General features: G+C 45.3%; 1 protein-coding gene across 1 annotated transcript; it reads left to right on the top strand.

Annotated features, from left to right (window-relative positions):
• The first annotated feature begins 16965 nt into the window (after window positions 1-16965).
• Window positions 16966-70797, top strand: LOC142590513 (cytochrome P450 3A6-like). Its single transcript, XM_075702699.1, has 14 exons — window positions 16966-17116; window positions 21246-21345; window positions 23527-23579; window positions 28280-28376; window positions 30275-30400; window positions 35381-35618; window positions 44428-44555; window positions 49982-50078; window positions 51005-51068; window positions 51143-51251; window positions 59452-59543; window positions 65244-65384; window positions 68536-68698; window positions 70619-70797. The coding sequence occupies exons 1-14, from the start codon at window positions 17031-17033 to the stop codon at window positions 70706-70708; spliced, it is 1584 nt and encodes a 527-aa protein (XP_075558814.1). The 5' UTR covers window positions 16966-17030; the 3' UTR covers window positions 70709-70797.
• The last annotated feature ends 1292 nt before the right edge of the window (window positions 70798-72089 follow it).

Here is a 72089-nt window from a genome sequence, read left to right as displayed (position 1 = left end):
ATAAACCATCAAGTTTCAGGTTACCAAGTCCGAGGTCAAAAGTCCGTGAAGAGCCATGAGCGAAGCATCGGCTCCTTCAGGTGACCCTTTCCCATATCAACCTGACTAGACATTTATCTTCTTGGTCAGAGAACCCTGGCCAGTCCGCGATAATACCGCTCCAGGCAATAATGCCTCTGCGTGGTGTCGACCACGTCACTGCCTGCGTTCTAAGGTAGTGATAATTGTAATGTGTGGTTGCAGCATCTCTGCCAATGGTCGGACCACGCGCGAGTACATGAGAATAGAAAGGATGTTCTGACTCCTTAAAGCCATAATCTGGTGGGGTACACTTGCCTGAGCCCTCCCAAGTGCACATAGGGTCACAAGCAGTTGCCTTTATTGAATTCAAAGGACGCAGTAAGGACAACTCAATACTTTTTATGGAAACAAAACCTGGTTCCTCAGCAGCCCTGATATTTTCAGGTTCATCCTGCCCATGGTGCGAACCCTCAGAGGTGCTATCTTTAGCCTGTAGGAGGTGCTCGGTTCGAACTTTTTGAACCAGTCCCATGCACGGCAGCTCTGAACACTGCACGAAACAGTCATCGCCTGCGCTGTGCTCACGCGGCACTAGTTGAGGTATGGAAGCAATATGCTCCTTGTCTTGTGACCGTACCTCAGTATCTTTGCCTAGAATGGCATTATTACAAGGTGTCTCTCCTTGAGACACTGTCTCTCCTTGAGACACTTTTCTCTCGCCAAGGCCTGAGGCCATGTCGGAGGGAACCCTCGGGTCGCCGCTGCACTGCTGTGCTGCATCCTCAACCGCGGATCTTGTCCCCTCGGAGCAATCATCCGCGAGTGCCTTAATGCGAACGCGTACCCTGCGAAGTTCCTCCTCCAGGCGTGCCCTCTCAGCCGCCTGTTCTGCCACTCGGCTTTCGCACTCCCTCTGAGCTTTCGCGCATATTAACAGCCACCTGTCTTGCACCCACCTGTGCCAGTCTTCCCCCTGCAAACCCAATCGCTGGGCTACGGTGGCTAAGTCAGAAAGACTGATTTCCGGCTGTTTCTTGCCTACGTATGAGCCTTCTGCCTCTGCGACTTTAAGCCGTAATTGTAAATTTTTTTCCTCAAGCGCAAGTTCCTGCTGTTTAGCCTCGTGCTCCGCCGCCCGCTCTTCTCGCGCACGCGCTTCCTGCTCATTCAGCCATGCCCTCAACTCCGCACCTTCTAGGCCATGCGTTCGGCTAACGCTAACAAGTCTCGTGTGCTAGCCATAGTTCCTAGCCGCTAGAAGAAGGATCCAAACGAACGGCTTTGTCCTGTCGCGCGGACGCCAATTTGTGATGACCCACTTATGGGGGCAAAGGTTCGGGTACTCAATGTTTTAGCGGTTCTCTTAGGCGGAGCCTCCGAGAACCCAATTGGGGACGAAGCCGTTGGTTTGGACACACACACAAAGACTTTTAATCACACACAAAAGAAGCATAAAGCAAATAAAAAGACACAGAAAACATGCTTGAAATACACACTCAAAAAAAACATTGCGGTAAGGAACGCTCTTATAGGGCTTGCACGAGGTTAACGAGGGTGCGAGTTCGGGCTTGCCACGAGGGCGGGGACGCGTCGCAGTCTCGACACGGCAACGCGGCGACAAGCTGGCAGAAGGGGTGGCGCCGGTCTCACCAAAGGTTGCGGCGTAGGTTGACCGACCGGGTACCGGGAGCGCGCCAGCTCTGGTGAGGCGAGGTAACGCTGGCGGCTGGGTGGCAGGAGTGGACGGCGGCGGCGTTCTGGCCGGGCAGAGAGCTCGGGCCCGTAGCCCGACTGCTCCCCTCTCGCCCACGGGCACGGAAGCTCGAACGCCGGCCTCGGGCAGCAGGCGGCACGGCAGACGGGGGTGGCGTTCTGGCCGGGCAGCTGGCGTAGAACTCGGGCCCGAAGCCCGACTGTTCCCGTCCTGCCCACTGGCGCAAAAGCTCACCGGCCTTGAGGAGCCGACGGCACGCTCAGGTAGACGGGCGACGCACAGGAACAGGTTGGCAGGAGGCCCCGGTCGGGTGAAGTCCTGGTGGGCTCGGGTCCGGAACCCGACGGCCCGTCTTCAACGCCCGCTCCGGTGGTTGACCTCCTCCTGCCGTCGTTTCCTGGGACGATCCTGGCGTCTCCCCGGCGTCTCCCTGCGTGTCCTCTTGCGTGTCGCCCCCGTTCTGCCAGTGCACCACGCTTTTTGTCGTGGTCTGGCCGATTTGGCATTTACTGATTGGCTGCCCGACGCCCCGTGGTTTTTTCTCATTGGTTGCTTTTTCTTTTGTTGTTTTTCCTGCGCCGCGCGTTCACGTGCCGGGTGCTCTTCGGCGTCGTCGTTTTTCCTCCTTCCAGCTCGGCGCGCGTGCACTCCGCGTCGTCTGCTCTCGACGGTCCCGAACACCGCACCGTGTCGCGCACCACACATCACAAGGTGAGACCAGACGATATGGTAGAGCTGATGGGGACGATCTCAGATCTACACATGAGACATTTGACGTAAGACGTCGTATGGGTCTTTGTACCAAGGAAGGAGTTTTTCCGAGAGCCCCACTTTGATGGGGAGGGGACCAAAGGAGCACAAGAGAAAGTGGTGAAAAGTGTACATCATGTTGCCGCTGATTATAAACGCACTTTCCATTTTCTTGTGATGCAAGCTACTTCGCTTGGTCAGTATGGGCACTGGCGTCGCGGGAATACTCGCCCCTCGAGGCATTAGCAGAGGGAAGTGAAGCGTCCAAGGGCAATAGCGTCCAAGGACCAAACAGCAGGTGAAACAGCGTTGCATAACCAGCAGTTTTGTGCGGTGTCCCAGTCATGGTGGTCAGGCGAAACGTGCTTACTCAGCATGTCGGTGATGGCCTTGTTCGACAGCTCAGTCAGGCCATTGGTTTGAGGATGGTATGACGCAGCGAGTTTGTGCTCGGTAGAGGAAGGCTGGAAAATGTCAGCAATGCCATGGGAAAGGAAGGTGTGATCACGGTCCGTTAGTAGCTGTCGTGGTGCATCATGCACTCAAATGATGTCACAGAGGAGGAAATCCGCGATTTCACTTGCGCAGCTGGTCGGAGGGGCTCGAGTGATGGCTTAGCGCGTCGCGTAATCCGTATCCTCAGCGATCGACCTGTTAGTGGACCTATAGTCGGGAAAATTACCGAGAAGGTCTAAGCTCTCTAGAAAGAGTGGCTCATTTGGGATTTCGAGGGGTTGATGGTACGCGGCAGGAAGCGTGATAGGGGATAGGGGATAGACATCTTTCTTCCTGATGCGATTCAGTGGCCTATAATCAACGCAGAATCGCCACGTACCGCCTTTAGTTTTCACTAACGCTACTGGTAGCACTCAGGGACTTGACGATGGCTCAACGATATATTTCGCCTGTAGCCTGTCCACTTCTGTCTTGATGACTTGACACTGTAGCGCTGAAAATTGGTAGGGTCATCGATGAATCAGCGAGCATCTCCGGTGTCAGTACGGTTTTTAACAATGGCTGTCTGGCTCAAGGGACGGTCATTTAGGTCGAGAATGTCTCTATAAATATGAAATAAGTTGCATAGAGTTTCAGCTTCGCCAGGCAAGAGATCCGGGGCAATAATTTTTGTAATGTCCTCGTATGAACAGCTGACAGACTTCCAACGCTCACAGGAGTCGTCGACGGCGCAAGTCTCAACGCAGCAATCAGCGCGGTAAGGCAGTGATCATGGACAGGGATATTCCCGTTGGTAGCACTCGCTTTGTGAAAGCAAAATTCATCACGGGATGGCAAGTGCAGTTGTCGATGACAGTACGGTTTGAGGGACGATGGTGTTGTGAGTGAGAACAATGGCAGTAGCTGGGGCAGTGATGTAATCACCACCTCGAACTGGCAGCTAAGGTGGCAGTTCGATGTACGTCAGGACCTGCGTTGGCGCATGAACAAAATTAGTCCGACTTAGACGAATCTGATGATGATGATGATGTGTGGTGTTTTATGGCGCAAGGGCCAGGTTTGACCAAAGAGCGCCATGACATGTGGTAATGTTGACGATGTATTATGGATGACATGCACAATGAACTCATCATGATAGATGTGATATGGCTGTAAAAGGGCCTAAAAAACTTACGCTGTAAGTGGAGTGGAATATATAGATGGTAAAATAATGACGGTGACTAGGATGTGATGTGGGCTATTGCAATGGGCTTTCGTTTAAAGATGATGTAATAAAACCATAACACTGACTCCAGAGCTTAAAGAGAGCCCTTGAATGCTGGGCTGTTAGTCGTGTGCTTAAAAGTTGCCTGGCCAAATGATTTTCAGGATGTCCGTTGCGGCTAAAAACTCTAAGACTGTTTGGAGATTAAAAAGAGGTTCATCGCTAAGAAAAAATGCAGGGTGAAGGGGTAAATTCTCGCGATATGCAGCAGGGAAATACTTTTTCCTCTCTGTTTCTATTTCAGGGCACTGAATAAGAGCATGGAGGACAGTGAGATTATTGCCGCACTTAACACAGGTTGGAGGATCGCCCCCAGTCAAGAGATGAGAGTGGGTGCCGTATGTGTGGCCTATCCTTAACCGGCAAAGGAGTACCTCCCTGTACCTTGCTATTTTCCCATTTATCCAGTTCCCCAGTTTTGGTTTTATTATGTGAAGCTTATTCACTGCCTGTTTATCCCATTCGCCTTGCCAATGGTTCCGCAATTTACTGCGTAGAAAAGGCTTTAGGTCTGTGGCAGGGATGGGGATATTTGAATCTGCATCACTAAAAGTTACTGACCCAGCGCTTTCGTCAGCAGCTTCGTTGCCTTTTATACCTTTGTGACCAGGTACCCAGCATATCACTGTCACTTGATTGCACATATATAGGGAGCACAACAGACTGTACAGCTCACTAAAAACTGAGTTTTTATATTTTCTTGGTCTAAGTAGGGCTCTGACTACACTTAATGAGTCTGTAAATACAATAGCCCTAGCAAGTTTTGTGAGCTTTATGTTTTGAACAGCCGAGAGTATAGCGTAGGCTTCAGCTGTAAATATACTTGTGTGTGGATTTAGTGCTCCAGATACTGAAAATGAAGGTCCCAGAGCTGCATAGGAAACTCCTTTAGAGGACTTGGAAGCGTCTGTATAATATTCTGTACAGGAGTACTTCTCCTGAAGTTCACGAAAATGGAATTGTATATGTGCTTCTGGTGCCCTCTTAGATATTTCTACAAAAGAGACGTCGCATTCAATGCTCTGCCATTCCCATGGTGGGAGCAGGCGAGTGGGTGCCATTAGGACATTCTCTGGGACTAAGACGCCTGTTTCTTCTGCCAGTGTTGTCAAACGAAGGCTCAACGGAGGTGTAATAGCTGGGCGGTTACGAAATAATCTGGCTGTAGACACTTCATGAATAGATGAGTGGGATGGATGCTGAACATCTGATTTGACCTTGAGAGCATAGGAAAAAGTTAAATATGTCCTTTGGAGATGTAATGACCATTCATTACACTCCACATACAGGCTTTCTACGGGACTTGTCCTAAAAGCGCCTGTAGCCAGGCGTATACCCATGTGGTGAATGGGATCTAGCATCTTTAAAGCACTAGGCGCAGCAGAGTTATATACTATTGCTCCATAGTCGAGGCGGGACCGTATAAGGCTTTTGTAGAGGCTCAAAAGGCACCTCCGGTCACTTCCCCAAGATGTGCGGGATAAGAGCTTTAGTAAATTCATTGTCTTCAGACATCTCGCTCTCAGATACCTAAGGTGAGGGACAAATGTTAGTTTCGTGTCTAAGATGATTCCTAAAAATTTATGTTCGTGGCTGACAGGTAGCCGTTGTCCATTAAGATAGATAGCAGGATCAGGTAATATACCTCTCTTTTTAGAAAATAGAAGGCATGTGCTTTTTTGGGGGTTTAACTTGAAACCATTCTCGTCAGCCCACTTAGATATCTTGTTTAGACCAAGCTGTATATGTCGCTCACAGATAGAAATATTGCATGATTTAAATCCTATCTGTACGTCATCCACATACACTGAATAAAACATTGTTCGTGGTATGACGCTATAGAGGGAATTCATTTTTACGATGAAGAGCGTGCAGCTCAGTACACCTCCTTGTGGCACACCTGTTTCCTGCTTAAATTGACGAGATAGCACTTTACCAACCCTCACACGGAACGTACGATTAGAGAGGTAGCTTTGGATCAGATTCAAGAGATTGCCTCTGACACCCATACAAGCCAGATCACGAAGAATTCCATAACGCCAGGTTGTGTCGTATGCCTTTTCCATATCTAAAAATACGGCTAATAGAGACTGCTTGTGCACGAAGGCATCTCGGATATTCGCCTCCATACGGACAAGGTGATCTGTCGTACATCTACCCTCCCTAAAACCACACTGCAAGGGGTCTAGTATTTTGTTGCTCTCAAGATAATGAATTAGGCGTCTGTTTACCATTTTCTCAAAGAGTTTGCATAGGCAGCTTGTCAGGGCTATAGGCCTGTAGCTGCAGACCAAAGTTGGATCCTTGCCCTCTTTGAGAATAGGAATGACGACTGCTTGCTTCCAGGCAGATGGAATGTAACTGGCAGAGAATATGGAATTAAAGAGTGCTAGTAGTGTTTTGTGTGTTTCGGCGTGTAGGTGTTCTATCATCTCATAAACTATTCGATCGCCTCCAGGAGCTGATTTATTGCAACAGTCCAATGCTGCCTGCAATTCGACCATGTTAAATGGCCGGTTGTAAGGTTCATTTTTATTTCCTTTCCGGTTCAGAGGCTGGCGTTCCGCTTGTCGCTGATATCTTAGAAATGTATCTGAGTAATGGGATGAGCTCGAGATGTACTGGAAATGTGCCCCTAGCGAATCAGCTTGGTCCTCAATAGTGTCTCCTTGTGTGTTTACTAAAGGTAGAGGGTGAGTTTCACGGCCTTTTATTTTGTTGACCCTATTCCAGGCTTTCCGTTCGTCTGTATATGAACTGATGCTACTGATGTATTTTTGCCAACTTTCCCGTTTGGCCCGGCGGCGCGTTCTTCTACCTAGTGACTTTATTTTCTTGAAATTGATAAGATTCTCGGCAGTTGGAGATTCGCGAAGGTGACTCCAAGCCTTATTTTGATTTTTACGAGCTTCTTTGCACTCTGCATTCCACCAGGGAACACGTCGCCTAGTGGATGATCCATTTGATTCGGGGATACACAGTGACGCCGCATCAACTATAAATGCTGTCAGATATGCCACGGCGTCATCAATAGAAAGTGCAGAGATGTCTTCCCAGGTCATGCGGGTAAGTTCTTTATAATGTTTCCAGTCGGCTGACTCGACTATCCAGTGGGGGATGCATGGGGAGCATTGATCATGTTTTGTTGATTTTATGATAATTGGAAAATGGTCGCTCCCATATGGGTTTTTAAGCACGTTCCACTCTAGATACGGAACCAGTGTACCAGATGCAAGGCTCAAATCGATCGATGAAAATGTTTTGTTTGCCACGCTATAGAATGTAGGCTCTTTATTATTTAGCAAACATGCACCTGTAGTGAAGAGGAGGCTTTCTACTAGGCGTCCCCTGGCATCACAACGACAACCTCCCCAAAGGGTGTGGTGTGCATTGAAATCTCCGACGACAATATAAGGTTCGACCAGTTCATTAATAAAGCTTTGGAATTCTGTTTTTGAAAGATGGCAATTCGGAGGGATGTATACTGAGGAAATCGTTACTAATTTATTAAACAGTATCGCACGAACTGCAACTGCCTCTAGGGGTGTCTTAAGTTGTAATTGTCGGCAAGCAACACCCTTATCTACAATTATTGCCACACCGCCAGACGAGGCAAAAGCGTCGTAGCGGTCTTTTCGGTATATGGCATACTGCCGGAGAAAGTTCGTGTGTGAAGGATTAAGATGTGTTTCTTGGACACACAGCATCTTTGGATTATACTTATTTAAGAGTTCCTTAATGTCGTCCAGGTTGTGGAGTAAACCCCTGACGTTCCATTGTATTATCTGCGTATCCATAATGTATGTGTTTTGTGCTGTGTGTCTAAGAAATATAGATTATATAAGCTCACGAGACCTTTTCAGGCCCCTTGATACGAGCTCGCTCTTTCTTCCCGGCGCGCTCGAGGGAGCTGCGCCGTTCCTTGGGCGTCTGAGACGCCGGATTTGTGCTTGTATCCATCACCTCGTCTGAGGTGGTGGATACTGCCCGCGGAGCAGGCACTTTCGAGAGAGTGGTGGGCCGATCTGTACGAGCAGTGGCCCTGGGTACAACAGGCCCGGAGACCTGCTGGCCCTCATTTGCGGGAGATGGAACAGCGTTGGCTGTTCCAGTCAGGGGGGCGGATGGCGTGACCACCGTCACTCTCCGAGTGACTTGGGCGGCCGCCGAACGATGTGGCATTGCCCCCCGGCGTGCCACATCGGTGTAAGAAGGACTGGTCTGATTGTTGGAATGGAAACGCTTGCGTGCCTCTGGGAAAGTCAGATTTAGTTTTACCTTGAGTTCTATTATTTGTTTTTCTTTTTTCCACGAAGGGCAGGATCGCGAGTAAGCTGGGTGGTCTCCTTCACAGTTGGCACAGTGGGTTGCTGAACTGCAAACGTCAGAAGAGTGTTCGATGGAGCTACACTTGGCACAAGTAGCACGCCCTCTGCAGGTTTGGGACCCGTGGCCAAAACGTTGACACTTAAAACATCGACGTGGGTTTGGAATGTATGGCCTGACACGTAGCTTGCAGTAACCGGTCTCGATTGATTCAGGAAGAATGCTGGTTCCAAAGGTTATGATAATATGCCTAGTTGGTATTTCTTTGTCATCTCGCCTTATTTTAATCCTTTGCACCTTGACAACGTTCTGTTCTTGCCATCCTTCTAGTAATTCACTTTCACTAAGTTCCAGAAGGTCATCTTCCGAGATGACCCCGCGCACTGTATTCATTGTCCTGTGTGGGCCTACTGAGACGGGAATGTCCCCAAACGCTACAAGTTTTGAGAGTCTGTCGTACTGTGGCTTGTCGCGAACTTCGAGAAGAAGGTCACCGCTTCCCATCTTTGTTACTTTATACCCTGGGCCTATTGCTTCAGTGAGGGATTTTGCTACCAGAAAAGGTGATATCATTCGGACTGTCTTAGTTTCGTGTTGGCTGTGAACGACGTGGTATTTCGGGAAGGACTCTTTTGGTTGCATAAAAAAGCTGAAAGGTTCATCGGTGCGCCCCCTCTTCAGGGAGCGATCAGGTAATAGGGGAAAAGCTTCAGCCATAAAAATTGGAAAATTCGGCGGCGATGGTGGCCACCCACCACCGAGCCCAACAAGGGGACGCTACAAGGTCGGGAAAATACCTGCAGACGCCAGCCATGCATCGCCGCTATAACCTAATATACGATACCCAAGGTTGGATAACTACACCAGGTTAACCCTCGCCACCTGGAAGTCTGGAAGTAATAAGAAGCGAAGAGAAGACAGGAAAGATTTAAAGTAAGAGAGAAAGACGAAGATTGAAGAGAAGGAAAGGAAAAGGTGACTGCCGATTTCCTCCAGGTGGGTCAGCCTGGAGGTGCCGTCTATGTGAAGCCGAGGCCGAAGAGGTGTGTTGCCTCCACCGGGGGGCCTTAAAGGTCCAAACACCCAGCATCGGCTCAACCTCCAGGATCCCCTTTTCCCCAGACACGGCTAAGCCGCGCACGGCTACGCGCGGGAGGGTCCAACCCTCGTGTGCTCGGGTACGTGGTGTCGCAACACACCAAACGCCTGCTTGCGCAGACGCCCCTGCGGGGTTAGACGAATCTGAGATGGAGCAGAAGGATCGGAGAGGAGAGAGAAGTCAAGGCGGACAGTACTTGCGGAACAATCGATGAGCGCAGAATAGTCAGACAAAAAGTCTAGGGCAAGCATAAGGTCATGGGGGCAGTGGGAAAGCACGTTGAAAATGGCGACAGTATGGCGACCGGCAATTCTTACGCTAGCTGTGAACATTCCCACTACGCCAACCATTCTGCTGTCAGCAAAGTGTACGATCCGAGTGATGGAAGGTGTGAGAACATTCTTTAGATGACGGCGAAGGTGAGCACTCATAATGGAAATGTGTGCGCCGGTATTGATGAGTGCTTTGACAGGTGTGCCATCTACTTGAACATCTAGGAAGTTGCGCCTTGTTAATATCACCACTGGAGGATTCTGCGGCAAATCGGACAGTGCAGCACCGCCTCGATATGCAGCATCGTCTATTTTTCCGGCTGAGTGGGTCCTAAGTAGAATAGCGAAGTAGAGCGGCGAGGTTGGAACGGATGACGTTGTTGACGACGTTGTTTTGAGGGTGAGCGAGTGTAACGGCTGTCAGAACTAGAGGTGTCCCAAGCGTCGAGGAAGTGGCGGAGTGAAGCACTTCGGGGTAAAGTGGAGAGATACCAAAACCTGGTTTCGGGGCGAAGGCATCTAGCGACTGCGGCAGTGACGGGAAACGTGAGCAATTCGGCCAAAGGAGAAACAGATGGGATTTTCCCATGTGGGCCATTAAGGATTCCGATAACGGGAATCAAAGGTTGGGCTGCAGTAGGGCATGGTCACAAGAGGAGTCATACTGGTGTCAGGGCGATTAACAGAGCAGGTTTTGGGGAAGCCCAGGTTAGCGACTTCCTGGCGAACCACGGACTGAATCAAGGACATTATTGCGGCGGTGTTGTCACAGGTTAAAGTTCGCGCCGCACAATGCGAGTCACCTTGTCGCATGGGGCTGGCCGGCTGTCTTGGTCGATGCAAGAGGATGCTGTAGCGGTATTCGGCAGGCGGGAAAATTTATGCGTCACATGGCGGTTCTTCGCTAGCTCGAAGCGGCGGCATTCCTTCATGATTGCGTCGACAATAGAAACGTTAAAACCAGGAGATTGAATGAGTCACCGGCTGTGCCTTTGAGGATATGTCCTGCTTTGTCGGACTCTGCCATGGAGGTGTCGATTTTGTTGCAAAGGGTGAGGACGTCTTGAATACAGGAGACGTGTGACTCGGTAGCACTTTGGGCCCGGGTAGCGAACTACTTTTTGGTGGATAGCTGTCTACCAGACGGATTGCCGAAAATATCGGACAGCTCCTGCTTCTTTCTTCTAGTAGCTCTCTTCTAGTAAGCTCCTCCCATTAGACTTTTGTAAATAAACACGCATAGTGTCGACGAGATAGAAAATTATATTGGCTTGCATTATGATAGGGTCCCACCAGTACCCCTTGCTGATACGTTTGTACATGCTGAGCCATTCTTCTACGTCCATACCATCCAGACCGGAGAATGTACTGGGGGCATGTGGATGCGCAAGGGCAGCGTACTGGGTATGGATAGCCAGCGGTGCCGGTGCAGGCGTAGACGACGTGTCGTCCCCAGGAGGCATTGTCACAAGCAGGATGTGACGCCCGCTGCGGAGCTCCGTTGCGAAGAAGGCGGGTACCTCGCACCTCCACGAAATGTTACTCGTACAAAACTATCTACAATACATTTACAATGAGCAAACGTTCACAGAGATGGAAGGGAGCCTAGTAGACGCCTTTGGTGGACACCATGAGGACGCGTTAGCGGCGCTCGTGCGCATTGAAAGCGATCTGCGACGTGGCCAAAGTGCGTTCATAGAGAAAGAAATTGTGCGCGTCAGCGCGGGTATCATGTTCAAAGCGATCTGCGTTGTTTGCAGAGTGCCCGTAGTGCCTGTAGGTTCGTATGCGCTGTGTTTTCGACGTTTTGTTCATGTTGAAGTGAGAGATGCACGAAGGTCAATTCGCTTGCTGCTGCCGCGATTCCTCACTCCAGCCTTTTGACTCCGAGTTTCCGTGCTCATCGAGCGAGATGTGTACATGTTTACATGTGCGCGCGTGACACCGTGTTTATCAATTTAGTAAAGACACGTTGGTGGGCTATTTGGTTTGAATCTATGATCGAATGGGTAAGCGCGACTGAACAAAGGCGTAGAAAGAAGCAGATATACGAAGACAGTGTGTCTGTTTCTTCCTACGTTCTCGTTCAGTCACGCTTACATATTCTATCATGGTTAGTTTAGATAGTAAGCGAATGTTTAAAAGTTTATACCGCGGCTAAAACTACTATCCTTACTTCGCAGAGCTACCCACTACTTTGGTATCGCAACTGGTATCGCCTCTCTACCCGTGTAGCGCAGCGGTACCGTGTAACTGCGACAACTGCTTTCGGCACCTGTTGCACCGGAAGGCAGCCCAGTGTCCATTCTGAGCCTTCCTACGTAATGTGACCACTTCGTCTTGGCAAATTGGTTGGTCCGGGTTAAACCCCAGGTCCTTGCAAGTGCCCCAGTATTACGATGACGCCGTCATATCTGGCCTGGCGCGGAGGCCAGGTCTACGCACAGCGTACACCTGATCGGAGCGAGCCGAAGCGATCGCACGAACTCTTCCCTCCACAGCCTAGTCACACCAGTCTGTGCTCGCAAAGCTTAATTTGCCTGCCATGCTGTCGCCGAGGGCAAGGGTCTTCGCCTATCTCGTCACACAACCAGCGCACTGCCGTTTTAGAAAGGCCAAAATGACGCTTAAACTCTACGTTGCTAATGTAGGTAAATGGCTCCAGTCAGTCATATTGACGCTTGCTACCGCTGGATGCAATGGCACACGCTGCTGCTGCTGCCACCATGACCCCAAGTTCAACTCGAGGGAAGGGTTATTCTTGATGTAGGGCTTTGGAACGAGTTCACCTGTCAATCAAAACCACAGGTCATGCCCCGCGCGAGGAATGTTGTGCGCGCATCCACCACGGTTGGGCCATGCTCAACCTATTTGTTTGCAACAGCGACGCGGCACTGAGCTCAGAGGCATCAACAATATTCACCGCCGAAATAAAGCACGAATAACGCGCTGTCATCTGTGCCATCGGTGAGGTACGTAGAGCCATTATCAAACACAAGGCGTCGGCTGTCGCTGGCTCATGGATATATCTTATCGCGCTGTGATGGCCCCACAGCACGGTTTTATTGCCTGCGTTGAAGCAGCGTAGCGCACAGCAAATATTTATCGACACGTCACTGTAGTTGTTTGCAAGGCGTCGATGCGCCGCGGTGGACCAGGGTGCTGAGGATTGCGTAGTTTTCTCTAGCGACGACGTATCCCCGCCGTTGTGAGATGGCTGCCCGATCATCGGTGATGTATCGGAACCCCAGTGTTGCAAACATGGTCAACGTCTACAATCGCTCACTCTTTTAGACCCAGCGCAATGGCACTTCCTCATCACAAGCGCTGTGCACTAAACAGTTGCAACACCTTCCTCCGCTCGAAATCTCATTTCATAACTGCACACTAGAGCCCTCACCGGCCAAAGTGCGATTGCTGCGGTGTCGTTACGATATCCATCTGCGATTGCCGTTTGCTCCAGCAGAGGCAATCGGCAAGCGTCTTGGAGTGCACACAATGCTCAAATACTGCGTACATGCGCACAGAGGCACCTTCACTAGGCAAGCGATGACAAGCGGTGAATTGTGTCGCTGGGCACCATGGTCTTCTTCTCAATGCATCGCGGAGGTTTCGCACGCACACATAGACTATTACATTTTTACTGTGCTGCATCACTATTCTGGAGGAAGGAAAACGTAGGAGAGGCCCCAGCTAGCTCGCATCAATTGAAGAGTGTGTGGCGGAAGTCACGTAGTGTTTTTTCGCAATGGAGCACTGGGACAGCTATGCAAAACATCAACGTTGCCATAATGACCACGCTCCTGAAGCTCTCGCTGGTGCTCTAGGCTTCTGAAAAGCGAGATAAGCTTTTTTTTTCCTTTTTTTTACCGGGTCTTTCTCGCAGCGCATTATGTTCGCGAGACAAGCTAACATTGCTGTGTGGTGTGTAAGCCTGTCAGTTGTTTTTAAGGTCTATGAGTGTGTGTTTCAGGCAGCAACAGAAACACTCAAATAATCATGACGCAGGTCTTCGTTGTGTTCTTCAACGTGCCACGGAAAAGCACAGGAGCGCGTCTGCTTCACTAAAGCTGTTAGAGAACTATCGCGGCTTTGTTCAGACGCGCGTCGGTAGCACACACTTCTGGCGGCTCCTAGCAATGCAATTTCAAAGCTTGCGCCTATGCTGCGGCGAACTTATTGGAGGCGCAAAGGAAGATGACACACCAACATAGCTGCGCTTCCGGCTTCAAAAACGTGACGTTATGGCCTCTCCTATTTTGTTTGTTTCCTCCAGAGTCACTAGACACCCTAGAATACCGTACCGACATTTTTCAGTGACAGTCGTGGCTCCCGACTGTAAGGCTAGAGTGTCGTTTTTAGTTGGTAAAGTGGCAGCACTAATAGTCTCATTGAATTGCCTCCGGCGAGCAGGCATGCCGCACCACTGCGTTGCCATTCCCCTAATGGACAGTGAATGGTCGGATTATTGTCATGACTGACTTTATCGAGAATAGCATTGCAGCGCCTCTGGCGACTGCTCACCGTATGAACTCTCTCATGCTTGCGACCCTCTAGAATTTATTCGCTTGTGTTCTTTCACGAGACGATAGTTAGAGCCGCGCAAACTTTCGCCTGTCTCCACTTGTGGAGACAGTGAGGAGAAAGTAATTTAATTTAATTAATTAGCTAGATATCTGTTTCTCATCTGCATTTTAGAGCATTCAGAACGAGAAACACAAGCCTTCAGAAAGAAGGTGTTTAGCATTTTGTTTGTTGTACTTTAACGTACTCGTTTGAGGAAAAGTGTAGGTGCCACAATGAGCCGCATCTGCCCTGTTCGCGTACTTCAAAGGATAAAACGATAATGCGCGAAAGTGGAAGCGCACCCTTGACGCACCCGAGAAATGCGTAGCAAGCGGCTCAAGGCAAGTGTACAGATAGACAGCGGGACACTCACGGTATTGTTCAGTTGCGATAATACGTTGGTAACAATACGCGTCGCTGGCGCATTTCGCTGGACTAACTTCTGTGCTTGAAATGCGGAACAATGTGCTGCGCAAGCTACGCTCATGTTGACACACGCGGCTTTTTCTCTATAGTTTGTTTTTTTCTTTGCCTGCTTTTCTCGTGCGTTCCGTGCTATCTCCGTTGACTGGTTTGGGTGCACGTTAAAGAACAGGTGGTCGCAATTTACGGAGACCACTACGGCATGCCTCATAATTGAATAGTGGTTTTGGCACATAATGCCCCGTAATCTAATAAAATTATTTGAATCTCTTTTTATTCCAATCTCCTGACGTCAAATTCACGCAACCAGTGAAGCGCACTCCTCCTTTATACGAGGTCACTTTTTTCTGTTTCAAAGCGAGTAGCATTGCCTACATTGGGCAGATTTCCTTATCGAATTGGCTGACAAGAGGCGAAAAGGCTGCTCAAGTGGAGAGGGGTTCAATGGGGTCGAGCCAGAACACTGACACTAGATAACAGGCTGAAGAAGGTGGTGCCGGCGTCTGCGATAGCTGGCAAAGTGATGTCGCATACGTGCCGAAAGGGCTCGATAACATTATAGTGCCACGGAGAAATGTTTATTGCATGCAAATAAATGCCTGCTCGCGGCCACTCCCCGTAGCTAATGCCAGAGGAATCGGTGGGCAGCAATCTTCTATTCTTTCGGAACGGGGCAGTCTCCGGCTATTCACACACAGAAAAAATCAGTTATGTTTGGCATATTAATGCGCGTTTTACGCGTGGACATCAGTTTGACGTTATGAGTTTTCGCGGTTTTGGGACGTCGTTTGACAGACCGGCAAAGTGGGTGCAGCCCGGAAACATTTGACCAATGGGAGAGTATTATGGCGAAAGAGGCATCGAATGAGAAATGGTTATTCTGTCGTTAGGTGTGATCATGCATAGCCAGTGTGCACACATCATATCAGACGTGTGGTTTTAGAGGTTTTCGTGACGTCGCGTGAGAGACAGGTGAAGTAGGGGCAGCCCGAAAGTGTTTTGACCAATCAATGAAGGGCTGATTGCGGAATTGCAATTGAAAAGTTTGTTATAGCTATACGTTATAGTGCCCCTGCATAGCATTCTTGGCCTCACTGCAGTATCAGTAATGTCTCACGTACTTGAGGAATGGCTGACTGACCCAACATCATCCGATGTGGACGTATTAACGTACCTTGCAACGGCCCTTAGACTCAAGATATTGCACGACGCGGACGAACGTCAAGAAAGGACGAAAGTCAAGAATGGACAGGACCGACATAAGCCCGCTAAGCTCTTTCCCGCTGTCTATTACGATCACAGCGACAGCCACTCGAGAGCGAGGCGTTTGACTCGATGGCCGGCAACTACAAACGCGAACCTGCAGTGGCACTACAAGCGAACCCGTACGCCTTGGGTGTCGTTGCCTACGCCGAGCTGGTGAGAGCGGGCCGCTCCTTTCCAGCCATCACGCAGAGGGATTGCAATGCCTTAAACCGCGAGTCACCGATGACACGCAGCATAGACAGTGCGTTACTGAGCTCGGATGCGTAACGCCGTGAAACACTTTGCGCACCATCTCGCCAACGTGCAAGCAAAGCAGGCGCGGTACGAGATCCGGGGGTGGCACACCTGAGGCCGATGCTGCACTCGCCCGTGGCTGGCACCATCTACGAACGCCTTCATCGAGAACGAACACTTGAGCGCCTAACGCAGCCTACGATAGAAAGTTGGATACATGTTCTTTGCACATGTAAGCTTATTAGTTGAGAGTTCAGCATTTGTCCCTAGTTTGTGCTAGCTTTAACGTGTGTCAATTTGACGCGCAAGTTAACATGCATTTCAACGGAAACCAAAAAGCCTAACTTATTACTGTTACTACGATACAGCGAACTCTCATTTAATGGACGCCGTAGAGTTATCGTACGTTTTTGTCTCGGCATTGTGGCCACGGTGCGCTGCGTAGTAAGGTTGCCTGCGATAATCGAAACCACGAAGCCCATTTCTGATTTGGAACGTGATCTCTGTGGCAAGGTCATATGTCGGAGTGAGGCGCACCTTATCAGAGTTATCTTTGTTAGAAGCCGGTGACGTTTCTCCAGCGCAATCAGAATTTCTCCCACGAGCGTATTCCCGGCAAGACGTGCATTGGCCACGGCTATGGCGGCGTTGTTGAGCGTTTCGTGCGCTTTTCTTCTCGCACTTGCTTTAGGCGCTTCCTACGGCCTCGTTCTCTGGTTGCTCCGGTAAGAGTGTTTTTGTTTCCTTGTACCGTAACACGAATAACATGGTGGTGATGATAACGGTCAGCCTTCATTATATGGCTCGGTGAAATGCAGAAATAACTAGAAGAATGAATGACAAGAAAAGAGGTAAAACTAACAACAAGCGAATGCTGTGTGATTAGGAATTATTTGCCGATGAAGATATGATTCAATTAGAAAAATAAAAGAACTCACCGAACGTTATAGAAAGAAAAGGATGCGCAGGAAGTATTTTGGACAGTATCTTCCCTGCACTGTAGTGTATCCAGCGTTCCTGTTCCAGTTCTGTCGTAGTACGCTTCAGTGCTCTGCGAACTTTTGAGCCATGTGCACTCGAGTTAATTTTTTCACTTTCTTTTGCTCTATGACATGATGCTAGATAATCAAGGCAGAAGATACTGCTGCTGGGGCGCAGTGCGCGTGCAGACGGGGATACAGTTTTTTTTTCAGAAATTGCTGTCGATAGTATAGACTATTGGGAAGATGCGATAACTAAGCGAGTTACTTCTGTGTTTGTTTCAGAATAAAAGCAAATATTTCAAAATACCTTCAAGTAATATCCAGTCAAATAGTTATGGAGATTACCTTCTTAAATTATATATACCTTCTAAATACCTTCTTAAATTGACAGCAAGATTTATGCTAATTCGAAACATCGAGCCGATCTTACAATGACGTTATAGCCGGTTCCAAGAACAAAAAAAAAATGCTAGACTACTGAGTTCTCTAGCGCAATACATTGTGAACAGTTTGACCCAGTGAACTAAAACTGAACCGTTGAACTGCCCGACTGCTGCATTCGGGACCAGAAATATAATTTTTCTGCTAGCTTTTACACCATCTGCGCTTGATTCGTGCTGTCTCGCTTCTGATTCGTTCCCCGTAAACTGCATAAAAAATGTAACTTCCGCTTGCAAGTGTTTACTGCACGCACACGTTACCCGGGAAAAGCGTGTAATATCTGAGCCTCCTAATATGAGCACCAACACACAAACAATTTGAACGCCTTTAAGATAAGTGTTTGTGATGTCGTTATACAATTTCCACACCCTACTACAAGAATAAAGGTCGCTGGATAGTGATAATCTTTTATTTGATAAAGCAACAAAACATATCTTTTTCGTAAGTTATACGAATAGTGACGGACATTTTTGCGAACGGGCTAGTGGCAATGCGTGGCACAGGAAGTTGCTGAAAATGGAACTGTTGTTAAACCAGCTCGAAATTCCACAAACGTGCTCCAGCCCTTCGTATTGAGTGCGAAGAGCTTTAATCTCTGCGACCCCCTCTTTCACTTTCTAGGTGCTCTATTTGAACAGCACTTGCGCCACTAAAACTTTGTTATTATTTTTATTGTACTGTCATAAAAGTTCTATTGGCTCTGCAAGCGAATTTTCCGCCCTCATCGTCGTGTGACGTCTCATGTAAACACCAAGTGGGATAAAATTTGTAAGTGACCGGCGTGCCACACGCCGCGGTGCGAAGCTGAGCGAAGGCGTGGTGACGATGCACTCTGTCTATTCGCGCACCCAATGTTGAAGGTAATGTGATCAAGCATACGCTAGGGGAGGAGACCGTGCGTATTCTTATATGGTCCCGCCGTGGCTGCTCATGACTGTCCGCGCGGCGTATCGTCGACGTGATCTGCAGCGGGCGCAATCTTTAGGGAGAGCCGAGATGGCTGGCTGCTGAATGTCCGCTGTTTTTCCATTGCACCTAGTTTTGTGGCTCGCTCACTGAAAATTTGGGAGACACGGTGTAACGAGCAACAGCACCGTGCATACACTCCGGGCTGCCGGCGCTCTTCGTAATGGCAGCGTTGTGACAGCAAGTGCTCGGGGTTAACTGATGATATATGTCCATGTTTTTCTTCCCGCACGTGGAACATCCAGATTTATTTAATGATTAAACGAATCAGTATTACAATTTCGAGAGTCGATAAAACCAAATCTTTTCTTCGTGTAATTGCCTAGTATTTTTCTGTCAATGTCAACGCTTTCCCTTCGGAAAAAGCTGGGATTTTTTTTCCCTCTTAACAATTCAGCTAGGCACCCCTCGCCGCGTCGTAACTCTGAGAGCTTATATCGTGGGTGCAGTTTACCTCAGTCTTTGGTAAGGTACTTTATTTACAGTAGATATCTATGACCCTTATTGAAAGTGCTCTTCACTTAAGGAAATCGACATATTGCAAGGGCAACATCAAGCTCCTAATTTTTAATAAATATGGACGCAGAACACTGCCATGACTCCCCTGCATTAGACTACACAGAAAGAGATGCAATAATTTAAAAGTAAGAATTCTAGTCCTATTTTCACGCATATTTACGTTTTGTCAAGGGTGCAGACCCGCGAGAAAGGCGCGGTCTTTGTCCGACGCTTGTGCGCGTGTGTGATTTGGAAGAGGAAAATGTAGGCATGGCACCTACGTAATGCGGAGAAGGATATACGCTTCGCGCCGTTCGTCCGTAGCCTATGACAATGCACACTACGCGAGAAGCGACGCTTAACTTCCCTCCAAACGTGGTCTGTCGGTATCGGCTCGGCCAAAACAGAGAAATCCTAATGACGAAGCATATAATACAAGAAATACGCTACAACAACGCGTCATTATTCATTGGTCTATGAGCGCTAAAACGGCATCGACATAAGCCACCGTCCCTGAGCTTCGGGCCAGGTTGCTTTTCGCCCCTTGACAAGAAACCTCTGGGTCAGACTTGTTTGTGAAGCGCAAGTAAACCGCAACTACGCAGTACGTGAAATTCGTGATGACGACGTGTCATAATTCATTGGTCGGCGGCCGCTAAAGCGGCATCCACCTAAGCCGCAACGCCGCCGATTACGCCGGGTTATTTTCTTCGCATGTCAGCGGTTGTATACGCGCCAGCAAAAATCTGTTTTTCAAGGAAAGTGTCTGTCTCTCTCTCTTCCCATGGAAACAATCCTTCATATCAGGCGTGCTGGGGAAGCCTAGGTAAACAACTACTGGAGAAGTCAAAAAGGGAAACGACATATTATATTGCAGATGATATAACAAAAAAAATTAAAATTAAAACGCGGTCGAATACGTGATTCGAACTATGGATCTGCCAATCACAAGGGCGGTACCGTGTCCTCTACGCCACAACATACTTCTCTTTTTACTCCATGAAAATACCTCCAATGTCATTCAAACATTATTTACATTACATCTAGACGCGCACGCACGCACGCACGCACACACACACACACACACACACACACACACACACACACACACACACACACACACACACACACACACACACACACACACGAACACGCACACGCACACACACACACACACACACACACACACACACAGGCGCCCGCGCGCGCCCGCATGTGACACCAGGGTCAAAAAAGGATAGCGTACGTCTCCCTTGTCTTTGCGCTTGCAAAACGGCACGATGCACAGTCTACGCATCCACTAAATTCTTTTTCTTAGAGAGAAGGGTTTTCCCCCGGCCTCACTCCAAGTTAAGCAGGCCGCAGGCGGTCACACTAAGACTTCTGCAAACGAACTCGTACCCAATTCCGGAGTCCCTTAATAGTATATATCCCGAGATTTATCCAAATTGTTCTTGCGTGGCCTGTGGTGAGGTAGCTACGTTGCCTCATATGCTCTGGGAGTGCGGGTCGCTGGGCCCGAAGTTCACCAAGGAAGAGTGGGACGCGCTCCTGCGAAGTCCCGTCTCTGAGGACCAAATCCTGGCCGTCCAGCGCGCCCGCGATCGGGCCGGCAGACTAGATCTGTCAGTCCCGTCCTGGGATTAGCCGGGTGCGCGTTTTATCGCGCTTTGCTGGACCAAATAAAAGTTTATTCACTCACTCACTCACAGTCCACGCATTGCGCTCTGAGGAGTCTATTTATAACGGAGTAAGACGTTCTTTTTTTGTTTGAGCCATTTCAGCAGTGACGTGTAGGCCTCTCTGATTTTGTGTCTTTATTCACGGACGTGTTCCTAAATCGCTCCTTAGAGTAACGGAACACAGCTTTTTGCATCTTAAATGCGCCACTGCAGCTCTTGTCCTTCCCCAAAGTTAAATGCGGTGATAAGACACATGGTCTTACCGCCGCTCTTGATTGTTGCAGTGAGCGTCGCAAATGCTTCGACGCTTTTCGCGGCACCGGAGTGCCCACAGTGCCGCTTCGAAACATCATCAATGGCAGCTCGGAAGGGTTCTGGAAACAGGTATGTAAAAGTGAAATGAAGTAGATGTCGAATTGCATGAAGTGTTCTTTAATGGAGGCACTTTCTATGATGTTATGTATGGAAAATAACGGTGTATAAAAAACAGCGATACTGCGGTGTGCAAAGTGTCAAACGACATCAAGCAACTGTGAGCGGCAAGTCCCATATCGCAATGACACATCACCCTATAAAAACGTTTGCCCGCCAATCGCGGTGGGCTTAAAAAGCTTAAACTTTATATATTTACTGTATTAGCTTCAATGCTCTAAGAATGAAATTACTAGAGTATGGTCCAAAGTAAATGAGTATGTGATCCTTCACAAAACTGACTTAACTCGTATATTAACCAATATCGCAAGGTCACTAAGATTTACTACTGCAACTTGCAGTGTTTTAATGGTAAAAACCTAGTAATTAAATTAATAGCATCGTTACCTGCCTAATCAAAAGAATTTGGATACCCAGGCACGTTTCTTTCCGCCGATGATTCCGTACTGATTATTTCATTTATGGGGGGGGGGGGTAATATTGAGCAAACAGTTTAATTCTGGCCCAAACAATTTAGTTCTGGCCGAAACCTCCACAACAGATATAAGTCATCTGCCGTGCACAACAAAAGGGTGGCAAACGAAAGTGAAGTTAGATGTGAGGAAGAAACAAAATCAGCACAGTGGATCGTTCTTGCGCTGTATCAGTGACAGCAGTTCGCCACAATACAACATGCACAGTGACTGCATAATTAGCTTGTTGGCAGGACAAAGGCCACCGGGTTCTATTATGCGAACACGAGTTTCGAACAGCAGAGGCGAATTCATCCCAGTCATGCTACAGAATTAAGGAGCCCTCCAAGTCGGCAAAATGAATTAAACCACATGTATTTGCTGAAATAAGCTCAGTTGAAAGTAGTCAAGCTTTTCGACTGGTTTGTAGCCACTCAAGCTTTAATGAAGCCAACTATAGAACTTGTTATGCTGACAAGCAGGAAATACTGAAAGAACAAACGTCGTTATTGTAATCGTTGTAGATATCGCGTTAGCAACAAAATGGATGTCAAAATTACTTTTATTTAGCATCTGAAGAAGCACCGCGTGGTATGAAAGAGATAGTATTGGACAGCTCAGGATTAATTCTGCCCCCATGGGCGTCTTTATTTAGCAGGCGAAGCATGGTAAGCGAAAATTCTTGCTTTGCACGATCATCGGAAAGAGTCCGCCGCGGCCGGAAATGAAACCCAGACGTGCTCAGCACAGAAATTGCTATAGACGCATAGCAACTTCAGTGCGTTGCAAGAAAAGGACGTATTGCGACTAAATGATAGGGATGTGAATGCACTTATTTGAAGCGCGAATGAGAAAACAAGGAATTTAACTTCATTGCATCGTTACCATTCAGAATTGCATTTGTCCTCGTGAATATTCATATGACATATAATGGTTTCCAGTAGGTACGGAAGCGAGCACAAGTAGGTAGAAAGGGACATGACAACGCTGGTTGTCCTGTGCAGCGTTGAACAGTGGAACAGCGTTGTCCTGTCCGTTTCTTCTTAAATTTGCTCGCGTCCGTACCTGCTGGAAACCATTATACGTTCACCATGCACCAACTGGCCCAGCAAACTACTCTACAAAAAATTCCTATGACACTTTGTCAGTGTATATTCGTTAGCAAATGGAATTTTTCCAGTCGGATTTTGTAATTATTCTACGTAATTCACACAAAAGTTCATTTTTTTTATTTCATCCGCGGTTGCACAACATTATTCTGGCGCGTATGTCGATGTTTCAATTTTTGTTTGACATTCACGCCGTATTCTCCTATATCTTTGATGCGCATGCCATATCACAGAATGTTTTGTATTAACGCATATCATGCAATTCTAATTTGCTATAAACTGTGAGCTCAAAACACCTAGATGTAGAATGACCGCCTATCGTCGTGTAAAAGCGTCGTCACGGCGCATGGCTCATTAAAAGTGTGAGTCATCTCCAAATCGAGAGATCCCATGTCTTTTCATTTATAAGCTACTATCACAGTTCTGACACAAATACATGCATATAAAGGGAAATAAACTCAGCGATGCGAAGAAGGATTGAAACCGTATATTGCTCGAGTGTCCTTTTTATTCATAACACCAATCGGTACTTCGAATAATGAATGCCAATGATGGAAGCATGTTCATTCCAGAATGTCATCAAAAACCTGGACCAATGGTGTCAAAAATACGGCGATGTCTTCGGGTAAGTTGGTAGCGTTCGCTGACTCACCCCACTGAAAACCTCCGGGAGAAGTAGTGGGTCAGTGGTTTTCACCGTAGATTTTACTGCGAGAATCTCTAGAGTGAACTCGGACGCTACAATCGTTCAGCTGCCATCAAAACGATGGATAGCAAATAGATTTGTCTAGTCTTTGTCCCTTTGGCTCTGGAGGTTCTTCTGATACCATTTCTTACGCTGAATCATTTTAAAATTTCAGGCACTGATAATTTGATAAGCATAAAAAAGCAATTACTAAAAAAGTAGACGTGCGTAATTATTGAGCATTGTGGCAACACGTTTTGAGAAATGGTCAATTTGGACAGTAATCGCGCCATCTGAAGTCATTAGAGCCAAGTTTAAGCAAATCCATGTGCTACCAATTATTCTCAATGTTCCTGAATTACCACACTTAGGGTTCCCGTTAACACTAGCGTCACAGTTCCATCCATCAATGCTTGTGGGAAGCCCTATTGTTTTTCCCGCCTACTCGGTGCGCTATATCTGACGGTGCCAGCTGGGTGACGACGCAAGCGCGTTTACTATGATAGGTTGCCACTCTTGTTAGTATTTCAAATATTTGGCGCACACGCAAGGAGTTCGTAATCTCCGTTCCTTTTCTCTACAACTTCGGTGCCCATCTGGTGACGTTACTGGACACTCAAGTGGAATTCTCAACAACGACTGTTATCTTGCTACTGTTACTAATCTTTAAGATACTGCCGATCATTTTCTATATAACGTTAACGAAAGAGCATTTACAGCACTACAAAAAAAATTTGTCAAAATAGTTGATCAGTTCCCCGCTGGTCAGCAGCAGCATAACTAGTAAGAATTCAGCGCACGTTTAAGATCTTACCCTTAACACTTGGCAAAAGGTAGATTAGGGTTCTTTCACTTGGGGAACTACAGGAACCGCGGATTTCTGAACGCATAAAGCCACAGAGACACTGGTTTACGACAAACCTTGTGAAAAGAGTTCATAGTAAACCGCATCGTGGAGACACCACTTGCTTCGTGAGAGTGGTAAATTAAGAGGTGCCAGAGATTGATAAGGGAAGCCATGTCCGCTGCAGAAGCGGCTTGTTTTTTTTTCTTTCTCAAACTAAAAATTGTACTTCAAAACAGATGGTGTCTTTTCAGCGGTTCAAATGCAGCTGCCTAATATATGCCTGCTTTTTTCCCAAAGTATACGTAAACGCCTGTCTCGGTACATGGTATCTTACTCCTGGCAAAAGAATTGAATAATGTAGTAAATAACTTGTTGTCTGGTCTTTAATTAGAAATAGTAATGCTATATAGCTGGTTTCCAAATCTGTGCCCCAGCAGTGGTTGTGTCTGAATAAAAGAAACGCATCTCGAAGGCTTTCCTTGCACTAACTATATGCACCCAAAACATTTACGCAGCCAGAAACACGTCATATGTGCTATATTTTGTACGCAAAGTATAATATACGTAATAAGTTTGTTGTTCTTTCTCCTGACATCAGCTGGAGTAAAGATCTGCAGATCTGCGCGAGCAATCTACTCTCAATAACTACAATGAGGACTCTAGAGTACATATGATCTTCGTTTCTCAAAGAGACGCTGCACGTTCATAGATAAGTTAGCCGATGCGGTTTCTTCTTCTAGTGTACATCATTCTGCCTCTCCGTTTATACCTCACGATTTGCATAAATTTATTCACCTCGCTGTTGGTTGCTAGATGAGCCGTAGAGCGTGGCGTCAGCAAATAGTAGATCGTCCAGGCACGATATTCTTTTCTGCGGTAGCATGGGTAGAGTTAAATATTTTAAGGACGCTTAAGCTTTGCCTCTAACTGTGGAACGCGATAGCATTCAAAGATCTCTGACTGCTTCTCACGCTTCCCGGCAACTGCGGCGTATGTAACAGTAATATTTACCTCGAAACGCTCGCGGCGAACGCTATACACGAAGGCAGGCTTTCTGGTCGAAACGCGGCCTCTTGCATACGCCGCTATGCGGCGGAGGCGAGCGCCACCGAGAACTGTTGCAAGGAAGCGGATGCACCGCTCTTTGGACTCTGAGATATTTATGCTCGGGCATGCGCAAATGGCAAATGACGTCTCCGGTCTGTGAATTGTATAAGCGCTGGAAGAGGGTCAGGTTTCAGTTTTTGCGCAACAGAATTATGTTTTATCGCATTGGCCTCGAGCTCCACCACTGGAAAAGCTGGCTCTACCATCGGCGTGACGTGCTATGCGGGAACACGTGGACATAGCGACCATGTCGGCTGCTTCGGGAGCGCCAAAGCGAGCTGAAAACGAGAGTTTAAATTCCCTCGTACGCTGCGGTCCTCATTTAGTGGCGAGATTTCCCCGCTTCGAGTGTCTCCTTTACAATGCTTGAAAGCACTACAATTGGTAGTGGCTGCCTTTGAAGGCGCGCAACATGGTAGTCTACGTCCGGCACTGCTCGGTGCCGCAGTGCCGGACGTACGCAACGCAGAGTGGTGTCAGTTTTATTCACACGTAGTCGCAGGACAAGAAGCTGCGTGACGTTCGGCTGGCGAAATTGAGAACCGGCAGACAGCCATCGGCTATGACTGGGGTAGCAAGCACACAAGCGAGGAAGATTTCTGCTACGGCGCCGGGTCTGCGATGTTCGGAAAACGCGCACTGAGACGCTCGCCCGAGTCCGCTGCCCGGCTAATGTCATGACGGTTTGGTCTATGAGGTTGTCGATGCTACAGATACTGGCAAGTTCACTGGAGTGCAAAGGGAGCGGTAAGAAGCACATTAATGAAAAGCACGGCATATGGTCATGTTTGTGTTATGAATTAATGCACTGGATTAAAAAAAAAGCAACGGGAAATGGCACGCTGAGAACATACAGTGCGACGTACTTAACTCGAGAAATAACATTGAAACGTCCAAGAATTTAGAAGAAAAAAAGATTGAATCTTCGCTACGGCACATCACAGTCCCAGAAGGCGTCGAAGTCTCTACAATGAAATTATTTTTGAACAGCTCTCATAGCGTCCACGCAACAACTGTTGCTTGTATACTGTCATATGTTCATATTCTGCGGCCTAAAGCTCATGGCAAGGTGCGAAAACGCGCACGCGGCGGAAGCAAAACAGTGCGCGGACAAGCATGCAGACGCGCAGTCGGTCACTGCGAATCTGTGCGATCGCTGCATTGAGGCTTTATTCTGTTACGCTCCATTCAGTTATACAAACACTATAAGAACATATTTCACATAGTTTGATCTCAGCGTTTACCTACCTTTCACGCAATAAGCCGGTTCGGGAGACTCCATCGCGGCGACCGCGCGCAGTGGCATTTACTATACGTATTCGGTAAAGAGATAGTGTCTGTAAACGATTCTGTGCTTTCAGTTTCCCCAAGATTATTATTTAGACAGTGAAAAACTTCTCCCTTTCCAAAGTACTGACAGAAATGTACGGTAGAGCTCGCGCGTGGTGTTTTCAGTGAGCGCTGACAGCAAAACCTATGAGGAGCGCGCTGCATGATCCCTCATACTACGCCAGCGAGGTGCTCCCGATGGATGGCGACTCCGTAACTCCTCGCCGCCTATATTCGAATTACAACCCGAGCGCAATCATGTCAGTACGTCGTGTGCAAGTCGTAGTTTAGGATTCTTCCACGTATTTTAGCTTGAGAAATTTAATGAGTTCAGTGAATTCCTTGCGTCACTTGAATAGTCAGGGTATATATGGTTCGAAAATCATCCAGCGTGAACGACATGCCACGCCGGACGCCGACGCCGGGTTTTTTGCGACACGGGCTGTCGCATTAAAATGTTTTGCGAAGCAAGTCTCGCACCGTTTCGTGCGGTGTCGGTTGGAGCAACCTTTGCAACATACACGCACTGAGTATTCTCCCATCGGCAACTAAAGAAAACATCCATTGCCAGGCGGCGGTGCTCCCTGGCAATGAAGTACGAAGACATGGCCCATTTATTTTTCTCTTTCCCATTTCCCCTCTTGCTGCCGGCTTTGTATGCATTATCTCCTTTTTGGGCTTGTGTATGGGTATGTTGCACACTGCACAGCCTCAGCCAATTACAGCAGCTGGTTGTGCACCCGCGCTCTCTAGTGTCCGTATTCCTCAATATTAGGCGGGTGGTTGAAAAAGTAAAACCTGTGACTCGCAATCTGTGAAACCAGCGTTCGAATCCACGTGGTGTCTTGCGCATTGTTTTTCCTTTCTTTATTTTGTTGTACATTTAGCGCAGCAACTTTCGGGTGCCTGCGATGGACACCCGCGCCAGCGGTGCTAACAGGAAAATAATTATGGGTGTGACCTCATAACGTCTATTGCTGTACAAAGAACGTGCCGGGTCAGTGCGGATGCGGTGTCTACGTCACATGTAGAGTTCTTTTCTCCAACGTGGCATTTTCAGCGCCTTGCAATTAGTCTTAGCACACTTTGCGGAGGAGAATGCAGTCCGGCAGAAATACTGCTCGGGAACATGACGCGCACTTTAACTCACTCGAGAAGTGAGGTAAAACGCGGTTGTCCAGAAACCACGTGTGCTTCATTCTTGTGCGGCATCAGCGACCATAGTGAAGCACGATCTAGGTTGCGTTTCGACGTTCACTTTCGCTTCACAGTAACGTTACGTCAAGGCAACTTGTCGTTATAGCTGCATGAATGAATCGGACTTTCCTGACTGACCTTTATTTCATACGTCGTTTAGCTTCTTTCTAGGTGATACCCCGATTATGGTAGTGAAAGATCTGGCCATGATAAATGATATATTCATCAAGGACTCAAGCAACTTTCCTGGCCGCGGGGTAAGTAGACGTCCAAAACAATGGGATCTATCGTTGATATATTTATTGACTCACCGCTTTACAATAATGGGCCGTTCGTAGTGTGCAATATTGATGTGTCGACTAAGATTGTCTTCTTCCCTATAAGGAGGCACGGAATCGAGCCTAGCAGAAGCATTTGATATATTTTTTGTACATGCGTAATAGCGAGGATATCTCACTGATAAGAAATTCACTATCGTCGAGAGTAAGGCAAGCGCACAACTAGAAAGTTGCCTAGACGTAAAGCGTAAACCCGGCTCGGACTTTCATCGCTCTAATCTAATGTACTCGGAAGAAAAAAGACGTTTGTTACATAATGCTGGAATTGGCGAAGTGAAACCGGGGATATTACCAAGAAAGCCTAGGGCATAAGGCAACAATTAATTCTGTAAGCCTCAAAAAAATTATCAGAATGAAAAATATGAAAAGATACCCTCAATAGAACGCTCCACCTACAAGAGAATAACGTGTGTTGCACCAGATTGGCAAATAACTCATGTGCTACTTCAAGCGTTCGCTACAAGCACTGTTTCTTTTAGTGCGAGTATAGCTTAAACAGTCGAAAGCAAGAGAATGAAGTGCACTACTAGCGCTTGTCTCTCAACATTGCTCATGTGGTGTAAATAGGGAAATGTGCTATTTCAACGTGCATGAAGGCGCTGCGACACAATCATAGGTCTGACAAGCTAGATAATGCTCGCCATGTGTTTTCTGGCGCGGCTAAAATTTTGACGTTTTACCTGTGATGGAAGAATTACGCTCCATGAAGTCGGTGCTATTATAATAAAGCTTTTTTAAAGAGGAAAGCTACTTTCGACATCGGCAATCTATCGTGAAGGAGGGTTAGAAGAGTGACTTGTGGCAGGCGTTCCTAACGAATGTTTCGAAACAGAATGGATGCAATTCATAAAATCCTTGTGTAATTAAAAAAAGTAAGCGTGGATTTCGTGCTCTAGGGAACATTTGACCTTGAACTACTCGGCGTCTGCAGGATGCCAAATTAAGATTATAATATGTTCGTAGACACATCAGTTAATGTGCAAACCTCCGTGAAACTTCATCTTCGGTTAACTTCTTGGTGTGCATTTTACCAAGGCCATCCCTAAGCGTCCTGCCGCACGCGTCTTCTGCGAGAAACGGCAATGCTTTGCCATCACAGGGGGGAAGGTTTCCAGACTCATTCAAAGGCTTGTTGCTCGAATAGGAACAACACGTGCATTTTCTGTGTGTCAAGAGCTATATACGTATGTTGTTCGGTATTGAAATTTCGCACACTGTAGCGTATGAAGTGGGGATATAATATAAAGGTAACGAAAGACGCAAGCAGAATAAATTGTTTTAACTGAAATATATAAAAAAGTGTCACAAGGAAATGAAAGTACAGAAAGACAACATGCCGCATATAAGCGAAGTGCAACAAGCAAATCAAAGTACAGAAAGGCAACTTGCTGCCGGTTGGAGTCAAACTCACAACCTCCGCGGCGCTTGATCGACTGAGGCATACGTTCTCCGCTTTCCTTGGCATCTCTGGCTGTTAGTTTGATGTGGTTGTATGCGACAAGAATTCAGTCACCTTCGTTCGAACGAAGGGGCTTGAATACTTGTCGAGAAGCGCGAGGAGAATGAGCGAGGAGAGGGCGGGGATCTCCACGCTCTCCTTAGCTCATCTCGTAGCCTCGATGCCTTGAGGCAGCGTGCGACGGTCCACTGACCCATTCTTTCGCCATCCCTTCACGTGCTGCGAACTGCCAATAAAACTCATTTTGCAATATGAAATTTCCTGAATTTTGTGATCCTACTTTCTTGCGGGCGGTAGCAATAGCAAGACACCAAGAAAAAAGTTCCAAGCTGCTCACTACAACCTGCCTTTCCCGCAGCGCATGATGCAAATCTACGAGATGAACCCTCACTTAGCCAAGTACATCGTCGTGTCCAAAGGTTCAGTTTGGAAGAGCGCACGAACCTCCATGTCGAAATTCTTCACCACATCGAAGCTGAAAGCGGTAAGTGAATGCACGTGGGATCTCAACCCGCTCTATCAGGATCCAAACGAAGTATACTTGAAATGTTAAATCTTTATCACAATGTTACATATCACGGTCACATTCGCCAAAATTAAAAACAAACTGAACTGTTTTGCTGCTCAGGCAAGCAGCAATTTAAGGGATACATTGCAGGAAACATAACTACGTGGCGGCGTTGTTTTCTGTGAAACTGTGTTTTGCCATTTTCGTGCCGTGTGAAGCGCAACTACGAGTCTGTTACAACATAACTTTTTATTTTGCAAAATGAAATATTGAAGAGCGAGGGTGGTATTTTTAATAGGAATATCAGAGATGCGATGAATTAAGTTCATCTGGGTCATGGTCTTTTACGGTCCTTTGTTTAAGCTGCCCAGTTAAAAAAACAAAACAGGAAATTTTAATCTGTCGTATTTTGGGACGTTCTGTTGTCTCACGTCCTTTAGTTTCTGATCAATATTTAATTAAAAATTGACAGAGACCTCTTTAGGGCTACATAAATTTGTTAGCGCAATAACGTTTCCCACACGGGGTTCGAATTCTCGACGTGATGACTCTGAACCCAGTACCTTACCACTGCACCACACCGAACGTTGCTTTTATTACATGGAAAACAAAATTTAAGATATATTACAGAGCGGAGACTAGTACACACTCAAAACTCGGGCAAAAACACACATGCGTCGAATAAGTGCATCCAGTCTGGTGGAGGTTCTGCGCAGCGTACGCAGTTCTCTCGTAAGCAGCACTTTCACGAAAGAAGGTTTTTAGAGATCGCAGGCTTTCGGCATGGTGATCATATAGTCTACATGTACATATTCTGTACAAAGCAAGTGTACAAACCAACTTTAATACCGATGTCGGTGCTATCAGCATTGTCGCATTCAGAGAATGCATCATTGAATACCGCGCAAAAGGAAAGTACAGTGTACACCACCGATGTGATACGGACATACAATTTTAAAGCGTCGCAACCGAAAGCGCTTCAGTCGCGGCGTCAGAAATTATGTCGTTGTGATAGAAAGTGGCACATTTCCAACGGCATGACAGAAAGCGTCTGTCGTTGCAACAGAGAGTTCCTGTTGCGCCGTCAAAATCGCTGTCGCGATAGAAAGTTGTGTTTCGACTTCAGCACTCTTCTAGCCGTGACAGATCGTTTCTGTTGCGACTTCAGAAGTCTTAGTCTTCGCAACAGAATTTTTTTTGTTGCGATGGCAGAATTTCTGTCGTAACGTCAGAAATGTCTCTTGCAACTACAAAAACATAAGGAACTTCAGTAGTACGACAGAAATTTCTGTAGTCGCAACAAAAATTTCTGTAGTTGCGACAGAAATTTCTGTCTTTTTCTATAGCTTGGACGTTCAATTAGCCACAAAGATTCATGTCAGGAAACAGTATGCAGATTTTCGCTCAACATTGAGGAAATTAAAATATTTAAGATATCTAATTTCTCTGAAATTAAAATCGAAACACGTACTTGATTTCTTCTGCAAGCAAGTGAAGTGCTTCTACTAACACATGAAAAACAGGAAGATTAATCGAATGCAGGGTGCATTATTGTATATCTGGCAAATGTATGTCGTCTAACTGGGACATCGTAATGCTCTTTGAAGAAGCGCGAAGTTACTAGTACTAGTTATTTTACGATAGATTACGCAGTCACCTGCAAATAAACATAACTGAGAGGGAATGTTAGTGGGCAAGTCATTTAGTAAAATAAAAATAGCAGTGGTCCGAGCATGGAGCCTTGCGGCACTCCAGGTAAGACATGTGTCGCAGGTAACGCTGTCTCATTTGCAAAAACAAACTGAACGCGGTAAGTCGGCAAGGCTTCAATCCATGTATAAATAGCAGGGTCGATATTAAGTACGTGTAGTTTATGTAAAAGAAGGCAGCGGTTTTCCTTGTCACAAGCATTAGCGAAATCAAGGCATGCGCAGTTAGTAAGAAAACCAGAATCAATAGTGCTATGTAAAGCAATACTGAAGAATAGAAGTTGAGTGTCACACCAAAATTTCTTACGAAATCCGTGTTCAAATGGAGTAAAAAAATTGTTGTTCTCAGGAAAGCACTAAGATGTGAGTATACGACCTGTTCCATTATTTTGCATAGTACAGATGTAAGTGATATTGGTCTGCAATCGCGTGGGTTAGACGTATGGCCGCATTTATCAATCGTTATAACTTTCCCTATTTTCCAATCTGTTGGTAGTGATCTAGTAGTAACTGATTGGGTGAAAACGCATTCTAATATGATAGAAGAGTATTCCTTAGTATTCTTAAGATATTTGGAGTTAATTTCGTCAACGCCAAACCGAAAAGAGCGGTACCGAAGCTCTCTTACCGAAGAGAGCGGTAATTTGCCGATTATAGCGCGAATGCCAGAAGAGCCAAGTGTCATAGTTTGAATCGCAGCGTAGTTATATTGGCGAAGCAGTGGATAATCACGAACCATTGACGATTGAATGGTGACGGTATGATTACAATACAATGTGGAAGAAATATTGACGTCGTTGGCAGACGCATGCCAACAATGACAAGTGATTACAGTGATCCTTACAATAATAATATTTGGGGTTTTACGTGCCAAAACCACTTTCTGATTATGAGGCACGCCGTAGTGGAGGACTCCGGAAATTTTGACCACCTGGGGTTCTTTAACGTGCACCTAAATCTAAGCACACGGGTGTTTTCGCATTTCGCCCCCATCGAAATGCGGCCGCCGTGGCCGGGATGCGATCCCGCGACCTCGTGCTCAGCAACCCAACACCATAGCCACTGAGCAACCACGGCGGGTGTAGCCTTACAATGACCACCAACATAGGTTATATAATATTACTTCATTAATGCGGTGTGTCGCCATACTATTCAATTGCTAATGGCATTATTCATCATGATATCTCCCGTAATATGCTCATTTGCTGCTGCCGTAGGTTTTTGGCAGTGGCTTAATAGTGTACACGCTTACTCCACTGCCGAAAGTGCAAAGTGCAGGCCTCTCACTTTTGCGCCTCCGCTATAGAGACTACATCCACCCGTGCGGCAACCAGTGCACTAACTAGTCCACCTGCGTTTGGCGCAATGCCGGATGTGGTAAAACTCTCTAACATATCGTAGAGCTTTTGAAAGACGAAACTTAACATAGAGATCACGTAGGGGAAATTCAATATAGCAATAGATGCAGTAAAATATGTTGAAATGTAAGGTAGGCTAGCTCACCATTTGTCCGCGCTCCGTGTCTCAGGGAATGCCAATAAACATCATTATAATAATAATCATCATCACATTGCCACACCCTCGCCCGCTTTTCTTCTCATCCAAAGCTTACAGCGCAAAGAGTGCGATATGATCTCATTGCACGGGGGTTTTTATACGGCCCATCACGGCGACGGCACGAATTTGCCTTTAGTGTCCATAGCATCGACATCGCGATAAAGCTCACTGATATTAGAAGTCACTGCAGTGACGCCATCATGAACGACACGTTGAATAGCCGACATGACTGCGTGTTTTAATTTCGGTTTATACGCTAGTTGGTCACGCCAGGCAGGACAAAAGTGTGCGCGCATAGCTTACATGAATGCCGGGATACCTGAATGTCGGCAAGTAAAATAAGGTTTTGACACTTCTACACTCTGCAAATAAGCAGGATCCGGCGCCTTTCTTTCGTCGAATTCGGATGAGATCGCACGTCAACCCTGACAGTTTGTTGTTACCAACACTCGCTATGCTCATAAATCTGCTGATGGCGTCATCCGTGAATGCGGCTTGAAGCAGGATGCTGTATTAGTAGCGCAACTAGCACTGCGACATCATCCAAGCCTTATTGCAGCGACGTTACCATACGTAGGTATACTAACATAATTTTGAAATATTAATTTCACTACATACCTGCAGTCTATCGGCATAATAAAAATAAAACTTAACATAAACTGTAATGACCTTCAGAACAGTCGTACCTTATAATAACCTAGGGAACTTATTTAACCGAATTAGATGAACATTGGTTTCGCATATTGGCAGCACTGGCTTCACATAGCCCGTAATACGCTCTTTATTCACAAGTATAAGATAGTTGCCTTGTTTATTTCCTCGAAGACACCAGTGAAAGCAATTGCATACTTCGTATTCGCATAAATATTGTGAAAAGAAGGAGGACCTTGTAGTTGCTCACTAACATTCTTTTCAAGCTAGGAAAATACGTTTCGCCACACATTTCACTTAAGCAGTTGCGTTCCCACCGCATTTCAACTCCGAATCATGTGCAGTGGTATTAGGGCTCCGGGAGACACTCTGGATAAAGGCAACATCAAGCAATCAAACAACTGAATAAATAATTTTGAAAAAAGGCTGTCATCAACTTACACAGAGAAACATTTATCGTACATCACCCATCATTTATTTCCTACTTCAACGAAAAAGGAAGAGAACGTGGATCGCGTAGTCCACCATGGAGACCGGGAAAGCGGACTGTACGCTTCGTGTAACGCATAAGCAGTGCGAAAAAGTGAGTGTTCGGTCTATATCCTTAAAGCACAAGTTCAATCTGCACACTTGAAACTTTCAGTACACATCACGCATGGCACGGTTCCTATTCTCTGTAAATATGAAATGGTTGTCATTTTGTTCCTTCCTGGGCAGCGGAAAACAACTTGTTAGCGTTTCATATAACGCGTATAAGGAAGCTGAATCGTCTGCCCGTTACCCTTAACATTCATCAAATTCGCTCAATATGTAAACTTAGTGAGTGATTTAGTTTCTTCAGAAAACCGCGAAGATTGCCTTGTAACGTTTCAGAGGGGTTCTTGTCGCCACTACCAGCTTCGCTGTAAAAACAAAAAGCAGCAACACAAAAGTAAAACTTATGCGATGTGATCATGATGTTACTAGGCGAGCTTTCATCGTTGCGGCCAATATTTGTGCCGAGAGCAGCGATTCAAAACTCCTATCGCTAACTCTACAGGTGATGCCTTCGCTACTCCACGCCCAGGAGGAGTTTATACGTGTTCTAGGCGAGCATGCCGATCGTGGAATCGAGGTGGACATCAACAGCATCTGCGAACGCTTCACGTTCGACACGATCAGCAAAGCGGCGTACGGCATGGACACGAATGTGCAGAGGAATCCCAAGTACCCACTGTTTACGAAGGCCCTGGCTTTCATGCCGAACATCACATCAGGCTTGTTCTACAACCTTGGCCGTAAGTGGAAGTCTTTCATCGCTTGAGTACTAGGAGTGTCAAAGTGAAAAATTGTATGTGTGATGTGCGTTAAGCCGGTAACGTGGTGGATGTATATGTATGAACTAACGGTTAACTGCTCCGGCCTCCCCTCAGTTGCACTTCTAAGCTCGAAGAGGCACAACGTGCGTGAAGCAACACTGAGCAGCATTTTGCGATGTGGTAAGCGTTGTTTAAATCATGAATCCAATACCTTAAAGAGGTGCGACGTAATGCCTAACGCATTTGTCTGGCATTTACCGCTAAATCGCCCCTGAAGCTTTTTTTTTTTGAAGTATGTAGTTTCCAGACCTGTCTGTGTGCATCAGCATGACGGCGTATACGTAGCACTAGCGCGTTCATTCATGAATACCGTGCCGGTGTGTGTGAGGGAACGACGAAAACCTTTGATGCGCGATAAGCTGAACAAATAAATGACTCACTGAAGGAATCTACAAATCAATACAGGAGCGAACTAAAGCCGACACTTCTTATTTGCCATTGTGGACACGGCACGAAGCATGACAGCATAGGGTAAAAAATGTAGGCGAGAAGCGCTCTCTGACAACTCTTATTAACTACAGGCTATATAATTAACCATCGCCACCCTCGTGTAACCGTTCCAGTACGACAAGTTATAAGTGAGGCTCACCAAAATAGTAGAAACTGCAGGAAATAGACTCACCAATCTGCAAAGCCCAATCAACAGCAGCTTTATTTATTTATTTGTTCCGCAAGTGCAACCAATGTCTGCTTTATGTATATGTACCATCGTATGCCGATATGGGCCAAGCTTCAGTAATTTGTCGCTTCCGTTTATTTGTACGGATGGGTAAAGGGACAGCCTTGGCGAACTGCGGTCCGTAAATAGCATTGTAGCAACTCGCAGTTACCGTTCCATGCTAGACGTTCACGTTTTGTCAGCTGACGTGACTGCACTTTTGTCGCATGTGGCTTGCACCTTAAGAATCGTGTAGTATATCAAAAACATTACTTCTGCACTTAAGAACGTCATTTGCGTGCATCGTACTGTACGCAGTACAGAGAGCTCTCCACATGCCAGTTGCGAGCACTCTCGTGAGGCACCCTTCTAAGCGCCTCATTGCTAAAGCCGCTAGGCATTACTTATCGCATCGCCATTAGAAGAGCGCCAGAAACGCGTCGCACACGGCAAGACAGCGCGCGTATCTCGTGCACGCGCACACGGCAGCGCCCGAGTCTCCCGTTCAATGAGAAGTCACGGCGTGGCTCCTGGTCTTCGGGGCCGGTGAAAGTGTGTTCGGTGTGAGGACGCGTTGCACTTTTCAATAGGCTCCTGCTAACTCTGCTTGCAAATTGCGTGAAAGTGCTTTATTCTTGAGTTTCCGGTAACAAGTTCACCCACATTAAAGTAGTTTGTTTAGTGTCCTTCATTGAAGGGAACTACAATGTCACCTTCCTTTTGGAACTTGCAATCTTTTTTTTTCTTTTGTAACTGAAGCACAAATACCGCTTAGCTCGTGTGATCGGTATTGGGGACGATCTCCACCAGTGGAAAAGCTGGCGCCGCCGTCGGCGTGACGCGGTATGAGGGATCACGTGGACACAGTGGCTGTGTCGGCTGCTTCGCAAGCGCCGAAGCGAGCTCAAAACTGAGATTTGAAGTCCCACCTGCGCTACCGTTCTGATTAAGGGGAGAGGTTCTCCCGGTTCGGGTGTGTGCTTGACAACGCTTGAAAGTCATACAATAGGCAGTAGTGCCTTTGAAGGCGTCCAACATGGTAGGCTACTGATCGGTGCCGCAGTGCTCAACGTACACAATGGAGCCCGGTGTGAGCCTTCACGCATATAGGTGCAGGACGAGGAGGTGCGTGAAGCTTGCATTGCGAAACTTCGAACGGGCAAGCGGCCATCCACTACAACTCAGGTGTGCAACAAGCACTTCCGCAAGGAAGATTTCTGCTACGGCGTCGGGGCTGCGATGTTCGGCGAATAGCCGCAAGCGCGCACTGAGACGCTCGGCCACGCGCGCTGCGCGGTTCATGTCATGAAGATTTGCTCTACGAACTTGTTGATACTAGATACTGGCAAGTTCACTGGGTTGGAAAGGGAACGCTAAGAAGCACATAAAAAGAAGGCATGGCATATGCTCATGCTTGTGTAGCACCAAATGAAATGTACTGGATTACAATAAAGAAGCAGCGGGTCATTGCTCGCTTAAAAGACTGATAAACATACAGTGTGACGCAGCCTAAAAATAATGATATTGAAACGCCCAAGGCTTTAGAAGAAAAAAAAAGATTTAATCGTCGCGAAGGGACATCACAAGTCGATGTTGTAGGCGTCAAAGTCCCTAGTTATAAAGAAATTATTTTTCAACAGTTTTGATCCGCGAAACAATGGTTGCTGGTGTACTGTCAAATGCTAATATGTTGCGGCCTAAGACACACGGCACGGTGCGAAAACGCGCTCGCAGCGAAAGCGAAACATAGTGCGCGGACACGCACGCAGACGCGCAGTCGACCACCGCGATGCCGTGTGATCGCTGCACTGAGGCTTCATTTTGCTATGCTCTATTTACTTATACGGATAGCCCATCATAAGAACATCTTTGACGTAGTTTGCTCTCAGCATTGCGAATCTTTCAAGCAAGACACTGGTTCGGGGAACTCCATGGCGGCGACCGCGCCCAGTGGATGTTCGCTGTACGCATTCGGTAAAGAGATCCATAAATAATTCGTTTAGCGCAGAACAACGGACACAAGAAAAGGCGACAGGACAAGGCGCTTGTGTTCTTGTGTCCGTTGCTTTGCGCTAAACGAAGTATTTATGGATCCGCACCAACTAGCCCGCCAACACATTGTGCGGTAAAGAGATAGCGTCTGTAAACCATCATGTGGCTGTTGTTTGACGAAGATTATTGTTCTGACAGTAAAAAACTTTCTTTGTTTCCAGAGTACATACAAAGATGCCCACGAACGCTCCCGCGTGGCGTTTTTATCGAGCGCCAACAGTGAAACCTATGACGAGCCCGCCCCGTTATATCATCATATCAAAGGCGGCGAGTTTTAATTTTTCCAAGGGGGGGGGGGGATCTGGGGTCTGACCAGTTTGTCCCCAACCCCATATGTGTGTATATATATATATATATATATATATATATATATATATTAACTTAAAGAAACTTCGTGTAACCTCGAAGATTTGAGCGCTGAAGTGACGGCGTTGTATGAGTATATACAAGACCTCATAGTAGGAGACAGTTCGATTTCGCACCCTGAGTCCTCTCGGTGCTGTAATCTTCCTTCGTGTAACTGTCGCGTATACTTGGCTATCGCTAATACTGCTTCGCCTTTCCGGCGAAACGGCAGCCTCTCTCTCTCTGTCGATATATATTTTTCTGTGAGCCCGAGTATAAGCGCTGCTGAGGATGACTGCTGTTGATCCTGATTTCGAGTTAATCCAGCTTGGCCTCATTTCGGTTACTGAGGAAATTACACAGAGTTCCCCAGCTGTCAATAACCAAGACATAAAAAAGAGCAGTTACGTTACTCGAAGAAAACCTAGTGCATATTGTTTCCAGTACAGTGGAGTAGCCGCCAGCAGTTCTTTCCTTACTGAGATTTAATTCGGTAATTGCAAATAAATATCTAGCTCGAGAAGTGCGGTCCGAATTTTCAAAATGTCAATCAGGCTTTTGTAGGCACCCCGAAATCACATCTAACCGTGGTCTTTTCAGCAACCTACTAATTGCGTGCAATTCTTTTCGACTCGCTAAGAAGCCGCACGAAGTATCAAAAATACTACGTGAGTGTGCTCCCAGCCACATCATAAAGCAGTGCCCTCAAATAAGCTGATTGAAAGCAACTGCACTGTCTGTCGCCAACCCATCACCTTGATAATGCGACGGAAGGAGCACCAACAGCAGGTTTCGCGGCTTCGCAGCTATTTCTTCCCCTCATTTCTACGTCACACTTATTACCCGTCTCTTAAGGCCGACTTATCACATTGATAAGATGTGGCCCAAGCGCCACTCTGATCAAGCACGGAATGCCAAAAGTAATTGGCATATAATTTTCAAAATGCCGGCTTTGCTCGCACTGCATCTAAAGAGTGGTGCGAAGCTGTATTTGGTGCCAGAAACTTGCTTCAGACCTAAGCCAAATTAAAGAGACCATTTTATTTTTTATGAAGGTATAGGTGTTGCAAGAACAACTTCGTATTCAAAAATAAAAGCGAAATAAACAGACCGGGAAGCTGCCGACGTGTACAGTAGCCAAAACCGATGCGTCCAAGAAAGTAAATATACCACTTATAGGTTAGCCGAACTGGCAATCAGGATGTCTGTACAAAAATAACAAAACCCATGAGATTTCAGCGTACCCGTACTGTCTATGAATTCGTAAGGTGCGTAGAACACCAGCCTATAGGACGTGTTCGAATAGGTCTCATTTTGCTGCTACGCAGTACTGTGTCCGTTTTATCAAATCTTCAGCGGCCTTCTTGATGATCGCCACCTGGACTCTACGGCAGGCATCCGTTGTCCTTGCCTTGAACTAATCTGACGTAAGTCTCGATCATGTAATCGCGATCTTTTATATAACCGCAAAGAAAGAAATCGAATGGAGAGAAAGCCGGTGGCCTAGCCGGCCAATTTACAGGCCCGTGCCTTCCAACCTATTGAGCATGAAATGTCGCATCCAGCCAGTTTCGTGCTCGGCTGCTGCTGTGTGTGGGCTCTGCATCTTGCTGATACCACAGAAGTAGAACACGTCACAGCGATACTTCGCTGAGAAACTCATCCAGCACACCTTCAAGCAGTTCGTTCACGAAACGCTGTTCAATCAGTATGTGATCGAAGAAGATGGCACGGGTTATGGCACCGGCGTAAGTTCCGAACCACACATTGAGCCACCACTGGTACTGGTGCCGATTGCGCTTTACCCAGTGTAGATTGGAGTCCCTCTATTAGTGCGCATTATGCAAATTTTCCTAGGCATTTCGGCAAAAATTCGCTTCATCTGAGCACGTGATGTTGCTCAATAAGTCCAGTGACTCATCGGCATTTGCGAGGACCAAATTCGAGAAATTTAGACGATTCTACAGGTCCCTATGCTCTGAGCACTGCTGCTGATTACGGTGGTACGGGTGAAAGGCCGCCATTTAGAATCCTCCAAACTGACGAATTGGAAACTGCTACCTGCGCGACCACGTCTCGCACGCTAGCATGATGGTTCGAGGCCATAAATGCTAGAACATCCGTGCCTAGGCTAGTGCACAAAGTCTGAGTCCTCTGCCGCTGTTTCATGAAGCTGCTGGTTTGTCTCAGGTTTTCGTAATTTCTGACGATATTCGGTGCATTCGGTGTACCGCCACACTTCCATAACTGATATCTATATTTGCGGCCTTCCTCTGATTGCCATTTGCAGATCTCAACGCAAGGATCATGTTCACCTTCTGCTCATTAGAGAAACACATGGCAACTGGGACGAAACAAAAGGCACTTTTAAACATTTGTATTGACGTTGTCGATTCACTTTTGAGGCGATAGGTTCTATGGCAAAAAAGATGAACCATCCGTGCACTTTTCTACGCTAAGATAACAGCTATCACAGTTTGTTTAGAACTAACACCAAACGCGACGTGTTACTAGCGCCGAGGCAAGGCAGATAAGGCACTAGCTCGATCGCGACGATTTGCAGTGAAGCTGTATATGGCTAGATGATTCGTCCGTTCGTCTGTCGCCTGTACACCGAAAACTTCTCTAGCGCAACCCCATGCGAATGCACGAAAAAAAAAGCGAAAGAGAGGCGCACGATTGGCTGCTCCAGTCCTGACGTCGTTGCTCTCTGTCGTAGCCGAGCGGGTACACAGCAGTTTCCCTTCGGCTCCGAAATGGGTAGGCCACGCCTCATACGTACTCCTGAGGAGCAGGCAGCTCTGGATCAACAACGCCGCGAGCGGAACCGGGAACGAGATTGTCTACGCCGTGACGATGCTGCAGCCCGGGCACAAGAACAGGCTCGTGCAGCCCAGCGCAAGCAGCAAATGCGCAACGAGGATCCGGCATCCTACGAAGCCGTCGTTTATTTAAACGTCGGGATTAACCCAGTCATAAACACCGGGGCGACATGTTTCAGCTTGGCTGGTTCACTTATGTACGCAGGGCTTGGGCAGAGATTCTTTTTTCTTTACGTCCTTTATTTCGCTCTTTTAAGTCAGAAGGAGCCTGTTCGAGAGCATTGCTTTATAATGGGGATCGAAGCGCAGTCACGTGGAATTCTGCATATTTCGCGGGGTTTATTAGCCGGAAGAAATTGGTACCCAATTAGTACGTTACTAAAAATACCACAGTTACATGTTCCTTGGCTGTGCCTTGAAATGCTTCATTGACACTTTGAGTATTAGAATAGTACGTCTCGAGTTAAATATTTAATTACAATTGCCTAATTACATCTCAGTAACCATAAGATTGTCGGCAGCTGCTCCACTGTACTGTAAACAATATGCAATGGGTTTTCTTCGAGTAACGCATTGCTCTTTTTTTGTAAATCTGGGTGCATGATAGTTCGTTGGGGCACCCTGTACATATTTATTACCTTTGCATGCAAATGACGATGTTTTCATCCATATTAAAGGTTGTAAATTATTAGAAACGTTCTTTCTTTCACGAGTCGTTAGCTTTACTTATTGGAAAGCGAAGGAATACTGAGTCACACAACATTCACGTTCATTTCGCATGCCATGGTTAAAAGGCTCTGCCGAAAGGGTCACTGAAGTCTATAGGTTTTTTTCATGGTCAAAAAAGCAGGCAAAGAAGGTTGGAGTGTGGTTAACATATATCATTTTATTCATTCTCTAGGCATAGGCTATAATACCTTTAGAAATAATATTTCATTGCCTACTTCTTACTCTTTCAGAAATATAATGAAATTTGTTTACTGTGTGTAGGCGCTTCCGACAGGTGACAACTCCGTAAGTCCTCGCCCCCAATACGAAGCATCGATAGGACATCGTTTCACGTCCTCTTCAACCGCTCCTAGGCAATGAAACAATAGTTAGATACACACGCACGCACACACGCACGCACATGCACATGCACACATATACAATACACCCACACAAGTGGGTCAATGAAACCCGAGTGTCCCAGAGTGTCTTTCTTTTGAGCCATCGCCGCTGCTGTTGAAAAAGAATAACGGTAGTTTACTTCATGTGGGAAATAAACCTTCAGGATATCTGGCATTAGTACCAATGCAGATTATACTTCCATCGTAACGCGCTCTTTGTTTCTCAAATTTTCTGTGCAAGGTAGTTTGATATAATATGACCAGATAAGAATTCGATGTGACGCCTTCTTTCCAATTGCAGATAGCTCAGAATTTCAAGTTGATGATTTTTCCGAGGACGTATTGTAGAAGAGTATTAACCAGGCAATACAATTCCTTGCTAAAATAAATATGAATGCTGCGCATATATCCGCAGTGATACTAGACAGCAGTAAAATGCCACTTATTTGGCTAACCTGGGTGGCGATCGTTGCTTTATTACACGCCTGTGGACAAAATATGTCTTGCCTCTTGCAATAAACAAATACGTGTCAATGAACGAAAGCTGTAGCCATGTACATTGAAGAATGTGCTAAACGCACTGCTTATTTTCGAGAAGGTTATTTGAAAGTGTAGAAGTTAAGGATACTTGATAGGATATTTTGTGTATTGTCATATTATATGTACGTTTATTATTATACGTACGTTTGCTAGTACTGCCTCATTTGTCGGAATGTCTGCCGGTAAGTAGCACTTTTCCATGAAGCCCGCAACCTCCGTATACAAATGTAGTGGTGCTGTGAATACATGCTACAATATCTGAGTGAGTTTTGTAGGGGCATCAGCTTCTAATACCAAAATTAGTTGTTAATAATAATATATTTTTGCATTACAAAGGACATTTAGCTCTAATGGATACGTGTGCTGGTACTACTGTATCCGAAACTCTGAGGAAACAAAAATGCGGTTACGATTATTAGGGTACCTCATTCGCCTTCCGATGTGTATTCTCGATGGGTGGCAGGTGCTAAGTAAAAAAAGTGGCACTCCCACCAGTCTCACCGCCAGGTATGTATGTATGTATGTATGTATGTATGTATGCATGTATGTATGTATGTATGTATGTATGTATGTATGTATGTATGTATGTATGTATGTATGTATGTATGTATGTATGTACGCATGCATGCATGTATGTATGTATGTATGTATGTATGTATGTATGTATGTATGTATGTATGTATGTATGTATGTATGTATGTATGTATGTATGTATGTATCTATCTATCTATCTGTCTATCAATGTGTCTGTCTGTCTGTCTGTCTGTCTGTCTATGTCGGGCTGGTCCAGGAAGGGAACCTGGTTGAAAACCATATGACCAACTCAGGTCACTGCTGTACGACACAGGTTGTGTGCAGCTGGTCAGTGAACCTACTTAACGACAACTTGGTGCACTAGCTATGTGCCGCAGGATGCGGGCTGCTGTTCCGAGAGAAAAATAATTCTTGACAGTTATTCCGGTGCTGATCGGAATTGAACAAGCGTCGCGTATATTTCATATTGTCATATATCATCATACTCTAGCGAGGCGTGAACTTCGTGGCAGGGCCATTAGATGGCGCAGCAGATGTAGTTTTGTGTGGTGCTGCTACATGGCGTGAAAAATTGGGGCGAGCGATGTGCGGCATAATTCTTTTTTGATTTGCGAATACCAGAAATCTAGAATTGATAGTCAGAAAAATTTATATATATCTTGTTCCAGAAAACCTATACCACTGGGCATGGATTCCTCAGATACTCGCCAAGATGGGCGCCATGTATGCTAACCCTGTTTCTGATATGGCTAAAAAGGTCGAAGAAATTATTGAATACCGGCGAAAAAATCCTCAGGTAAGTAATGCGCCGGTATTTGGCGCCTCACGTAATGACACCTGTAAGAAACTGGGGAACACTTGTAGAAGTGATTCAACATGAATTTACATTAAAAGAAATGTCTGTGCTTGTCTTATATGAAATATTCCTAGCTCCACTGTGTCCAGTGCGACCATTTCAAGTAACCATAGAAAAATATTCATTTTCTCGTCGGTTTTCCTCAAAAATATGGACTGCCCATTTTTTTAGTGATCTGTAACTTATTGTTTATGGCCCACTAAAGTCTGTACAGCTTGCTTTAACACTAGTGGAATACCGAAGCAATCTAAGCGTGTGACTTCGCGTTCATCCTCACCTTACCATATTTATTTGAGAACTGATAACAGCCCACTCGCACGCCTTGTATCATTGAACATATGAAAAACCAACAAAGCCACCAAGGAAAACAGCGAAAGTTACTTGTAGTAACTAATTGAATCAAAGAAATGATAATTTAATGGAATTGAAAGTGGATGAGAAAATAAATTGCCGCAGGTGGGGAACGATCCCACGTCATGGCACAACACGTGCGGTGCTCTAACCATTAGAGTTAACCAATGACTAAGTTATGACAAATTCAATTGCTACCTGTAGACTTCGCAAGGTGGATCCACTTGGAACGAATTCTCAGGATTACGTCAGTTTCCAGATAATAATTCCCGAACTTTGCGGAGAAATGCATTGGCGTTCCAGTTACTTTTGTGCTTCAATGCATTAAGCGACATTTTCCTATAACTATAAGGGAAACGCCAATGCATCTGTTCGCAAAGTTCGCGAATTGATATCTAGAAACTGGTTGCAGACTGAGAATTCCTTCCAAGTCGATCCGCTTGTTAACTCCACGGCTAGAATTTGTAAATATCAATATGGACCATAAAGTAATCAGGTAAAACTTAATTTGTGAATTCCTCTTATTAGTCGGTTATGCATTACAGTTTTTGTGCAAGTAATGTCAGCCTCTTCGAGTAGACCAGCTCATGAACTAGAGTTCTACTATCTGCCACAGGCAGCCTTTAAAAATGTTTGAAAGTTCACTGTAAGAGCCTTTATATCTCCCTCAGCAGTCCAACGAAATAGTCTTCTATGACTTCGTGCTTGGGAATATCCCATAACAATTCTCGGTCTGCGTTTTCGTAGGCTGCCTTGCTAACTAGAAAATCGACCCATAAAAGTATATTCTGAGATATTGAAATCTGTATGCACTTAGTACAAAGATATCCTGCAAGCGTGTGCCTCGTCTGAACCCATTCTCTATTTCCCCCACTATATAATTTTTCTCTACCTACTTCGGCAGTTCTAATTTTATGGTTGATTTGCCATTCTATACGTAACCAACGTTACCGTAACTGGCCTACACAAGCTTGTCTTATCCTGATCACTTCTGCCTTTGTAGATGAGGCTCGTCTTGATTTCACATCATCCGACAGGGATTTGCTTTGTTCTAATCTCTTGCTCTATAGAATTAGTCAGCAGTGCCTTGACTTGTCGGCGCGGGTGTTTCATTACATGTATTGGAATTTCTTCGGGAGCTGCGATAGTGTAAGTAGGCACATTTTCTGAATTTTTTTCTCCAGTAAAAGTTTTCTATTCTAAATTATTATCTCTAAGGCTTCTCCCTTGTTCCTGAATATGTTCAATACGGAACTAGGCTCTCTTTGGCGCTGAAATGATCCCTAATAACATTTTTGATGTGCCGTACCACATCGTGTCCTTTGAAGATGTTACAATCTTCATCTCTTATGGTTCCTTGCGCATTTTATTTAAAGATTCGAGTTCTCTTACATTGTTCCATAATCTTTTTTGATGTGCCTTTGTCACTTGTCGGAATGTTATGCCGCCAAAGTCCACTTGCGCATTTACATTCTCTTGCACGAGCTCACTCGTTACCCTTTCCTTTTCTCTGTACCTGTTTCATCCAGGGGCACATTTTCGTCGTGTAAAGCCATCTCTCTCGCTTCTCGATAATCCTTTGACGCCTGCTTACGATATTTTGAAGCTTGCTTTCTTTCCTTGTTCCGCCACCTGCGTGGTTTTCACCATTCCAATCCTCGATTTTTTTTTAGCGGTATCTCTTTTATCTCCTGTGGCAAGCGCCTTCCAGTTCCTTATATTTCCAGGCATTTGTAGGAAGCACCTTCATTTGGTTCTCTATATTTTTGCTATCCCTGTTACTTATTTTAATTCATTTCGAAGAATTCTGCTGTTATTGCTTCACGTTTCGCGTTAGAAGCTTTCCCAAGTTTTGAGGTAGGACTCTTATGATCGCTAAACAGGCTATTATTTCCATGTTAATCTATCATCATTTGCTCTAGTCGTCGGAAGACAATTTCTGGGATTCAGGCGTAGTCGATATAAGACTGCGTGTTACCTCATTGTCACGTTACCTGCCCATGCCTCCTTATTTCTGTTCATCGCACAGATCCAGCTCTAGAGAACTATTGTAATCAGTATATCTGTCTAAATCCTGGATTGCTCCAAACAACTCCGGGTTTGATTTCCTGAAGTCAATAATATCGGTTTTAATGCAATCGGCAAGAAATTTCTTTTTATCTCTGCTTTCACTACTTCTCCATAGGCAAGCTACTCCAAGCCACATCTTCTTCCTTGTCATATGCTGGTAACCCATAAACACTGCCTACATGTCTCTTTTATGTTTGCCACTTCATACCTCGTCTAATTAGCATGTGTTGACCCAATGAATCTGTTGCATCACTCCCATACAAAATTGCCAACAGCAATCACCTGCTCCAGATATCCTGCAAGCGCTTCAGTCACACCGCACACATAAAATGCTTCGTCATTCAGCTGCGCTTGAAAGGATAGACATTTCCCCTGCTGGCGACCACCCTGCATATTCAAGTAGCAAACTTTACCGTCTATATACTTATCCTATGTGCACATCTGCTTAACTTCTTGTGGCGTAATTCAGCTCCTTGCTTGTGTGTCCCTACATTCAATACCTGAAAAACTTTCCTGATTGCTTGGGACCCGCTTAAAAAAGCTACTACCCGTGACGCGAATCGGCGTCAAACAGGTGTTGACACATTATTGCTAAATTATATCCCGCCACGCACAAAGGCACCTTTTCGGCCTTCTCAGTAAACTTCTCGGTTGATATCAATGACTGTAAAATTCATTGCTTAGCAAGTGCCCAATCCTCACTGTTTACTGCAAACACAGCCCTCTAAATGCCACAGCGCTGCGTTTCAACCTCTGGCAATGTGCGCACTGCGATTTGCGCTATCGATGAAACTTTCCGAAGATCGGTAACTCCTTTGGCTATTTGCTTCGAGATACTTGACCCCCACCCGGCCAGTACGTAAAACACTCCACCCATTATGACCACTAAGGGCCGCCCCTTCGCTGTGTCCCCCTTGTGATGCTTGGCTTTCTCTATCACTTCCTTAATGGGTTTCCCGAAAGCGCGCTAGACGTTACTCTTTCGCCTGCAACTACCTCTCTGTTGTGTCCAGGTCTACTTTAGGCATGTTTGAATCCGCAACAAAGACAGCTCGACGCTATTCTTTCTCCTCGCCACCGAAAGCTGCACATGGGGCCGCAATGCCCTCCACCCCTGTCCGATCCTTACCATTCACTTTGCTGTCGTCTTGCGCAGCGAGCCCGTTAGCGCTAAGCTTCGTCGTGACCATCACTGACGTGTTCATCATTGATTTCTGGCGTGGAGGTTCTGGCTTCCTTACCTGCTCTCACTTCGGAGCCAGCCACGCTGGTAGTGCTCGCACTAAAGTGTTCAACACTGCTATCCCGCAGGGCGGGCCCTCATCTACATTTCTGCGTTGGCTAGCTTATCTTCTACCACCTTCCTCTGCCTCTGCTTTTCCCTTCAGTTCCTTTTCTAGTTTCCCAACCTGCTTAACTAGGTCATGATTTTCCTCCTCTAAACGGTTTAGTGGACACCTTTGCACACGTATCTACAGATAAAATATTACCTATTTGCCTCGCCTACTAACTCAAACCACGTTTCTTCCAATACTAAAAGTAGGAGCAGAACGCTCGCTCTCAAAACAACGCGCCTCTGGGCTCCTCCTACAATCGACCATTATCTTGTACTAACATGGCGCCATACAGAAGTAACACTGTTTGTATAAAAAGCTTTCTTAGTAAAAATTATGAATACATCTATTTGTTAGTTACCTATATCTAACCAAAAACACGAGGAAACTGAACAGCATGAAAAATAATATATAGATTGCTCGTTTAATGCAACACTTCTAACAGCCAAATGAGGGAAACATTTATTAGAAATATTATGGATTTGGTGCGCAGCATCTGCTGCGCTGAGAAAGCACTTCCAATGGGCACATCTGTTTCCATCCGCATGATTCTCTCGAATGAAGCTTTTACAAAGAAATGAAGACACGATGACAGTTCAACTGATCCTAGTGTCGAGCACTTAGGCCACCTCTCTAGTGCAGCTGTGAAACTGAAATATGTCGAAGAACTTTGGCACATACTACCCTTGCAACAATCAGTAGCATGTATTAATACCGCCGAGCGCACGCATAGAAACCTCGACATTGCATACCCGAGATGGTATAGGCCACATACTTTGAAATTACATAAATATATCAAACGAACAGGGAGTGCCGACACAATATATTTAAGGAAAGGGTTGCGAACTACTTCAAACGATACTTTCGTTTAGGGTTGCCAAATTTACTGCAGAAGTAGTGGGAACGGGTGAGAGAGTGAAGACTGACCATCTCGTTCCCTGACGCCACCAGTCTGTACGTGCAACAAGGTTCCACAATTTCTGTTAGTCTTAGCATGTCGCGATTTAGAACCACGAAGCTACAGTTATCTGGCTAACACAGCCAACAAAGGCATAGAGGTACTGTGAATACCTCGCATATATAAAATACAGACAAAAACATGAGAAAAACGAAACCACATACACATTGTTACGTGAAAGCAGAGTAGATAAACTATTTACACGGTGTTTCTACAAGGAATAGCAAGCACTGTCCAATACGGACGCCCGCACCAAGTAAGGCACGTAGTCGTCCTCAGATCTGCTTCAGGCCGCTTAAGTCTCAATAAATCTAACTGTCCACGTCATCATCTTCGAACAGCACGTACCAATATTTTTGGCAATCAAACAAAAGACGAAATAGACGGCTCTGCAATCCTGCTGCCAATCACTTTAATAAGAACATATGGTTTATTCATTGTTATTGTGGAGAAAAAGAACGCAAAGTTAAGGACATTTCGTCTTCTAGACTGTGTGCAGTAGGGACTCGAGACATTTACTCAAATGTCGGGGCTGTCCGGTTCAGTTTGAGATGACCCTACTTGGGTTAGGTCATGCATGGTAGGGCGTCCAAAGCGAACACGGATTGTCTTTTATTGGTTAAACAGCCTTCATATCAGCCTTTTGTTTTCAGAGAAACTTACCAGACATGGCTCAGATCTTATTAGATGGAGTGCTCAGCAGAGGAGACTCTAGCCTAAAGCAACATGAATCCATAGTTGAAGCCACAGGTACGATACGTTTTTACCTCTTTCAGCGTTCACAAAAAATTTATTTCAGAACTTGAAGTGTTGAATTAAAGGTCATCTTTAAAATTGAACGTCTTCATGCATCATTTTGATGGCCGTTTTTTCTTCAAAGACGGATTTGTCCCGAACAACTTCGTGCGCATTTCTTAAGCTGCGTCAGTGTATCCTATCTTCGACAAAATATGCTGATATATATATATAGATATATATATATATAGAAGCTTCAGGAGGAATCTGGTACTCAGGAAGTGATAGCCAGAATGTAGATGCCTGCAAGCTCCCGACCATGTTCATGCGAGTTACGTTTATCTAACAAGAAATGTCGCGGGAGCCGCTGTTGGGGAAGGGGACCGGTTTTCTTCCCGACGAAGACAAGTGTCGTTTTCGAAGCGATGGCAAAAGTAAGATTCCTTCCTAGAAACCTCTTGAAATCTCGTCAAGCCGCCTTCAGCTACTCTCCCCCCGTGAGCATTCCTTTGGTACAAAATACTACCTTCCCAATTTCAGTACTGATTCTCGAGTCTTCCGACCAGATGTCGCATTTACCTTTTATCTGGGGATTGTTTTATATGTCCAGGTGTTTATTGACAGGGTATGCAAGGAGCGAGAGGTTGAACTCGGTGCGTCAGTGAAAACTCTGCTAGCAGTCAGAACCGGCCCCATGCATAAACGCTGGTGATGCGCCAGATTGACGGGCACTTCTTCGTTCTATATAATATACTGAAGATGCGCCTGGCTAACCGGTCTTTCTTCTTCTTCATTACATATGTTTTCTTTTATAAATATGGGCTTGTTAGGCTTCCAAGCAAATGTGTTACCCTAAATTTAGCTTTGGGCGTCAAGCTTGGGTCCATATTTAGCTGTAAATAATGTACCATTTTCACCAATGAATTACCTTCTCCTCATAGCACCACTGCCTCGTGAAACACTAAATGAATTGACGTCCAACTGTGTGGCAATCTTCATTGGAGGGTAAGTATCGTTATTAGTCCAAAGTGAATGCTTGAAAGTTATGTGGTACTGTCTTACGCGTTCTGCTAGCGCAGGTACGACACTACCCGGCTAGTACTGACTTTCTGGTTTTATCTGATGGGAAGACATCCTGACATACAAGAGAAAATGCGGCAAGAAGTTCTTGAAGCCTTCGAAAAAGAGGTGAGTCTCTTTCTTTTTCTTCGTCACATCATATTTCAGCATGTGCTAATGAGGCATAATACCGATTTATAGCGCTCTATAGGCCGCGTGTTCCGATGTAGCTTTGATTTCGCCCCTATCGAAACGCGGCCGCCATGCGTGCTCAACAACGAGACGCCATAGTCACAAAGCCATCATGACATGTAGTTGTATATTTATTAGAATATACAGATTGTCCATGGCACATTTGGTCGTCAAAGCCACATTGTAAATTGAACATTTATAAGAGATGTGTTTAGCTTATTATCTCTGAGAAGGTTTAGCGGCGTCCTTACCAAGAGAAGTGCTGCTGCGACGCAGAGCAACCGGGCTCGTTTTGCGAGGGCTTCTTCACATCTAATTAGGCGCGCCTGTCCTATTGTTCGAAAAGGCCAGCATTGGGAAAGTTTCAATCATAATATGTCGATCTGCAAAAAGTTCAACAGGCCTAGTCCATGTGGCGTGCACGCGAAAACTTGCGTACTTCGTCATTAAACTTGATAGCATGCAAGAAATCCCGCTAAGCGACATGTAATGATTTGAAATGGCGTGTTCTGAAATTAGAAAACATAAAATTCAGCGTGTACGCTGTAGTATTCATCTGCATACAACATTCTGAATAATTTACTCTTGGGGCGCTATAACCTAAAGCTTTCGAAAGTGTTTCTATTTCACTTCTAGCATTCGTCATCAATGATAAGTCAAATATTTTCCGACAAAGCACACTTCGTCAATCTGTCACGCGACGCCACTAAAGCTGCCGAAACTAGCCATCTGATAAGATGCGTAATAATCTATTGTGCATAATTAGGGTATAGAAAAGATTACATTTGGCCTCCGATCTCGAACAAATATTTTTGGGCTATGTTCACTTCGCATGCCTGTCACGTGGCATCACAATACCACAAAAACCCACGGTGTCGATGTGATGCGTAGGCCCTAAAAATGCGTTATTATGCCGAAGAAAACTGCATATTTTTTTTTCTAAAAAGCCAAAGACTGCCCTGTTCCGAAAAAAATAGAAGATTGAATAAAATTGAATTGAGATTAAGAGAAAAAAAAATGGAGCTGGGCCGGCCATGTTATATGTAGGATGGATAACCGGCGGACCATTAGAGTTACAGAAGTGCCACGAGAAGGCAAGCGCAGTCGAGGACGGCAGAAAACTAGGTGGGGTGCGGAAATTAGAAAGTTTGCCGGCGCAAGTTGGAATCAGTTGGCGCAGGGCAGGGATAATTGGAGTTCGCAGGAAGAGGCCTTCTTCCTCCACTGGACATCAAAATAGGCTGCTGCTGATGATGATCATTACACCAGGTGACACGCGATGTAGCAGTTAGAAAGGTAGCGGTTCTAGGGATATAGGGAATGCTTGTGGAGCAAAAATAATATTATGGAGGTATATAAATATTGATATAAAGAAAAAAACATGTACGGCATACCCGATTAATTCAAGTAGGCTAGGTGACTGTTTGTGGCTGTCTCGTTTCAAGTGAAATGCCATTAATTCATCATCATAGTCACCACTAGCATCGCATAGTGCGATTTGACACCCGATGTTGCATGATGCGCGCCGGGTAGCTTCGGTACGTAGAAACTTTGCATTGCAGTTCCGTGATATTCGACGAGGTGGCCCGTCATGTAGCTGCTGCATGTAGCATTTGCATGTAGCATTTGCATGCTGCATGTAGCTGGACTTGGCTAACTCAAGTAGGCTAGGTGACTATTTCACGCCATCCCATTTCGAAGGAGGTTAGAATTTACCATGACTATCATCATCATCATCATCATCAAGAACAACAACAACGTACCATGCCACGGGTCAACGGATGTGACGTGCGCCAGGTAGCCTGAATACCTGTGTTTACTCTTCGGTACACGTTATGGCGCCACCTCGCAGGGTATGAACTGCTGCTAAAGAAGCGAATTGTACAGCTGCGCGCAGCTCCTACTAGGAAATATCGGTCTCTGCAGACTGCTGTGCAGAGAGCAGGGCAAGCCGCAGCTCGCCGTTGACGCCAGAAGGACAGTTTAGGTCGTCCTTGTGAAAACTATGCTAAGAGACTTCGCCACGAAGAAGTTGCAGTGTGTGGCGCCGAAAATAAACCTCTTATGAAGCCGCTTTTCAAGATTACCCTGTGACTGGGCTGCGTGGCCACGCAGGCCTGTGAGTTTTCTTTTTTTTTTTTACTGGGAGTATAATGTGGCCCAGTTTTTATAGCCCGTTCCTGCGGTGAGCGTCGGCGTTGGCCGACGGTCTTGGCGTAACCGAGCGAGCGAGCGCCGGGAGCAATGAAAGCGAATGGAGAGCACAGCGATAGATGGAAGACGATAGCGCAGGACGAGGGCCCAGCGGAACCATAAGGCGGAAAGCGGAGAAGCGGAGGGGACACAGCCTGCTCATGAGCAAGGTTACTGGCGGCCTAGTTATTCGGAGTTGCATGGGCGATCTCAACTGCGATTCCAATGGAGGGGGGGGGGGAGCAGGGCAGTGTGCTGAGAGGTAGGGAGGGCTACGCTCGTCCGCGGCGTCAGCTGCTGAGGTCAGTCGCCGTATCAGCATGCGTGACAGTGATCATTGCCTTGGCATGGGGCGATGGCGAGCACTATGAATAAGCCTCGATGTGACGCTTCCTCGCGTGCGGTCGCCATTATCGCTGGTGGCGCGAATTCCCCGCGAGGAAGGGCCACTCTAGTTGTTGATGGAACGAAAGCGTGAGAAGAAGAGCGTAATGTGCGCACGACGGGCCGCAGCGGTGACGATGGCTACGCTACACTCTTAGGCAAAGTTACACCCTTTGGCTTGCCCCTTCTGCCACACAATAATAATCGTTATCTGCCTTGATGCGTTTCCTTTCTTTAACACTGCGAGCCCGGTCCTTTCCAGTAACGAACGGCACGCGCGTTATCAGCATAGAACAGTTTACACCCTTTGGAGTGCCCCTTCTGATAACGCGTGTGCCGTTCGTTACTGGAAAGTTCCGGGCTCGCAGCGTTAAAAAAAGGAAACGCATCAAGGCAGATAACGATTATTGTTGTGTGGCAGAAGGGGCAAGCCAAAGGGTGTAACTTTGCCTAAGAGTGTATGGTGCCAGAGTAACGCGTGTCCTATCTATGGAAATAAAGCGCTGCACAAGCGCAGGTGCGTCTGCCGCGGTCGCTGAGAATCGCACCCACGCGGTGCGTCGCGCGATTTCCCGATTGCCGAGGCCGACGCGCCACACTTTGTACCAATTGGAACGTGCCATACGAGACAGATTGATTGTCTGCACCAGTCAATATGTCGCAAAATCAAAACACGCATGGAGTTGCCCTCAAATTTCGCATTAGTAAGTATCGTATCGTCAGCGAATTTTTTTTGGTTTCTCGAAATCTTCTTTGGCTACTTTTCTGTGCACATAAAAAGCGAGAAAAGTGTGGTCTTTCGCGCGAGTTTGGTGCTTTGTTTTAGGACTAAAGGAGTGTTATAAAATAGCGTGCATTTTACAGTGCAGACTGTAAGGAAACCAATGAGTTAGTTTTTTAGGTCTGTGTGCATGCCAATCCTTCAGGAACCATTTTAGCGGCAAATTCAACACCTCGTTGCGTGCCGCCGCGATTTATGGCCTCCGGCGGCGAGCTGAGTCAGGCAAAACAGCCCAATCGCACACGCCGGCACCGCACTTCTTACCCAGATAAGTACATTTACTGCGCTAACTCGGCCCCACAAAAACCTGCCTCACTTCTTAATGCTTGTCGGCATTCCTGAGGCAATCAAATAGGGAAAAAAGCATGTGAAGGTAAGCAATGCGGTGCGCTTTGAAAGCAAACAAAAGTGGCGTATAAATGAAGCCAGCGTTTGATTGGACATTTCAGAAAGCGCTTCCCGGTGCTTTTGCAAGCGGTTACGCAAATTTGTCGTAAGAAGAATAGAATAAGCTCTGAACGAAGTGCTTCCACGTTTTGGGGCCCCTGATTTGTATTGCAGGGGATCTCGGCAGCTATTTGCCGCACATGAATCTGCCAAAACACGATCACGAACTGCGCCGTGCACCTAAAATTAGGCCAATAAGTGACAAAGAGAAAAAGAAATTTAAAATAATTTCATTTTAAGGAAATGCTTCTACAGGGTGTTTTTTAGCATATACGATCTTTTTAGAAAATCTCTATGAGCATAGGGAACCTGATGTGTGTGAAAATGAGTTCCTAGGCAAGACGGACATACACTTGCAGCAAATAACGTTAACTTACAACACCAATTAAAGAAGTCCTTAGTGAACTTCTTTTGTTGGAATCCTGTGAGAAGTTGTTGGCATGCAAATGTGGAGGCAGTCACACTTGATTGACCTGCCATCTTTCAGAAATTTATAATATTGTCACGTAGTAGTGACGGCGAATAATGCAGCGGCAAATCTGTAATTAATGATATAACTTTTATTGGGCAAACTTTTGCCCTCAAACGCGAATTACACTCAAAGCACAGGAATAGCGGCGAACACAACAGCGATTGTCAAAATCTGATCAGGGGAACAAGCGCTTCGGCTTTTATAATGAGCCATTGAAGGTTCCATGGTAATCGCCGGTGTCAGCGTGTCTTCCAGAAAGTTCTACACTATTCGCGTCGCGCGTACATGCAATCAAATTACACAAGGTTCGGTCACAACAGATAGCGGATAGAACCATCGATAAAATTGCAGAAACTTCGGATACATGCAGGCGCCTACTGCGCTGAAAGAAAAATCTGTTGGACAATTAAACACGGTCACCCGATAAGCAAGTACAAGTTGGAATGCCTCCCTCCTGAAGAGCATCATCCCAATGCTAAAAACATAAAAGGAGAGCGAGAAACAAAAGCAGACTTATTAAAGAAAAAGTTACCAAACAAAAACGAACCAAGTCCAAAGAAACAAAGTCCAAATAAGCTTTGAAGTTCAGGTATGCAAAGTCGCAAAGTTCGTTAGCGCTAGTAAAACGGCTTAAGTCGCACAACATGGACTATTTCAGGTTCCGAACGGCGCCGCTGTGATAGCGGAACGCCGTCGGGCACGACCTCGTAGTCGATGCGTCGGATGACTTTGTAGGGCCCGAAATTGTGGCGTAAAAGCTTCAAGTCCTCGTCGGCGTATCGGGGTCCAAACCCAAACGCGGTCGCCAAACTCGTATTCCACGCATCGTCGTCGAAGATTGTAGTGCCGGCTGTCGGTCCTCTGCTGATTCTTGACGCGCAGATGGGCGAGCTGTCAGGCTTCTTCGGCATGCTGGAGACAGCTGGCGACGTCGAGATTCCCTTCGTCGGTGACGTGCGGCTAGCATGGCGTCCAGAGTCGTCGTCGGGTTCCTTCCGTAAACCAGATTGAACGGCATCGCTTGGGTTGCTTTTTGCGCTGCCGTGTTATAAGCCAAGGTTAGGTATGGCAGGACCACATTCCATGTCTTGTGCTCGACGTCGACGTACATTGTTAGCATGTCGGCGAGGGCTTTGTTCAGGCGCTGCCTAAACACATTTGTCTGCGGGTGGTAGGCAGTTGACCTCCTGCAGCTTGTCTGGCTGTAGCAGAATGACTTGGGCTAGCTCTGCTGTAAAGGCCGTTCCTGTGTCGGTGATGAGGACTTATGTGGCGCCATGTCGCAGCAGGATGGTCTCGACGAGGAATTTCGCCACTTCGACTGCGCTACCTTTCGGCAGATATATCGTTTCAGCGAAGCAGGCACGGTAGTCCGTCGCCACGACGATCCCCTTATTTCCGTATGTTGACGTCGGAAAAGTTCCCAACAAATCCATTCCAATCTGCTGAAATGGTCGGCAAGGAGGCTCGATCGGCTGTGGTAATCCGCGCTGGCCTTGTCGGTGGTGTCTCACGTCGCTGACTGTCTCAGCATGTGTTGACGTAACAGGCGACGTCGGCAGTCAGGCGCGGCTACTAATAATTTTCCTGTATCCTCGATAGCGTCCGAGAGAATCCGAGTTGCCCAGTGGTCGGATCGTCATGTAGGACGTGCAGTGCTTCTAGAAGCAGTGCTGAGGGAACAAGAAGGTAGTTCGCGTGGACTGGTGAGAAGTTCTTCTTTACGAGTACTTGTTTTGAAATGGAAAGGAAGACAATCTTCGCTTATATGCTCTAAGGATAACGTCCCGGTGTTCCCTTTAAATACTCTACAAAGTTTTTTTAGCTCCGAGTCAGCTCACTGCGGTTCAGCGAAGTCTTCCGCACTTATTATTCCAAGGAAGGCGTCGTCATCCTCGTCGTCTTGCTGCGGCGCGTCAATGCGGGCGCGTGATGTTCTAGATATTCGTAAGCAAATTTCAAGACTCAACGCAGGCAATATCGAAACTGAGTGCGGCGTGCTGCTACGTCACATGGAAGCGCCCCGTGACGAAGCCGGTGACAAAGTTTAAATGAAAGCATGTCGTGGCAAATACTCGTTTACTACGGCAGGGCAGTTGCTTTTCCACGGAAAACTGGCCCTGTGAATACCTGCCGCGACTGGCCGCGACGTTGCTTCAAGCTTTGTCGCACTTTTCGTCATGGTTTTTTTTATGGGAGCGGGCCAGTATTGCTCTGTTCTAATACTGCATGCAATGCGCACTTAAATTCCACGATGAATATCTCAAATTAGGTGTGATCTCCACAACTTACGAGGTTGTAATAACGTCTGACTGTCTCCATATGCGCACTATAAAGACGGCCCAGTGGATCGATTAATAAACAAAATCTAATTACCGAACCTTCCGTAATTAGCCTACTCAAGCCCACGTTATTAGCGGAAAGGTATTTCCCCCTAGGAAGTCCTCTGCACAAAAGCCATGTTCGCTGCACTTATAGCCTTTTATTAAAAACTTCTACCCCCTAAAAAACACCTTTATAGATTCATATCACAAGAAACCAACTAACAAATACAGTAGGATCGTTCCCCATCCGGGGCAAGTTCATTTTTCATGCACTTTCAGTTCCATTCATTTGTAATTTCTTTAATGCAATTAGTAAGTACAAGCAATTTCCCCTGTGTTGTCCTTGGTCTCTTTATTTGTTGGCTTATTATGATATGAATACTGAAAATTGGGCCCCTCGGTTAACTTCGTACCCTGTATACATCTGTTTTTATGGCATACCTGAAGTCCTAATATGGGCGCTGATATATATTATCCCGTTTCATCGCGTGGAGCGGGCGAGACCCAGTGTGACGCAGGGTTCAGATACTTTTTATTAGTGCAGACAGCACTGCCGCTACCGTTATCAAAAGAGTGCGGTTCTCCAGTGTGATGCCAAATGTTCAATTCCAGCTGAAGTGCATTGCACGTGTATCGTTATTTATTTAGGTTGATGAGTCTGCTCTGAACGACAACTATTTTTTACTACGCGCGTGCACAGATACTGCTAGTATACAGACACTGGCCTATAAAACGAAGTAAATCATGAGAGGAATCGCATTGGTTTCCAGGAAACTTGATTTGTTCGATTGTTTTCACCGAGTACGCACACTTTCATGCACATCTGTATAGTCGCGTCGGTTACGTTTAATGAAATAGTTCATCGAACGTTCTTGCATTTACGTAATAAATTTCTGTTTCCACTCAAATGTGCAGGCTACTTTGAATATCTTTGCTGTCTTCGTAGACCGTTAGTACAGCTTGCTGACAGCTGTAAAATAACCACAATAGTGAATCTTCTCATTCATAGAATAGACTTCGTCCCCGCTGTGATCTTGGTGGTATTTGTCTAGTCGTTGTGCGTTGTGTTTCTTACTTTCTGCTAGGTTCCTGCGGTAAGCTCCCCTAGCGGTCAGCTGCGCTGTTTCTTGTGTCAACTACATTATTCTGTTTTTAGTGGACAGTATTGCACTTACAGAGACCTCATGCTTACCAAGTGAAATGCAGCTGGTGGGCAGCCACAAGAACACGAACGTTTTTTTATGATTGTTAGTACCTTACAGAGCACAATGGCGCGATAGCATGACCGGCCCCGATAAGACGCAATATAGCTCCTGCCCTAAGTACTCCGCATCCTAGAAGTGTTTGAGCTCAATGATATTGTGAGTATCTTGTTAGATTGAGTTGGGGTTTGCTTTAAAATAAGTTTGTACAGGCTGTCTTCTACACAAACAAGTTATTTGTGCATTCGACAGCGATCAAAAGGAATTCGCTTGCGTACCTAAATGATCGAAGTGCTGGAAGGCTGTTCACCCGCTTTCCCTCTTTTTATTTCAGGGAGATCACCTATCATTCCAAACTATTATGGCACTTCCTTACACGAACCAAGTGATTTCTAAAACCATGCGGCTCTATCCAGCATCAACCACGTGAGAATGTTGCACAACCCATTTACTATCAGCATTGACTTTAGAACCGTTCTTATTCAGTGAAGAACCCAAATTTGTCGCGTGCGCCGAAGCATAGCAATCTACTAACATTAGGGACTTCGCCATAACCCCGCCTGACTACGCATTCTTAGGTAAAGATGAACCTACACGTTGAACAGGTGCAGCTATTCTAATGAGAAAAGATATTCCTCCCACGGTCATTTCAGAAGTGGAAGGGGTGGAAGCTGTTTTTATAAAATGTGCTTCACTTCCTGTCCAGCTGTTGTTGGCTGCGCTTATGCAAGTCTCTCGTCCGACATCAACATTTTGCATTCCTTGCAGGCAAGCTTGCACTCAAATTTTCTTACAAGTATGCTTAGTGGTCGGCGATTTTAACCTCCCCGCTAAGGAGAGGTACAAGACGCAACATCAATCACACTCTTCTGCCGTAACTTTTGATACGGTGCTAAAACTTAACCTATCTCTATTTATTAAGCACCCCACACATGTGTATGGGCGTGCCCCGGATATACTTGAGCCGATGTTTCTTAGCGACCGTCTTCCCACTGATAATACCAACGATGAAGTAATGAACGGCATCTCGAGCCACATGATGTCATTGATTCTATAATAATAATAACAACAATAATATTACCTTTATTCATAAAAGCAAGTGGTACAAGTGCCAAGGCATTAGAAAAAAAGTTGCTACAAAAGTAATTTGACTGGTCCTAATAACCAGAAGGTCCAAAAGAAAGCAGACAGCAAGGAGCGAGAAAAAAATGTAGAAGAAGAAAAGAAAGAGGAACAACGAAAAGGGAGAAAGGAAAGAGAGTAAGGGCACATAGTACATAGATCTAACTTAAACAATTTGCTTCGCATGTCAAACAGCTCGGGCAAAACAAACAATATAGATAAATAGATGCACAAAACTCTTTAACAAAAGATTAGGTACCTGGTCAAACCCAATTCTTCGGGCAATAGAAATTATACAGTTCTCTGCCAGACCAATTAGGTACATCGATGGACGCAGATCTGAAATTATTCAGCAGAGTGGGGAGAGTGTAACAAGTCATTTGGTTACCATAGATTGAACGCACATGCGGCACATGCGGCACATGACAGTATTCCGGGTACATGGGTTGTAGTGTTCTAATCTAGCCAGAGATGAAAAAAAGGCTTAAGTTCTGTTTGGTTTCTTTTAGGTATCCAAGAGCAAGCCGGTAGTTAAACATATGACTGACTTTAATTACCCGAAGTTTTAAAAATAGGGGCTCAGAAGGGGAGTTAAAGGGCATATCACTAATTACGCGACCAATTATCTTTTGTATTACAAGCAAACGGTTCATATTTGCAACAGATGTGGTGCCCCAAATAAGGCAGCATTAATGAAGGCGGCTCGCAAACAAAGCATAAAGTTCTCCATATCAGGTCAAACGTATGTTGACTTCAAGGATGCTCACGATATTAGCATACTCCTCCACCCATTGCACGAATTTAATTTGTTGAAGCAACTTGCGAGCCATCTGGATGCTGATATTGAATTGTTGTAGCAGAAATCTTAAAAATTTGTATCCGATCGCATTTCTTACTACTTACCAACCAAATAAATGAAAGCAAAAAATTAATCCATGAATAAATCGTAACGTTACTCTGGCAAAACGCCAACCGCCTGAGAAAATATTTTAGAAAGACCGCTATTTATACGTACAAAGATCCTAGCGGCATCTGTCACTTAATTGAAGTCAAAAATAAAGGAAGCCAAAAATCACTTCTTATCTATCACGTTAGCTAAATTTCGAAATGATGCACCACAAACCTTTTGAATCTACACAAATTCTAAAAAAAACTAGAAAGACAATGCAGTGTCCCCCAAAGAAAGTAGAGACACAGCTAAATTGCTTAAAAATTATTTCGGTACAATTTTCACTACACACTAGCACATCCCGCCGCATGCTAAGGCATGTAGTGCCCACTGCATAGAACCTCTTCACATAGACGAAGCAGGTATTTTTACCCTTTTGCTAAGAGTTGAACTCGAACAGCCACCAGGGACTGATAATATAACGTATCAAATTAGTTTCTCACCCGGCAGGGTGAATATGTAACCAAATATATATGCATACCACTGAACAAATCCTTAAAACCGTGTTCGTTGCCTTATGAGTAGCAAATGACACAGGTTATATCAATTGAGAAATCAGGCGGTGAAGTTGATGTCGCCAAGTAGCACTCCATATCACTAAGAAGCACAATATGCACATTACTGGAGCACATTATTAAACATAGCACTACTTACTATGAATAAGAACGTGCTTTGTCACTGTCTCAGCACAGGTATTGATAAGGTGTTTTCACAATTACACAATTAATCGAATTAGTAGACCACATCTTGTTGGCCATCGACCAACAAAAGCAGATCGACCTCACCTCACTTGGCATGTCTAAAGCGTTTGACTGGTTATCCCATCAAAACCTAATGTAGAACTTACATATGGCAATAGATAAAGGATCAATCATAGACTGGATTAACGCGTAGCTAAACAACCGGACACAGCTTTAAAATCAAATAATCAAATACAAGAAGTAACTAAAATTGCATAGCGAAGTCTTGGCTCCGATCTTATATTCTATATTTATTATTTAGCGGCCCTCATCCATCAGAACTAACATGAAACTTTTCGCCTATGGTTCATTCATTTACAAGGAAATTGACTGCCCTTCCGGTCATATTTTCCTCAACAATTCATAATTGTGCACGAAATGACATAGGATATTAAATGTAAAAAAATCAGCTCTGCTAAGAATAATACGTAAGCACAACATTCGCATTTTTTTTCCAGCACCAGTGGTGACACGCAACTAACAACAGCCAAACAGCACAAGTACCTTGGATTAATGCTTAAGACCTTAGGTGGGAGACACGTGTAAATTATGTTACGTCGTCTACCTCACTGAGAGTATTCTCTCTCAACCGACGACTTCGGTGTTGCAATGTCTATCACCTTTCCTGGCGAGAGAGCACTACCTTAAACAAACCTTTCAGTGCACAGTACTTTTGTTTGGCCTAAACCTAAATATACAAATCTGGTTTGGTTAGTGGCTACAACTTTTTTAGTTAACAAGCTGGAAGCAGTCCAAGAAAAGCCGCATAGAACAAATGAAGATTATTTGTTTCAACCTCAGAAATATACGAAAAATCTGTACTCTTAATATTATGCAATCACGGTGACTTCGCACGTCAAGAAGTGCTGTTCCAACGTCTTCATAGACAGTTAACTTTAACAGTTTAATACTGATATCTGAGTATGAAAGTAGACATTCAAGTGACAAGTATCCACTAACCTTCGAAGGATACCGTTTCAACACAAACGTTTTAAATCTTCTTTCTTCATGCAGGCAGTTAGAGAATGGAACAGATTTTCCGAATATATAAATTGTTATAACAATTTCAATAAATTTTTATAATTACTTGGAAATTACATACGCACCATCCACAGTTAAAGCCTTGTGTGCGTTTCTTGTGTACTCGTGCTCTTGATTAATTCTTGTGTGCTTTACAGAACATGATCATTATGTGCTGTATATCTGCTCGTAACGACGTTACCATGACTTTTGCTCCCACAAATGCCAAATGATCTTATACAAGATGTGTAATTACGTATTGACACTCTCATCATCTCTATTTCTCCGCGTATTGCTTTGTCCTTCTAGAAATGCTCCCCATGGGGATCGGCAGTGCGTAATAAATAAATAAATAAATAAATAAATAAATAAATAAATAAATAAATATTACACGTTCATTGTCTACAATTGCAAATTAAATGACAGAAATTGCGTTGGTCTTTTAAAATTAAGCAGCAAGCAGTCGCTGGCACAATTGACCAGCCGACCGCAATTTAGGCAAGAAACGAAAGTGAAGGTCAAGAAAACTCATTTGAAAGGATCGCTATACTCAGTTTGTTTTGGTGGGCGTGGATCTGTAGCATTGAATATGTTGCATGTAAGTGCTTATGAACGCTATTGTCGCAATAAATTCTTACAGCAATTTTTTCTGACGGTAGTCATGCTATTAAATCAGATATCATGCCCTCAAAATAAGTGATTCTGAAGAGTGCCTTGCGAATACTTTGTCCCTGACGCTCCAGAGATATAAAATGAATACGTGCTTGCGCGTTTTAAACTTTCCAGGGTTTAGTGAGAAACACGCGTCCTTTCACAGTACAGTGAAATTTATTGAAGTGCAAGCCCCGTTGAGTTAACTCTGACTACTTAGCATAATTAGAGTGCAGGATATCATATTGAAGCCAGGTCAAATAACATAAACTTTCTTTTGCAGTGTACACGTTACATGACCGTGTTGGGCTCAACGCTGCATAAATAGCGTGGTGCGTCCCACGAGATCTTAAATGATCTCATCAGAGCGAATGGTGTATGGACAGTTACAAGACCACAGATAATGAAAAAATAAGAGCAAGCGAACGCTTGAATTGCTGGTAATGTATCTGCGGAGGAAAAAAATTCATGAGATGGTTTGGCATTGTTCTCCACCAGACAGAAGATAAAAACTTAAAAGCAAGTTATGAAAGTTCAAGCACTCCGCAATTGCACTGAGTCCGTACGTTGTTACGCGGCAACTATCAGGCAGGCTAATTACGTGTTCGAGGTGAACATTACATGGATACACAGACCATACTTTCGATGGTCTCCACAATGCATCTCTTAGATCAGTGGTCGCCCAGTCCAAAGATTCCTCGTATGGTCGCTCGCAACATGGATTCTGTATTGATTGTTCTATAAATACGTTGAATATTTTCCAACATGTATACTAGCTCGGTGCCTCACCAAATTCATGGTTATCCTGTCTGTGGCTAGCGATCAATATAAACAAAAATGTGTTACATCCGAGTACACGAGCCTTCGAAGTTCGGGGTAACATTGTTCGGAGCACTCTTTCCACGCCTCTTTGAAGTGCCCTCACAAAGGACATCCATGTACGATGCTGGATGCACATCCCTTATCGCAGGATACGATCGACGATACGTGGTACTGGTGTCACTGTCGGTTAAGGTTGAGCATTAATCTTCATCAATTCCACTAGTGGTACACGTAAATATTGGTGTCAATTTCGACCGGAACTCCCGCCGCTATCCCTATTATTGTCTGCTGGTCACCAGATGAGCTGGGTGCGAGAATTGCAAGTACGTGTAACGGTAGCGAAGGTCGTATGCATTGAACCATGCAGTTGATATTTTGAAAGACAACGAGAATCGCGCGCCACTGGTATGCAGTACTACGCAACAATGAGCCATTTTTTACACGTGGATTACTTAGCGGCTCGTCGTTACAACCTTGAACTATCTCATAGCCTGAACGACCAACATCGAGACAGAACAGGTAGGATGACTGAATCGCTTCGAATGCGTAATAGTGAACACATCTTCCAAATAGGCGTGATTTATGAACTTCTCCTAGTCGGCAGAGGGCAAATATTTTTTTTTATTTTTCTATGTTGAACGCTTAGAATACTTGTGGATTCGGCACTTTACCGAGCTTCTATCTCGAGTTGTCGAATGCTTTTATTTTCATTTCGCGAGGGACATTGTCTTTGCCCTTGCTATGGCTTGGTTTCATAACTTGCAGCGGGCTTAATACGTCTTTCCTCGACAATTCGTTCACCTTCCGAACCCCTTTCTCCAGGTTTACATCGCGGTGTGCGGAACAAGACTATCAATGTGGGAAATATCTCATTAAGAAAGGAACGTCGGTAATAGTGCCTACATATCAACTGCATCATGATCCGACATACTGGCACGAACCGGAAAAGTTTGTCCCAGAAAGGTGAGCGTTCGTCTTCTTTAACACCAGAAAATTCAGGCCACATTCCGTATTATACAAAGTTAGAATTTGTTCAGCGTTTTTTCTGGCGACGTAGAGTAAATTCGTCGAAAAAAGCAAGAAAATTTACGACTTAAAAAATGGGCGCAATAAATATGATTTATTATTCAAATTGTGAATCATCCACAACTGAGATATCGTTCCAGAGTATAAATAAATGATGGTGTGGGCTTCGCATTCAATTGCCTGCGCCTAAATCATACATATCAGGTAACCAATGACCTATGGAAAATGACACATTGATTTTTTCGGGCTTAACTCATTTCTAGGCATTGTTTCTTGAACAAAATTAGTGCGAAAGGCACAATCACTCTTTAACCATTTGAGTATCTCAATAGATCGGTGTGTGTGCATTGTGACCAAATCTCGAAAAACCATTAAGGGAAATTTCGCCACCTCTTTACCGCGGAAACCTCAGAATGATTATTGCTTTATATACTTTACCTCAATTACGGTTACTTGGGAGAACGTTAGACCTATCGTTTTTGCAATACCTATACTCTGGAAAAACGCGTCACATAAAAAAATTTAACAGAAAATTAGGCTATTTTGAGAACACTACGCATGATGGTAAGTACAGTGAGAAAAACGGCCATCAATAAAGGAGAATAAACAGGCACAAAGCGTGGTACTGCAAACGAGGTTTCTTGGGCGAAAAAAAAACATAAAGAATGAAACGTTATTAAGAGGCATAAATAAAATGAATCTCTGCTTTCAGCAAGTAAGTGGGAACCTGGATGTCAAACGTATGATCACTACAATGTTTAAAGAACGGTTCGGCTATCTTGCTAGTGGTTGCGTCATGATGCCGAATGAACAAGGTGGTCCTTTCGTACATTTGCTGACGTCTACACGTGGATCAATGCTATGCAAAATGGAAACACGGCGGACACCTTAGCGAATAGCTCTGTTCGCTTAGGTGCACGTTTAGCCAACTTTCAGTTCTGCCAATATAGCATATGCCACAAGTCAATGGTGTCTTATACACTGCGTCGCGCTTACGAACAGCAGGCTTCTTAATGTGTGCCATTTTTCGTCCTTTCCTCGATGTCTGCGCTCCTGCACATTTGCTAACAGCTGAACAGATCCCTTTTATCTTTTGTATCTTGTGCTTGGCTGTTAAAAGGAGCCTGAGACCATAGCGCTATCCTCAAAGAGCTGCCTCAGCCTATGAGGTAGTCGATAAATCTGCGGTTAGACAGCATCTTATTGCATGCTTTGGGAGTCTGTGGCCGTGTGAGTTCTTTCGAATTTTAGCGCCCCGAGTAACGTCTCACGAGTAGACGCGATAAATGGCTTGGAATACAAGTGTATTTTAATTTTTGAACGGGCCAGTAGAAGCTTCATTTTTAAATTGTGATCGAACCATTTCATCAAGGCCGACTTAAGAGTGCAGAAGTGCGATCCCATTCTTCAACAGCCTTATATGACCAGATTTATAGCTGGAGACTGATTTCATGGATCGAGGAAAATAACACAAGCAGACGTGGCCCTGCTTAAAGGAAAAGCGCTAGTGAAGGATGTCGATGCTGCCATCTCTTGGGACTTCGAACATGAAGTTAAATCTGGTCACCTCGCAGACTGTCACGCAAAGAAGCGCCGGGTAACCACCTTGCATCTCTCAAGAAGTCGATATTCATGGCAGATTCCAATGCTTTCTAACACTAAATTATCAATGGTGCAATGTCATCAGCATCATCATCATCAGCCTGGTTACGCCCACTGCAGGGCAAAGGCCTCTCCCATACTTCTCCAGCTAACCCGCTCATGTACTAATTGTGGCCATGTCGTCCCTGCAAACTTCTTAATCTCATCCGCCCACCTAACTTTCTGCCGCCCCCTGCTACGCTTCCCTTCCCCTGGGATTACAGTCTGTAACCCTTAATGACCATCGGTTATCTTCCCTCCTCATTGCATGTCCTGCCCATGCCCAATTTTTTTCTTGGTTTCAACTAAGATATCCTTAACTCGCGTTTGTTCCCTCACCCAATCTGCTCTTTTCTTATCCCTTAACGTTACACCTATCATTCTTCTTTCCGTAGCTCGTTGCGTCGCCCTCAATTTAAGTAGAACCCTTTTCGTAAGCCTCCAGGTTTATGACCCGTACGTGAGTACTGGTAAGACACAGCTGGTTATATACTTTTCTCTTGACGGATAAACGCAACCTGCTGTTCATGATCTGAGAATGCCTGCCAAACGCACCCCACCCATTCTTATTCTTCTGATTATTTCAGTCTCATGATCTGGATCCGCAGTCACTACCTGTCCTAAGTAGATGTATTCCCTTACCACTTCCAGTGCCTCGCTACCTATCGTAAACTGCTGTTCTCTTCCGAGTCTGTTAAACAATACTTTAGTTTTCTGCAGATTAATTTTTAGACCCACCTTTCGGCTTCGCCTTCCCAGGTCAGTCAGCATGAATTGCAGTTGGTCCCCTGAGTTACTAAACAAGGCAATATCATCAGCGAATCTCAAGTTACTAAGGTATTTTCCATTAACCCTTATCCCCAATTCTTCCCAGTCCAGGTCTCTGAATACCTCCTGTAAACACGCTGTGAATATTATTGGAGAGATCGTATCTCCCTGCCTGCGCCTTTCGTTATTGGAATTTTGTTGCTTTCTTTATGGAGGACTACCGTGGCTGCGGAGCCGCTATAGATATCTTTCAGTATTTTTACATACGCCTCATCTACACTCTGATTCCGCAATGCCTCCATGACTGTTGAGGTTTCGACTGAATCAAACGCTTTCTCGTAACCAATGAAAGCTACATATAAGGGTTGGTTATATTCCGCACATATTTCTATCACCTGATTGATAGTGTGAATATGGTCTGTTGTTGAGTAGCCTTTACGGAATCCTGCCTTGTCCTTTGGTTGACGGAAGTCTAAGGTGTCCTTGATTCTATTTGCAATTACCTTAGTAAATACTTTGTAGGCAACGGACAGTAAGCTGATCGGTCTATAATTTTTCAAGTCCGTGGCGTCCCCTTTCTTATGGATTAGGATTAGGATATAGACGGCTTCTCGCCTTGTATTGGACCCAGCACCCACTCCTTGCATTATTCATGCTTATGAGTTTCATTCAATTTCAGGTTCAGTCCAGAAAATAAGCACTTAGTCAACCCAACTGTGTACCAACCTTTCGGTCTGGGCCCCCGGATATGCATCGGAATGCGTCTGGCCCTTCTCGAGATAGCCTCAGCTACTGCTCAGGTGCTTCGCCACTATCGTATCACTCTGGGCGCCAGTCAGAAGGTATTGTATGTAGTTTACTGCCATGTCCACGTCATTCTATTCTTTTATTCTTTGTGTGTGCTTCCTTAGCGCAACAAGCTGAGAAACTGTGGAACCTCATAACAATACGTTTGCAACTTTGTCCTGTATATTTACCACCTCTTGCATTCGTCGCTCAATAGAAATAAGTGCGATTAGTGTTAACGAAATAGCCCACTAATTTCATCTTTTTCACAATCGTACACGTTACAGAAAATAATGTATGCGATTATAATTACCACTGCCGCAACAATAATTTAATTGATTGCAGTTACCAATTACTCCCTCACAAAGCTAATGGTGCATTCACTAGAACGTAATTGATTCACTTGAAATTACTTGCCTCCCAACATTTAATAATATTGCAGGAAACAGCCAAAATCAACAACGAGCTAACCTGGCTCTTTCAGGGCATCGTTTCAGCCATTCACACGTTGTTTATCTTCACTAACGTTGTTCTTGAATTTTTGTGTCGCTCATGTTCTTTATTTTTCTTTTGAAGACATCAGCAGTGACACTGAAAACTCAGGCGATGTGTGTGCTCGAAAGAACGGTGATGATGTAGTGTATGGCGGTTGTTCAATGCTGCGATGCTCGTGTACGGGTCCTCTAAGAAGCGTTGTTTTATTGTTGTTGGAAGTAAAAAAAAAGACGCTTCTGCTGGAGAAAAGCATAAAAGAAGTCGCCTATAGGTGATTTGCTAGCAATAACTAACGAAGTGGCCATCAGTGCGAAGCTTATAACAGTGCCGGTTCAATGCGTCACCCAGCATCTCGTGAAACTCTTGCCAGCCCCCTTTCCGCACAGCCACTTAGACCTAAACCGACGAATTGCACTAGACGCCTGCAGATGTTCCTGTTCTTCGAAGACGCGGCTAAACCTTTATAGCAAACACAAATATAACTGTTCTTCATTCGGCCCTCAAAATACGGCTTGCGTTACAATCGCAAGGACATGCACGTTTAATGACAGAGAACTTGTCTATGTGAGAGAAATAATAGACCTAGTTCTGCGAAGAATTGAGCAGCAACTCTCGCCGCCTATAGATGCCGCATAAAAAGAACATCCCTAAAGTGTGCCCAAGAGTCGGGTTCGCCTGTCAAAACAGGAGCTTTAGAAGAGTGCCGCATGTGGGGACCGCAGGTATCCTAGATTAGTTCTAGCTAAATTCAAGTGCTAAAGCCGCGTCTCCTGTTAGAGCTTGTTCCGAGAATAACGTAACTGGTTACTAAAGAAGTATTTGAACTGCACTGACCGTTACTGAATGAAAAAGACAGTTGTTAAAATATAAAATTACTAAGAAATGTAACTGATTACGGGTAACAATATACAAGTAATTTCCTTCGCAAAAGTCTGGTTTCGTTGCTTTCTTCTTTTTTTACTTTAGCTAAATTGTCATGCTAGAAATTGTATTCATAAGGTTGAAGGACACTTTGCTGCCCGCTAGAGTGCTCTGCATATGTGTTCCTTTCCTTTAAAACAATATGCCTGTAACATTTTATCTCAGGAAATTCATGCCACTTGTGCGTGATAAGTGTACCATATTGGATTGCTGTGTTTTCTGATGTTCGATGAAAAAAATTTGTTTCATTTTTGTGTTTTTATTGTGGTGAGAGCGCTAAGACAGCGTGTATGATTGATAAATCACACGGATTTCCATAACAAAATAGAGCGGTATTCAGGTTTGGAATATCAGAACGGCAACGTTAGGTACATGAGACTTGACTGTGCAGCTGCGCATGCTCCAAAGTATGCTGCCTTTACCAAGTGAAAATATACGCTACAATTTTTGTTTTCTCACTCGCTACACCATCACAGCAAGCGGTATTACGTAGAGCAAGTGTACGGCTGTGCGCATGTTTTATATTTTTTAACAAATATTTCTTTTTCCATTCATTGCAGCATGACCTTGAGCTGGACACATGCTCCTTCCTGATCGTTCCTAAAGAGAGTGTGCGAATTCGTGTGCACAGACTCAATGGCGCGAAGTAAATCTTCAAGTGGCACTTGATCAGAATGCATGTTACTCTATTGACAGAAAATACTAGTACGAAATAAAAAAGCACTGTTCTTCAAACATATTATACAAGTAGACCTATGTAGTGCAAAAATGTGCCGTAACTGCTTGGTAACATTCGGCCCAACACTTCAATGAGACGCTCGAATGCGAGTGAAAAAATATATCCGTGTACTTTTGCTGCTTCCTCAGATATGAACAGAGGACATGGAAAATATAAAATTTTGTCAAAAATGGTATGTCCTCCCGGTGGCCACTGGTGTATATTGTCGGCTACGAGTAAAGCTGCTAATTTTCCAAGTGATCAAGGTGCTGACGCCGAAATTTACTTTAGGGAGCCTAAATATGACGACGTATATTACGCAGATCATATACTGTTTCACTTCTTGGCAGAAAGCGGTCACACCACCGGCTTATGACGTCAAGAACCTCGGAGATGACGCACTCGTGCGCCGCGATCTCCGATATCCTCAAGAGGGTCGGGAAGAGTGAGCAACGCCTATGTAAACGCTGTAAACGGAAGCAGTTTCTCCCCTGGCGAAGACAAGTCTGCCTGTTCAAACATTTCCTTCAACGACATTCCTAGTTCTGCTACTTTTATTTAGTGCAAGTTTCTGTCTTCCTGCGATCTTCTATCTCTTCAACCTCCATAACATGAAGATCGTAATAAGTGCAGTATTTTTGCGTCCAGTCATGGCAAAAATTGACTAGCGTCAAGCAAAGCTTTGAATCTTCTTCTTTTGCCGCGCCACTCAACCGGACCGACATGTCGACTGCCATTTTATTGCGAAAGGACACCCTCGTACCACTCGTAATGCAAAGTCGTATTGGATTTTGCAAATCCCGCTGGCCGTTGCTGGAAATCGCAAACATGACTTTCCTATGTCGCAATGCAGTGTTGCTGTTGCCGAAGTGAATATCAGAGATGCTTTTTCGGTCGGAAGCTCCAGCAGAAACGAAAAGGAATCTCGAACCTGTGCTGAAACAAAGAAGTGGCTTATATATACAGCCAGCAGTGAGATTATGTACTAGGAGACAGAATGTTCGTGCTATGCGGATGAAAGAAATAAGCAGGCCAAAATATTAGAACTACATTCCTACGTGCGAAGGCCTTTGCCTTGTGCTCCTGAATAGGTTAGGTCTGTGCAAAACAACAAGGCTAACACGAGGCACACCTGCTGTGGAAAGAGTCTAGGCCTATTTAGGATGTTAGATCACCCACCCGAGCAATTCATTATGTTTGGTCAGAGATATTCACTGATCAATTTCAATTAGGAGAAACTGCAAACGTTGACAACTGTTGCGGAACCTTCTCGCCCATACATTATGAATTTTTCCATAACTGTATCGCGTTAC

The sequence above is a fragment of the Dermacentor variabilis genome, chromosome 8, assembly GCF_050947875.1.
Source record: "Dermacentor variabilis isolate Ectoservices chromosome 8, ASM5094787v1, whole genome shotgun sequence".
Taxonomy (NCBI): Eukaryota; Metazoa; Arthropoda; class Arachnida; order Ixodida; family Ixodidae; genus Dermacentor; species Dermacentor variabilis.
The sequence above is the reverse complement of the archived record's forward strand: the minus strand, read 5'-3'. Positions and strand labels throughout refer to the sequence as shown.

Bases quoted from the DNA above. Each gene is read 5' to 3' on its own strand.
- LOC142590513 (XM_075702699.1), top strand. From the start codon at position 17,031: ATGGCGGCGTTGTTGAGCGTTTCGTGCGCTTTTCTTCTCGCACTTGCT. The intron at 28,377-30,274 runs GTAAGTAGACGT...CCTTTCCCGCAG, and splicing joins GCAACTTTCCTGGCCGCGGG to CGCATGATGCAAATCTACGA. The intron at 65,385-68,535 runs GTGAGCGTTCGT...ATTCAATTTCAG, and splicing joins GAAAAGTTTGTCCCAGAAAG to GTTCAGTCCAGAAAATAAGC.